A 63,952-nucleotide genomic window follows, 5' to 3' on the forward strand; every position below is an offset into this window, starting at 1 on the left:
GTAAACTCAAGTAACTTGCCAAAGTGGTCTCATCTGAAATCTGATTGTATGCTTTTTAATTGTCTGTTGTTCTTTTTAATTTTTGGATGTAAAACACATTGTGACATTTGTTTATATATACAGTATATACAAAAACATTCTTTCATGTCCGTGTTTTGACATAACCTTCTAACTCAGCCTACGCTAGATTTTCTCACACAGTCATATCATCAGAGACATGACTCACAGAACTGACATCAATGGCCCCTCCTTCACTCATTTCTGGGAATTATGAGGTAACTGAAAATACAACCAAAAAGGTCATCAATCAAATAAGAGACAAGACAGAGACATTAGTGGTAACATTGGTTTATTAAAAAGTCCCCCTGTGGTGAAAATCAAGCTTTTAATGTTGTTTATATGTCTATGAGGTGTTTGTAATATGCTATAAGACAAACCATGTGCAAATTCATAAGTCAACACCATTGCTGAGTATTTTCTCCTTAAAACTGCAGTGAACCAAAGACAGTCTCAAAAATGCGGTTTGAAATGGCTGGTGTTTCTGACGTCAACGAGTGATCAAGGTCAACGAGTGATCATCAACAAGTGGATCTGTGAGCTGGCTGTGAGTGAGTGGAGGCGGGGATAATTTGCATATTCATAGAACCGCATATAATGAGGCAAGGGTGTAGAGTTACATTCAAGCTAGAAAGAAAAAACATTTAAATGTGTTCTTTTGGTAATCAAATATGAGTTTTAAGGGATACAATTATTGACTACAGGAGGACTTTAAGAGTTAAAAGAGTTTAAAAAAAAACATCTCTTTATAATCCACCCTTACAATTTAAATGATACTTAATTTGTAGATTTGTATTAGGAATTTTGGATCTGGAATACAATTTACTCTGAATGATCAATGCTTACATAAATAAAAATGAAACATGCTTGAGCTGTTAACCTGCAGCACTGTTGCCCTTTGGATGATGCAAGTTCAAGTCCCATCTCTTGGTCCTTTCCCTGTCCCATCACCCATCTTTTTCCCCACTTTGCTTCCTATCAGTTGTCCCAATTTAAAGACAAAACATGGGACCTTCCATAGTCAGTTATTTTTATACTGTACAAATCGCCCTAACCCTAAACCCACCATCACAGAAAACTTTCTGCATTTTTACATTCTCAAAAAACATCACTTTGATTATTTACAAGCTGTAACCAAAATAAATACAGTACAAACATTATTGTATAATCAAACTCTGAGCATTATTGTACAGTCCATCTTCTGTAGCTTTAGTCATATTAGAAGGCTTAATGTTTAAATATATACATATTTTGCTCAAACATTTTCATGAACTTGTATTGCAGTGACTTTTTCAACTGAAATTTTGTGCAATTTTTGGCCAAAGGTCTTTGTGCATTCTCCTTTCCCCCAGACTTCTTCTGCTTTGTTCAGCTTTCTTGCTTGTCCTACATCACCAATCTGCAGTTCAACAAGAAACTTTCTTCACCCTATATTCAGATTCAACAATGGATTCTTATAATTGGTGTGTAACTCTCATCCAATGGAAGTTTCACTCTGGATCTGCATCTGGAACGGCACGTTTGATTGAGAAGGCCTTCGTGATCTGATGCCTGAATGCACGGCAGATGACAAAGTACAGCACAGGATCAAAGCACAGGTGCAGGATGGCGAGAAGTAGAGTAGATTCTTTGGCCAGGAAGAGATTCTTCCTCAGTGTGCATTCGGTGATGACCTCTATCTGCGTAAAAGTGTACGGCATACGCACAGCGTGGTACGGCACGAAGCTCACCACGTAAGCCAAGGTCACCAATGCAATGTTTATGAAGGCATGTCGGGCACTAGCCTGTTGCTCAGGGTCGGATTCACGGCGACCCCAAAGCTGCTTCAAGACCAGGCCGTTGGACAACAGCACCGCTACTGAAGCGTTGAAGAAGATAGCCATGCCCAGAAATACAGACAATGTGTGCCAGTGCTTGCCCAAATCATCTTTTAAGTCAGAACATGTTAGCCCAACTTTGTCTTCGATGTTTTTTTTGATAGGAATGGCCATGTTAGGCACATTGATGAAGAGCACGAGGAACCAGACCACCGATGACATTAGAACCGCAAAGCCCACCTCCTGCAATCGGAGCAGTTTGGAGCTGCGAGTGATCTGGAGGTAGCGCTGAACGCTAACAAAAGCTAGAAAGACGATGGACGCGTACATGTTGATGTAGATGAGCGGCGCACTCACTTGGCAGTGAAATATGGTCAAACTCTTTGAATCATTGCCCAGATCTTTGGCAATCTTGACAGGTAACGCCAGCATGAGGAGGAAGTCGGATATCAAAAGATTAATAAAGTAAACATTAATGCACTTTTTAATACTTCGGCTTGTTATGAAGGCCCACAGTGCCACCATGCTGGCAGCCACTCCAATCATGAAGATGAGGATGTAGAAGGAGGCGAAGGGCACCATGTTGTCGTTGACCACGCAGTTGCTGGTATTTGGACTCCCCATTTTTTGGATCTGGACTGTGTAAGCTCTAAACAAGGCCTATGTAAATAAATCTTTTTTTTTTTAACTACTTTTTAACTCTTGTCAGACCACCGAGAATAACATTTACATTTGATAACAGTTCTGCCTTTCACTTCACTAGAAAGTACGAGGTATTGGAGGAGGAAGTGGTAAATCCCCTGTTTAAGCATGCAAAAGTATTTTCCTGTTTAGCTCGCATGGAGATATGATGTCACCTATCAGCATCAGATAGTAAATGGCATGTTGAAAGCCTGGAAGGAGACAAAAAGAAAAAAAATATAAGTTTATTTATCCATGGATCTTGTTTTAATGATGTTTCACAATTATATATAACTGTTTATATGGATACACAGTATGAACTTGCTTAAGCTGGTCTAGATTTAAACTTCTAGTTTGCTTGGTAACAACTTGCAACTGCAATCGAATCATCAATTCTAGCATATTAAATCAAGATAGGAATACCAGACAGTGTGTTCTGTTGAAAATAGGTAACGCTTTGCAATAAGGCAAGGCAAGGCAAGGCAAGTTTATTTATATAGCACATTTCATACACAATGGTAGTTCAAAGTGCTTTACATACTATTAAAAATAATCAGAAGAAATAAGAATATACAAAACAGTTTAAAATAAAGAAACAAGAAAGAACTAAAAATAATTAAAACAGTTTAGAGTAAAGAACAGTTTAAAATAAAGAAACAAGAAAGAACTAAAAATAATTAAAACAGTTTAGAATAAAGACTAAAATAAGACACAGGATAAACAGTCGGACAAACAGTGGCACAGTGCTCATTCATTAAATGCAAAGTTAAACAGAAGTGTTTTGAGTCTGGATTTGAATGTGACTAATGTAGGAGCACGTCTGATCTCCTCTGGAATAAGGTTTCATTTGATAACATTAGTTAACTACATTAGATTACATTAGAACTAATAACATAAATCCTTTTAAAGCATTTTTTAATCTTAGTTAATGTTAATTTCAAAATGTACTAATACATGATTAAAATGAAATATTATTTAATGGACCTGTGCTAACATGAACTAACAATGAACAGTTGTATAACGTTAACAATGAATAAATACTGTAACAAATGTATTGCTCATTGTTAGTCATTGCATTAACTAACATTAAAGGAGAACTCAATTTTAACATTGAGCTCATTTTTTTTGTAGTCGATTGTCGAGTTCAGTAGTTGATTGTCGAGTTCAGTACGTAGGGTTTAGTACGTACGATCATGCGCCCGAACTCGACAATCGACTACTGTGGACTTCAACCGAAAACAGGATGTAAATACAGGTATGAGCGCTGGCTGAATTAACTTCATTTTTATTCATATCTTTCACATCTACTGCAGTCAGATTCACCGTGTTCACTCTGAAGGAATCACTCACATGGCTGGGCACTTGTAATGACACATCAAGGATGTTAAGAGGCTAAAAGCAGGTTTAAAACTTGCCCCATTTAAGTCAACAGGGTGCAAATTTTAAAAAGAGGATAACACGGTGTAGGCAACACCGATTTTTGTCGTTGTTCTCTGTACTGACAGCACTCCAAATTTACAAAAAAATGAGCTCAATGTTAAAACTGACCGGAGTTCTCCTTTAACTAATGAGACCTTAAAGTGCCCCTATTATGGATTTTTGAAAAATACCTTTAATGAAGTGTATAATATAGCTCTAAGTAAATGAAAACATCCTGCAAAGTTTTAAATCTGAAAGTGCACCGTATATAAAGTTATTGTCTTTCAAAATTAAGAGTCGACTTTGAGTCAATGAAATTCATCGTTTTTCAAACCAGTCATAAGTTGGTTGTGACGTCAAGACGAAACATTAGCATATTGCCCGCCCACTTATTGCACGCGCAGACACCAGGGAAAACTTGAACCCCCTCAAACGTTGCAGCTGATTCCTGTGGATACTGGACAGCATCATGTCGAGAAGACACTGTGCTCTACAATGTGAAGGTAAAGACAGTTTCTTTCCACATTTCTTTCAATGTTTCATCGATTGATATGGTAAAATCGACGTCATCGTTCGTTACTGTGTTTAGTTTATGGAGTAGGAATCCTCAGGAGGACACGCAGAGCTGACGTTGTTATGGCAATGGCCGTTTTTGTTTTCGACACGCGCACTGGACACGGAAGACCAATCACAATAGACTGAGCTGTCTGGCCAATCAGAGCAGTGCAGCACGCGGAAAGGAGGGATTTAGAGAGATTGATTCATCTGACGAGTTGTTTGAGAATCATTGAAAAATGTGATGTGCAAATGTATATTATAAGAAAATGAAACAGTTTTTTTTTACCTTTGATGCATATAAACCTGTATAGGAGACTCCAAAACTACATTAGGAAACTTTAAAATTGCATAATAGGGGCACTTTAATGTAAAGTGTTACCAGTAAGTTTAGACCACCTGCCAGTCAACTTGTTGTCTAGTAAACATTCTTGTCCACAACGTCATTGAGGGGTCTTATAAGAAGGTCCAATAAAAGTTAATGGACACCTCATATGAAGAATCTTTGGGGGCACCATTCTGTTTCATTCAATTAAAAAGAATAAATAAAATTACAACTGTGAATGCGCTTATTTGCATAAGAAATTGTCAAAGCTATATACAACAAGCAGGTATGTTTAGGTAACACTGCTAGTTCAAGTGAAGCTGCTGCTTTGAGTTCAAATTAATATCAGTATCACTTAAAAAAGAGTAGCAAATGAAATTATGCTCATGTCACATCTACTTGCGCATTAATAATACAATAATTGGGAGTTCTTAAAGTATATAATTTTTAATAGTTGAGAAGGGTTTTGTGGTAATAAAGCCTTAATTGTACATTTTTACCTGCTAGAAATACTATAATTTATTTAATTTTACATTTTTCAACACCTGTTGAACTCAAGAGATCACAATTTAAACACCCAACAGGCTACTTTAACACTAGAACTACCAAGGCAGTCATTTTGACTTTTAAAATTTTGCAATATAATAACTTTGTTGAAAGAAAACCCATAAGACCCTGACTTTTCCTAAATGTGTCTATATTTTATTCTATCATTGTTATTTTGTTGAAATTACAAGACACAAAAGAGTATTTCTACCTTGAATGGCCATAACAGTCATACTAACCGTATGCATTTGCATACGACCGTATGACCGTATGCAAACAATTTTCATTGTAATTTTACAGCATGATATTTTTGCTCACTAAAACAAATATTGGTTACTAAATCAGTTCATTTTCTCGCAGTTTATTATATTTTCATATTCTTTTCCAGTGACGGTCAGAATGACTGTTTTGGCCAGTTTGGGGCATATGCGTTTCGTATGTGCCCATAAAAGTTTTACCTATGCATTGAAATGCATATTGGCGATGTTTTTGTAAGTTATTGTATTCTAATATCCAGGGATGAATACATTTGTTTTCATTTTACAAAGAAAGCAATAGAAAATTGATCACTTTCGACTTTGTATCTGTAATTACAATAGCTGTTCTGTGGTCGTCGATGTAAATAGATTTTCACATTAGAATTAAAAGGTAGTGTTCTGATGTTTATTATTACCTAACATTACAGATCCATTTATTCTTAGATTTGATATAGCTTATTGAAATTCTATGCAAATAACGTATGAGCGGTCAGAATGACTGCTATGGCCATAATAGTAGTTATAGAATTCCGGTAGTTCTAGTGTTAAAATGCCTAAAGCCCATATTTCTGATCGTCAGAGGGCTTATTCGGTCTTCTTCAAGTCTTAGCACTAACTGAGCATTTCACTATAATGCTTCCTGAGCATTATCATTTTAGGAAAACAAAATACAACTTAAAATAACTGCATCTTTCTCAAACTAATCCACTACTGCAATACAGTCTTGTTTGGATCCTGTGTACCAGTTGATTTTATGCAGACCAGAACAAATAAATGATGTTTTTTTCTCAACAATCATCATTTGAAACTACAAATAGATACTGGATTATGATGGGCAGACAATTTTATATAGTTTTTTTTGGCATATTCTGCAAATGGTGATAAGAGAGAAAAACCCTGAATTGTCTGCATACATTTATTTTTCTTTAGGGAAGTGAGTCAGATTGTGGTCAGTTAATGTGCTGAAAAAAGGAAACTTATCTACATTTATGGACAATAAAATACTAGTGGAACTTGAAATTACTGTATATCTATTATTAAACATTAAATATTACTTGTTATTTGTTTGAATTCAAACTGTTCTTTTATACTTTTGAATAAGTCCAATTACACATAGCCTACATATTCTTTATTCCTGCATTCATTAAAGGACATTTTTATGCCATTACCCCCACCTGTCTCTCCACGGTGAACATATTTTACTCTTTACTTTGAATACATATGGTCAGTCCTCAAATTAACATTTTTAGAAACCTCCAACTAATCAGATCCATAAAACCTCAGACGAGAAGAAACAGACACATGGCGCTTCATATCAGAATTAGAATTTGAGAACTTACCTCATCATACTCTCCAAGAGACTTCAGATCAGACGGTGGAGTAATGTGATTCTCTAGCTCTACATTGGTCTTGTTGAACCCTTAAGAGCTATGAGATACTTGTTCGAAGAGTTTACGCATTGGTTCAATGACAGTATCCAGCTTCCTCTTTTCTTAGGTGTTTGGTTTTAATTGTATCAGCCAATGGTGGAAAGCACGTAGTGCAATGACGCACCGGAAACCTGAACTTTCCAGATTCGCTGTCTGTAGACGACCACAGACCACTAGTCTAAAAAGACTGTTCACTCTTATTTGCATGTGCTCTCTGTCAGTTCCTGGTTTGACATGTTCAACGTGCTAGACAATAAAGTTGCACTGGGCTGGTTCACACAGGATGCAGTTTTGCTGTTAAAAATGTGAGATGCTGGTCAGCAGAAAAAAAAAAAAAAAAAAAAAAAGGGGGAGCAGGGGTTCCCAACCACGTTACTGTTTAGTAACCATTCTTTTTAAGTGCAGACCTGAGTGAAAATGTCTTCTCTTTAGACTGTCGTCACCAATGGTCTTAATCTAATCCATAAAAATGTGTTTGTTGGTGTAAAGTCAAGTTAGTTAGTTTATCCTTTATTTTCTCCCTTATGATACATTTTTCGGCATCAACTCCAATTTTGATTGCCAGTAAGCCTGTAAATTTGCCACACCATAAACTACAATTATACTGTAAAATTATACAGCACACCTGTAAAAGCAACAAAACAAGAGCAGCTGTGAATTTAGAGTTCTTTACTGTAATATTTACAGTATGTTACTGTTATTAATAATGCATAGGCCGCGATCAGATGACGCGGTCAGCTGTAAAATCGCTCCAACCACTACCATTCTCCTATTAGACCGGGAGGATATATATATACACGTGTCATTACTCGGTAAGCATGCTCAAACTGCTCGCAACCCTCCCGCCCTCACCACTATAAGTATCAAGCATATTATTGTGCACCTTCTGGCTGTCGTCTTCTTTTGTTTCAGATTACCAAGGCTTTCAAGTCCTAGATGTCAAGGACATCATTGCTGAGAGACACTCATCCTCAAAGCCAAGCTATTGTATAGATGTCCCGGGATTTACTGCCACGTCTACACGTTAACACGGTTTTGCTTTAAAGACATTACTAAATGGCTCTGTAAGCCAATAATCATGGAGCAAGAACCCCCATAAGGAACCATACCGCCAAAAATAAATTATGTTTAATAAACTCAAGTAACTCGCCAAAGTGATCCTGTCTGAATTAAGGTTTATACATGCTAGTTTCCATGATTGTACTACTGGAGCTGCCAGTTTGCTAAGTTTCAAATGATTTTTAAACAGCAAGCATAAACTATGTTAAAGCGACAGCCCTTCCGCCGCACTCAGTGTCCGAATTCACTCAGTCTCTTTCATTCACTACTTCAAGTGCACTATATTAGTGGAGTAATGTAGGGAATTGTAAATGAGGGTAGGCTATAGGGGGCAATTTCCAACACAGCCAAAGACCTGAAATGGGTGTCAAACAAAGGAGATGTGCAAAATGTGCATTGTTGGTGCAGACCACCTTATGTCTAACAGTGGCAGGCAATGTGTACACTGGCACACGTCATGTCCATAGCCCAGTAGTATAAATCATAAAAAACAATAACAATTAATATCCACCACACAGGGAATCCAGTAATCCAATTTTTTTTTGTCTTCTTTTTTTTTACATTATTACCTGGGCAAATCATTTGGCCTTCCACATATTATCAAATGTGATTCTACCATTAAGGAAACTGATTCAAATTGGTTCACTTCATGTTCTCAAGATACAATACGTCCATTAAAAGGTCAAAACATTTAAAAAACAAACAGAGAAGTAATTCCAAAGTGTTGTCCCACCATAATTCACCAGTTTGACACCAGTTTGACACAAATAAAAAACGCAATAAGGAATTAACCCATTTGTGGCCACATTTTTCTGAATGGTTTCATGCATATAGTTGTGTTAGTAGTGTCCTATGTGAATATGTTCTGCATTAATTTTCCACAGGTTTTTTTTTTCTTTTTTTTCTTGAAATCGTATTTGAATGTGCGGCAACTATAGTTGCCGGTGGACAAATATGTTGTATGCACCCCCTCAATGTCAAATATGAATAGGAGGAGAACATTTGGCATTTATCTCAAAATAACTGCTTTCAACTGATCAATCTTTATTCATAAACAAATTGATTATGTATAAAAGTCGAAGAACATTTGATGCAAACCCAAAAAAGCTGCATTTGGCTTATAATCTCTTGAATATGAAAACACAACAAACAACAAATCCATTTGCCTTAACCATTGTGCGCTGTTCAGGGTCTTTTTGACCCACATTTCTAACTTTCATTCATGGGGATAACATGGATAATTTGACATGGTTTAGTGTTAGATTTTTGCCCATCTTTTGGAAAATGCAGTTTTAAAAGTAACAAATTATGTAACACTTTAACCAGTAGATGGCTGCAGAGCACCACTATTTGCTTTTTGTCAAAGTTTAGGCATTTTTTTGTACTGAAAAAAAAAAAATCTGTTTTTCAATAATGTTATATTTGTCAGGCTTCTGGGTGGATGATGTAGGAGTCGAACACGAAGATGAAGAAACAAAGGTTTTAATACTCAAATATAGCAAATACAAACAACAGGGAGCGTGCGCTCAGAGCATGACTGAAAGCATAACATAAACATTGACCGACAAGTGAAGAGTGGAAACCAGGAACTTAAATACACACACAGATGAACACGAGACAGGTGATGCAGATAATGATGATGATGAACAGGTGGGTAATGAAGGGAGTGAGTTCAGGTGTGGAAAGGAGGATTCTGGGAACTGTAGTGCAGACAGGACGATGACAGACAGTGAATGTGACATTACTCCCCCCTCCCGCAAGGCGCGACCCGCGCCGAAGGCAGCATACGGGAGGGGGGGTGGGCATCCTGGAGTCCGTGACGGGAAGGTGGAACAGGTTCAGAAGGACGGACTCCAGGATGGTGGCAGGACAGACAGAGGAGGAGGTGATCACAACGGTGCAGACAGACGACAGAACCAAGGCGGTGCAGGTTGAAGACAGGACCCTTCGGGTGACCATGGCGATGCGGACCCTTCGGGTGGCCATGGCGGTGCGGACCCTTCGGGTGGCCAAGGCGGTGCGGACCCTTCGGGTGGCCAAGGCGGTGCGGACCCTTCGGGTGGCCAAGGCGGTGATGTCCCCTCAGGCGACCACGGCAGTGAGGACCCTTCGGGTGGCCAAGGCGGTGCGGACCCTTCAGGTGGCCATGGCAGAGAAGACCCTTCAGGTGGCCATGGCGGAGAAGACCCTTCAGGTGGCCACGGCGGAGAAGACCCTTCGGGTGGCCATGGCCTCTCAAGTGACCAGGACGGAGGCCTGTAGCCCCCCCCCAAAAAATACTTGGGGAAAGTCCCGGGTCTCAGAGATGGCTCGGTGCTGGGCAGCGATGAGGGTTCGATGCTGGGCAGCGATGAGGGCTCGGTGCTGGGCAGATCCAGCGAAGAGGGCTCGGTGCTGGGCAGATCCAGCGACGAGGGCTCGGTGCTGGGCAGATCCAGCGACGAGGGCTTTGTGCTGGGCAGATCCAGCGATGAGGGCTTTGTGCTGGGCAGATCCAGCGATGAGGGCTTTGTGCTGGGCGGATCCAGCGATGAGGGCTTTGTGCTGGGCGGATCCAGCGATGAGGGCTTTGTGCTGGGCGGAACCAGCGATGAGGGCTCTGTGCTGGACGGAACCAGCGGTTAAGGCTCTGTGCTGGACGGAACCAGCGGTGAAGGCTCTGTGCTGGACGGGACCAGCGGAGAAGGCTCAGTGCTGGACGGGACCAGCGGTGAAGGCTCACTGCTGGACGGGACCAGCGGTGAAGGCTCACTGCTGGACGGGACCAGCGGTGAAGGCTCAGTGCTGGACGGGACCAGCGGAGAAGGCTCTGTGCTGGACGGGACCAGCGGAGAAGAAGGCTTTGAGCTGGACGGAACCAGCGGCGAAGGGAGCTTCAAGGTCGGCGGAATAAAAGAAAACAAAAGCTCTGCGGAGTGGATCGTCCACAACTCCCACTGTGAGAGAAGAGCCACACACCCATAGAGTGCGATCGATGAACTCCATGAAGGGGAGATGAAAATCCCCCCACAAGAGCATCTGTTCTAGTGGATTGCTCAATCCACTCCAAAACGTCATCTTTAGAATATGTGGATCTTTACTCACATCTTGAAAGTAGTCAAGGTATATTTCAACATATTCCTCCAAAGACAAACTTCCTTGCTCCATGTTTAGTCAGGTCGGTCAATCTGTCAGGCTTCTGGGTGGATGATGTAGGAGTCGAACACGAAGATGAAGAAACAAAGGTTTTAATACTCAAATATAGCAAATACAAACAACAGGGAGCGTGCGCTCAGAGCATGACTGAAAGCATAACATAAACATTAACATTGACCGACAAGTGAAGAGTGGAAACCAGGAACTTAAATACACACACAGATGAACACAAGACAGGTGATGCAGATAATGATGATGATGAACAGGTGGGTAATGAAGGGAGTGAGTTCAGGTGTGGAAAGGAGGATTCTGGGAACTGTAGTGCAGACAGGACGATGACAGACAGTGAATGTGACAATATTATGATTAGAATCAAATTAATTTTGTAAATGGACAAAATTTATCCTCAAAATCAGAAACAACACACACACATAGACAGAAATGAAGTGACACACTTTAAATTTGTAGAATTATATGAAAAACAGATGTTTGAAATAAATGATAAACTCTAAAGACTTTGTAACATCCTGATCAGGTTTGATTCTAATCATAATATAATATTATTGAAAAACAGATTTTTTTCAAATACTGCTAAACTTTGACAAAAAGTAACAATTGTGATTTCATAATATGTATATATGAATCTAACTGGAAAAACTTGTGAAAAGATGTCTTTTAGTTTTAAACTTTTAGTACTTTTAGAGCTCTGCAGCCATCTACTGGTTAAAATGATATATATATATATATATATATTTTACTTTGCATTTTCCAAAATATTGGCAAAAAATCTTACACTAAACCATTAACCATCAAATTTTAGAAATGTGTTTTTTTTATAAGGTGAATTTTACATATATTTATTTATAAAAAACCATTTAACCTATTTAAAAAAAAAAAAAAAATAATAATAATTTAAAAACATTTTGTGGAGTTAAAACATTAATAAACTGAGTAAAATTAATTTGTTAAAAAATAATAACAATAATAATAATTTGTTACAAAACTACATTTTATTGCCTGGGGTCTCTCAGACCCCAAACAGCCCGACTGTAAACTGCAAACGAACATCGCACAAGGGTTAAAGTGGTGGAACATAGTACAGAACAAATAAGTGCAGCCATAACAGGGCATTGTGTATCAAAAAGTTAAATAAAAATAAATAAATACAAATAAATAGAATGAAGAAAAAATGATATCTATATAACAAACAAAAAAATAAATAACAAAATGGCAAATAACAGTGCATACAGACAATTTATGAACAGTAGAGATGTCATTTAAAGGGTTACGTTATGTTTATGCACTAAACAAGACCAATAATTTATTAACCTATTAACACAATATACCCCATTTTCCCATGATATATTTACTGTACTTACAAGTCATTTGCCACCTAAGTATACAAAAAACTATAGATCTCTTGTAAGATTTGTTTTGTTTGGATGATTCTAGAGACCTTCATGATTATATAATCTGTATACTGTATATAATCATGAAGGTCTCTAGAATCATCCAAACAAAACAAATCTTACAAGAGATCTATAGTTTTTTGTATACTTAGTCAAAAGTCCAAGCGGCAACTATAGTTTAGTATTTTTTTGTTGACACACACACACATATATATATATATATGTGTGTGTGTGTGTGTGTGTGTGTGTGTCAACAAAAAATACTTATTAGTAACATGAAAATGACCTTTCTTTTGGAGGGTTTGTCTTCGCCATGCTTCCTGGAAGTAGGAGTAGGAAGTTGACAGCCTCATGTGACCGGAGGAAAGTGAATACCTTTTTTTTTTCTTTTTTTTTTTCTTGAAATCCTTTATTTGGTTGTTTGCTTGCATGTCATTGAGACATTAAACATGGATAACATCTAGAAAAATACTTAAAAAAGGAAAATGACAACTATACACTGCATGCGGCAACTATAGTTGCCGGTGGGCTTTAAAGTAAATAACAAGTAACAATAAAACAATACAAAATTGACCTTTTAAGATAAAAGTACAGCTTTAATATTTTATAATTATTCAAAAATGAATTTTAAATGCTGTATTTTTCCATAGACAGCAAGCCACATGTCCACAGATCATATCATCTCGAATACCAATATTAAATACACTATTAATCAAAGGGTTTGGTAAGATTTTTTTTATGTATTTGAAATAAGTGCGCACCAAGGTTGCATTTATTTGATCAAAATACAGTAAAACACTAATATTTTGTGAATTTTTTTCTTTTTTAATATATTTTAAACTGTCATTTATTCCAGTGATGGAAAGCTGAATTTTCAGCATCATTACTCCAGACTTCAGTGTCACATGATCCTTCATCCTATGATGGGTTTCTGTTTAAGAATTATCAGTGCTGAAAACAGTTTGGCCAGAAACCAGAATAGTGACAGAATCAGTTCGTGATGAATCTTCAACATTAATTTCTAGCAACAAATTCACTGTTAGATAATTTTCAAGCTGTAATCTAGTGACAGTGAAACTGAAAAATGAAATGTTGTGCAAGATAAAAGGATGTGCATGATTTTAAGATTAACTGCTGCTACGTTGTGTGCAATCTGATGAACCTTCATCCACACTGCACTCTTTTTGTTGTGGTTTACTAAGTAAACTGTCATTCTTCCTGAGAATCTTTTGAGTTAAATGACACTTTCACGTCTGAGTGTGGATATCTTTGTCTCAATGTAGGTCAACATGTTGCTCATTCGTCTTTGCTGTCCTCTGTCGTCACTGTCTCTCGTCAAATCTGTTTTCTTCCTGAGGCTCAGCTGGTTTCTGAAGGCCTTGCAGAAGATGAAGTATATAAGGGGATCCAAGCAAGCGTTTAGCACTGATAGTAGGACAGTCAGCTCCTTCAGGACGTAGAACGCATAGGCTGTGCAGAGTTTTGTCTGAGGTTTGATAAATGCATAAGGCAGTCGCACCAAATGATAGGGCACAAAGCACACACAAAAAACAAGCACTAGAACTAGCATGTTGCGTTTAGACTTCCTGAACTTATTATGGCTGCTGGATGTGGTCTGTGTGGACAACTGAGCTTTTCTGACCTTTTTCAGAGTCCCCCAGTAAAGAGCAATCATAGACACCAGCACAAAAATGAAGATCACCATAGACACACTGTGAGTGATTTTGTAGACCAAACTGAGCTGAGGACTATGGAAAGCCTCACAGCCGATTTTCTCAGGCTTATGAATGTGACCCCAGGAGGTCAGGAGAAAGAGGATCAGGTAGATGGAAGACATGGCTAACAGCGAGAGCCAAGTAGCTGCAGAAACGTGGCGGGCGGTACGAACCGTCTGCAGGGAATGAGTCTCCAGTGGCCGGACAATCTTCAGGTACCTGAGGTAAAACAAACAAACAAACAAAAAATCTAAAATGTGTTCATGCTTGTAATTCTATATTTATTTCTGAAGAAAGCTGTAGTTTCATGGCTTGGAAAAAAAATTGCTCACACATTTCTTGTCAAGTACACTAAAGTTTTTTTTAAATGATTTTGAAAGAAGTTACTTATAAATACATTAAAAAGAGTGATATTGTGAAATATTATTTCATTGAAATGAACTTTTTTTCTATTTGAATTTATATTAAAATGAATTGTATTCCTGTGATCAAAGCTGGATTTTCACCATCATGGTAACACTTTATATTACGACCCGCAAACAACTGCGTAAGTAAACCGAAATTACGGTGTACGTTTCTGTAATTATAGTGTACTTCCGTGTAGGTATAAGGGAACAATACGTTAAGTTTTGGGTAATAAAGGGGTACAACCAGATATACAAGAAAATTATTTATAATGTAATTATTTTTAAAACTAACAGGTACCTATTCTGTTAATATATTCCAGGCAAAAATTGTACGTCTGTTGTATATAAAAGTTTTTATCACATTTCTGGCAAAATATGTTCTTGTGCAATGTAGTTACAGGGTAATTTTGACATCTGTGGGTTGTAAATTAAACTTATTAAAATTAAAATTAAAATTAAACTATATATATATGGCTGTATGTAAGCACAGTATGATAAAAATTGAATCTGAAACAATTTTATAAACAGCTGATTTCGAAAAACATTGGCAATGTTATTTATTGGCTTTTCTTACTAAACTACTTAACGTTAAGCCAAAAAAAAAAAAAGTTTCTGCTATGATTTTAATTTAGAACGTAGCATGTAGTACTTACCTTATCACATTGTATTGCAATGACACTTAAATGTCAGGGCAAATATACTGTGTAATTAAAAGGTTTATTTTTTTTTATTTTTTTTTAATTAGAGTAGCCTACCTTTCTCTGTGCAAATAGTGTTGTTTCGTATTGTTACATACTATAGTAAGTAGTGTTTGTTACCCGTTTCAACTGTGAATTTACAGGGTAAGTGTAACTCCTGCGGGCTGTAAATTAAAGTGGCGCTTGTTACCCCCTTGTTCTGTGTAGTTACAGGGTAAGTGCAGTAAATATACAATAAAGGATCCCATTTAATTTCTGACTTTTATTTTACAAAAAAAATTCAAAACACTTTTTCATCTTAACAAAGCATTGTCTTTTCTACAGTATACTCAAACAACAAAGTTTAATTTACAACCCACAGATGTCAAAATTACCCTGTAACTACATTGCACAAGAACATATTTTGCCAGAAATGTGATAAAAAACTTTTATATACAACAGACGTACAATTTTTGCCTGGAATATATTAACAGAATAGGTACCTGTTAGTTTTAAAATAATTACATTATAAATAATTTTCTTGTATATCTGGTTGTACCCCTTTATTACCCAAAACTTAATTGTTCCCTTATACCTACACGGAAGTACACTATAACGTACACCGTAATTTCGGTTTACTTACGAAGTTCTTTGCAGGTTGTATATCTGCTTGTTACCCCTTTATTACCCAAAACTTAATTATTGTTCCCTTATACCTACACGGAAGTACACTATAATTACAGAAACGTACCGTAATTTCGGTTTACTTACGCAGTTGTTTGCGGGTCGTAATATAAAGTGTTACCTAATATTCATCCAGGGCACATCAAATTAAACATACTGTTCTTTTGAAATGTCCAGACAAAAATATTATGCATGCAACACCTGTTTTCAATACTGATAATAATGAGAACCATTATTAATAAATGGGTACCAGTAATTATTTATTATAACTGAGCACCAACTCATTTTTAAAAATATATTAAAATAGAAAACAGTTACTTTTTTAATTGCAGTTAAATTGTTGTTTTCCCCTGGCTGTTTATTAGTTTGTTTCTTTTCTCCTGTACATTGCCTGTGTGTTTAAGCCTTGAGTTCTTTCTGTTCAGTGTCTGATATTGTCTATGTTAAAAGTGGTTGTGATGCTCCTGCGATCTCCTGAGTGTTCCTTGTTTGTTTTAAAGACTGTCTTTGTTCTCTATCACTTCCGTCGTGTGCTGCATACGGCAACAGATCGTGGCAATTTCACAATATTACTGTTTTTACTGTATTTTTAATCAAATGAATGGTGAGCACAAGAGATTTCTTTTTAAAAAATATTATAATATCTTAATTATTCCAAACTTGGAGGTCAACATAGGTGTTGCATACCTGTTTGCAGCAATAAAATCCATGAATAGAATGCTTGCATACATGTTTATATAGAAGGCTGTTGCTCCAAAGCTGCAGTAAATATTACGCATAATCTCTGAACTGTTGGCATAGTTAGCAATGCGCAAAGGTAAACAAAGACAAAGGAAGAAGTCAGCTGCGGCCAGGTTCTTCATGTAGACCGTGACGCTGGACTGGACACGCTGATTAGTGCAGAAATACACACGCATCGTGATGCAATTCAACACCAGACTGACAAGAAACACTAGTGAGTATGCAACTATGAAAACAGGATGAGCTCGGATCCTTGAAAATTCACAGGTCGTATTTTCTTCAGTGCGAGTGGTGTTTGCTGTGGTGTCATCCAGGGCAGTGGTGAAGCTGGTTAGTGGAACTGCAGTTCTAAGAATTTGTGAAACGGCTGACTCCATCTAGAAGCACAGGACAGACAGTTTAGTCACCAAATGTACCAGTTAAGCAAATTTAAAGACATTTACATTCATTGCATGGATGAATATTTTAATTTGTGCAAAGTGCATCTTCAAAGTGAAATATGTTGTAGAATGCAAAATCTTCACAAGTGTACGATTATAAAGCATTAAGATTTATTATTAAATATATAGCTTTTTGGTGAGACAAAAATGATTCTAAACCATTAAACACATTTAAAGGCCAAATGAAATGCCTTGAAACACGTAGCGTTATTCAGTGTGTTGGCATCATTTCCACTAAAACGTACTCGGGTTACTAATGTAACCTCGGTTCTCTCTAGAAGAGGGAACGAGTATTGCGTAAGGTTAGCTTACGCATCGGGAAAGTCTTCTTTCTTCGAGATCTGAAGCCAAAAAATTATCCTTAATTTTGTATACATTGTCATCGCAGTGCAGCAGCCGACAGACCTAGGCAGGCTGTATAAGCGTGCTCATTGGCTGCTCGGCGGCAACTGCTTAAGCCTATCGGTGAGCGCTCTGAACGCGGCAACCAATGAGGGCGCTTCGCGCCCTCCACACCCTTCTAACTGTCAGAATGGGTGTGGCCAGCGTGTATATATTCAGCACTCATAAGCTAAAATTCTGGTTTTCGCAGTCTGAAGCGCAAAAGCTCGTGGCGCGACACGGCAGGTTACGCAATACTCGTTCCCTCTTCTAGAGAGAACCGAGGTTACATTAGTAACCGAGTACGTTCTCTTACGAGAGGTCTCTCGTATTGCGTAAGGTTAGCTTACGCATCGGGAACCCTTTGTCAACGCCGTGTGCGCCGAGCATCCAGCCCATGAATCCCAGGGAAACCGGGGAAAACACTCTGCTGGGAAATGTGGCCGGTCGGAGAGACGGGCCAGCGCAGTACAGGCACTTCATGCAGCATATGAAATAGAGCGGCGCGGCCGGTCTATAAACATATAACAGTACAAACAGTAGGGCCGGCAGAGCGAGCCCATACAGTACATAAGCACTCATAAGGGTAGGAGAAAAACGACATAGTCGGTCTCACATGAAGGGAAAAATTCCCGCGCAACAGAGAATAATACGGGCGGCCAGCAGCGCGGGCCAGCACCGACAACAGCGCGTAACGGGAAATAGGAAACAGAGCGGATCAGCCGGTCTGAGTCAAACACTTCATCCTGAGTATAGTACCAGAATAGCGCCAGCATATGAACGTAGTCTGCACACGAGAAATGGGCAGAGCATACATGTCACTTATGCTGACAGTATTTTTGCCTGTAGGGCAGGAACTTCCAGGTTATAAAACCTCACGAATGTTGACGGGGAGGCCCAGCCCGCCGCCATACAAATACCGTGATTAGAAGTTCCGCTGGACCAGGCCCACGACGAGGCCATGCCTCTAGTGGAGTGGGCTCTGATGCCCAGAGGGCACTGCAGGTGTCTGGAGGCATAAGCTGCTGCTATCGCGTCCACTATCCACCTGGACAAGCTCTGTTTCGAGGCGGCAAGACCCTTGGTGCGTCCGCCGAAGGAAACAAAGAGCTGCTCTGAACGCCTGAAAGCGGCGGAGCGCGTGATGTAAACTCTCAGCGCCCGGACAGGGCATAGGAGGTTATCACTGTCCCCACTGTCGGATGCTGGCAGAGCCGAGAGGGACATAACTTGTGCCCTAAACGGGGTTCCAATCGCTTTGGGGATGTAACCATGTCTCGGTCTGAGAATGACTTTCGAGTCATTCGGCCCGAACTCAAGACATGCAGGGCTAACAGATAGCGCGTGCAAATCACCCACTCGTTTGACTGAAGACAGAGCTATCAGAAAAACGGTTTTAAGCGACAGATACTTTAGATCCGCGGATTCAAGCGGTTCAAAGGGAAAAGCCTCTAGGGCCGCTAGGACCAAGGACAGATCCCACGAGGGAACCGAGGGGGGCCGCGGGGAATTCATCCGTCTAGCTCCTCTGAGGAAGCGGATAATGAGCTCATTCCTTCCCATTGCCCGGCCGCGCGTCGTCTCAGCGAACGCTGCAATAGCGGCCACATATACTTTGAGCGTGGAAGGGGATCTGCCCTTTTCCAACAGCTCTTGTAAGAAGGAGAGCACCCGCGGGACCCCGCATGCGCGCGGATCCAAGTTTTTAGTAGCGCACCATTTAGAAAACACCGACCATTTAGACGCGTAGAGCCGTCTCGTGGAGGGGGCTCTCGACTGTGTGATCGTGTTCACGACCCCTTCTGACAGGTCAACGGGTATCCGTTGATCACCCATGCATGCAGCGACCAGCGCTCTGGATGGGGATGCCAGATCGATCCACCGGCTTGGGAGAGGAGATCCTTTCTCACCGGGATCGGCCATGGGGGTGAGTGCGACAGCCTCACTAGCTCTGGGTACCAAGTTTGGTTTACCCATCGCGGGGCTATAAGCAGCACTGAGTGGTGCGTTTCTCTGATCCTCGAAATGACCTGTGGCAACAGGGAGATCGGAGGAAAAGCGTACAGCGGGAGGCTGGGCCATGTCTGGGACAGCGCGTCCTCGCTCTTCGAATAAAACTTCGGGCATTGAGCATTGTCTTTCGACGCGAAGAGGTCGATTTCCGCTCTGCCGAATAGGCACCAGAGAAACTGGACTGTCTGGGGGTGCAGAGACCATTCTCCCGGGGGAATGTTGTCCCTGGACAGTCTGTCTGGACCGACATTCAGGTGGCCCGGCACGTGCGCGGCTCTCAGCGAGCGCAGCGAGCGGTAAGCCCACACGAGAAGGCTTTCTGTCAGCCTACACAGATTCCTGGATCTGACACCGCCCTGTCGGTTCACATAGGATACCACGGACGTGTTGTCCGAGCGGACTAGCACATGGTGATCCCATATGAATGGGAGGAAGCGCCTGAGCGCGTTCTCGACCGCTATCATCTCCAAACAGTTTATGTGGAGGCATTTTTCCTGGTCTGACCACAGGCCAAAAGCCGGTTTGCCCTCGAACAGAGCGCCCCAGCCTGAGGTGGAAGCGTCCGTCGAGATAACTTTGCGGTGTGAGATAGCTCCCATTGTCACTCCCCGCTGGTACCAGTCGGCCGCTAACCAGGGCTTCAGAGCTGAAACGCAGCTCTGAGTCACTCTGATGCGGATACCGCCGGAAGCCCATGCTCTGTGAGGCACTCGGGCATTCAGCCAGCGTTGGAGCGGGCGCATTCGTAAAAGACCCAGCCGAAGCACTGCTGCGGCTGAGGCCATACAACCCAGTAACCTCTGAAATGTTTTGAGAGGTACGGTGCTGCCCGGCCGGAGGGACGCGGGCAGGCGTCGAATGCAGCGCGCGCGCTGTGTCGACAGGCGGGCCGTGTACTGATATACCTGACCGTCGAAGGCGAATCTCAAGAATGGCCTGTGACGGGGTATTATCAGGATCTGAAAAGCACGCGTCTTTTAGATCGAGAGATATAAACCAGTCCCTCGGGCGAATTTGCGCGAGAATTTGTCTGGTTGTGAGCATTTTGAACGGTCTTCTCATAAGAGCCTTGTTCAAACGTCTCAGATCCAAAATTGGTCTGAGAGCTCCGTCCTTCTTGGGAACGAGGAAATAACGGCTGTAAAAGCCCGACTCGCTCATGGGGAAGGGGAAACCGGTTCTATAGCCCTTTTGCACAGAAGTGTAGCTATTTCTGCTCGAAGTAGATGTGCTACTTCCCCATTCACTCTGGTCTCGATACGCGCTTGAGCTCGAAACGGAGGGGCGGGCGCGGCGCGCGCGCTCTTGGTGCTTAGATACGGCGGATCGCACGCAGCGATAGCTGACCGTTTTACACACAGTGTCCCGGTGGCTTTAGACGGGGAACATAAAGTGTGAGGCGCGACGCGCGATGGCGGCGTCGGGGGCGAAAATGTTCGTTAGTATGTGTGAGCGCTCGAGGGTGGGCACAGGACTTACATTCAGGGGCGGGCGCGGCGCGCGCGCTCTTGGTGGTTAGATACGGCGGATCGCACGTAGCGATAGCTGGCCGTTTTACACACAGTGTCCCGGTGGCTTTGGACGGGGAACATATAGTGTGAGGCGCGACGCGCGATGTCGGCGTCGGGGTGAAAATGTTAGTTAGTATGTGTGAGCGCTCGAGGGCGGGCACAGGACTTACATTTAAAACATGACCGGTCGTGCGAGGCCGTGTGACAGAGCGGGCAGTGAGTAGGTGTGGGCACGGAGAAGTGGACACGTGACCTACTTTTAACACTAAAGCGGCTTTTGCCTGCTTCATGAGAGTGGGCTCTGTGAGAGACACGGGATGTATAGTGCTTGTGTACAGGGGTGAGCACAGAAACGTGGGCACATGCACTGTACTAGAAACACATACGGCGTCAGCCGTGCAACCAGACATTATGCTCTTTTGAAATTTTTCTGGGTTGCCGTGAGAACGGCGGATGCGCGCAGGCGAGCGGGTAGATACCGGCTCGTTGACTGCGGGGTAAACAGCTGCAGTAGCCGTGGCAACGGGGACTGACAGAGCGTTAAGCTTCGACGGTGGTCCAGCCGCAGGGCTGCGGGATTTAACCGTCTTTTCTTCTCTCGTGTTTAGACGCTCAAAAATATTAGAGCACCCTGAGAAGGTGTGGTGCGAGAGGCGGGTTCGCTTTCTGTAAGTAAGAAAGACTGGCCGCGAGCTCGGAGAAGCAAGCAGCATAAATTTTTATCTTCCCCGAGAGCTGGGATCGAACGCGGATCTCTCGCATTAAAGCGTATGATTCTGCCACTGAGCCACAGGGGAAAACACATAAGCTTTCAGTTAGCGCGAGCATATAAAAAGCGACCTCATGTGTCGCGTCGGCGTTTGTTTGCAGGCGTGCGTGTGTTTAAAACAGGCTCGTTTACTGCAATAGTAATATTTCCAGTCGCCTGAACTTAAGAGGGGACTGAGAAATGTGTGAGGATTGGCGGTTGTCCAGCCGTAGCGAGACTAACACACTCTCTTCTCTTTTCGCCGGTGAGTGAGGCGCGCACGCTGAACGCTGCTCGTGACCGTCCGCTTTGTCATCCCTTGAACGGCGCAATCTGCGCGGCCCAACGAGGGAGAGAGCGGGCTTGTTTTCTGTATGTAAGAAAAACTGGCCGCGAGCTCGGAGAAGCGAACAGCATAAACTTTATCTGCTGCGAGAGCGGGGACCGAACCCCGGTCTCTAGCTTGACAGTCTAGGATTCCGCCACTGAGCCACAGGGGAGAATACATTAGTACTCGGTTAGCGTCATCATGTCTTGTGACGGCGTTTGCTTGCAGGCGAGCGTGTATTTATAACAGGCTCGTATACTGCAATAGTAACAATTCCAGTCGCCTGAACTTAAGAGGGGACTGAGAAATGTGTGAGAAATGGAGGTTATAGTCCAGGCCACGGCGGGACAAAAACACTCTGTTCCCCTTTCACCGGTGAGTGACGCGCGAGGACGGAGTAGCTTTCTTGTAACGTAAAGAGAGCTCCAAGACCGTCCGCTCCTGCCATCCCTTGTGAGCGGCGCAGTTTGCGCGGCTCGAACAGAGGGAGAGGAAACTCGCTCCGAGACCGTCCGCTCCTGCCATCCCTCGTGAGCGGCTCAGTTTGCGCGGCTCGAACAGAGGGAGAGGAAACTCGCTCCGAGACCGTCTGCTTCTGCCATCCCTTGTGAGCGGCGTAGTTGCACGGCTCGAACAGAGGGAGAGTACGGGTATCTATCACATTCGCCTCATCTCCTGACGCGGCGGCGGCGCGGGCGAGAGCCGGTGGTTGAGCGGCCGGGAGGGAGAGGGCGAGAGAGAGCTCGAGGGAGAGGTTCCGGCGAGCTCCTCAGTCACAACAGTCTCCGGTGGTCGCTGCGAGCGGCGCTTCTTATTCCGCGGCCCGGCAGGGACAGGCGGAGCGACAGCTTTGTCTAAAGCTTCAAGTCGAGCCCGCAGGGTCGACATTGAAAGCTCTTCGCACTCGGAGAGTGCGGTGGCAGCGTGCCCGCGGCCCAGGCGGAGAGCGCAGAGAGGTGGCGGTCTCCGTTGCTTTTACAAAAACGCCTCGTGCTCTTTTAGAGTACACACAGAAACAGTAATAATGTAAAGGATATGTCGCCGGATAGCGTAGCAGGCACGGATGGCTGAAGGCGGCGAAGACGGCCGGCTTCCTCAGGCGCTGTCCTAAGCTTGCTGGTCGCTGGTTTCAACGGCGGCGGCTCTCAAGATCCAGCGATGCGAAGAGCGTCGCTGAAGACAAGAAAATCAGAATTTTAGCCTATGAGCGCTGAATATATACACGCTGGCCACACCCATTCTGACGGTTAGAAGGGTGTGGAGGGCGCGAAGCGCCCTCATTGGTTGCCGCGTTCAGAGCGCTCACCGATAGGCTTAAGCAGTTGCCGCAGAGCAGCCAATGAGCACGCTTATACAGCCTGCCTAGGTCTGTCGGCTGCTGCACTGCGTTGACAATGTATACAAAATTAAGGATAATTTTTTGGCTTCAGATCTCGAAGAAAGAAGACTTTCCCGATGCGTAAGCTAACCTTACGCAATACGAGAGACCTCTCGTAAGAGAACCGAAAGACAGAGCTGGACATATCGTACGGCTCCTCCCCTTTTTAAAGTAGACAATAGCGTTTCGTTTACATGTCACATCTCGCCAAAACCACAGTTTCCTCCTTATCTCTAACAGTTTCGCCTCCTATCTCCTCCATATCGCTTCAAAATATAGCATGCTGTGCAGAATTCAAACGGGTCTGATACGTTTTTTTGGTTTGCGTCGACTAGCATTTGAACCGCTCTATGGTGTCTGTAGACTGTGTGTGTGCGTGCATGTGTGTGTGTGCGTGCGTGCGTTCTGCGGCGGCGGTTCGCGTGACCTTAACGAGAAACCAGACTTCAGTCGCCACAATGTAAAGCAGGGTTCACCAATCTCGGTCCTGGAGGGCCGCTGTCCTGCAGAGTTTAGCTCCAACCAGCTCCAACACACCTGTTTGAAAGTTTCTAGTATGCCTAGTGAGACCTTGATTAGCTGGTTCAGGTGTGTTTAATTGGGGTTGGAGCTAAACTCTGCAGGACAGCGGCCCTCCAGGACCGAGATTAGTGAACCCTGATGTAAAGCCTATTTAAACTGTCTGACTCGTTCCCTATCCCCTATAGAGTGCACTTTGTGCCATTCACGTGTGGAAAATTAGTAAATAGTAAAAGTGACCGATTTTAGCCGCAACTTCGTCTATGTATAATGTATAATGTTCGGCTATGTATAATGTAGGGGGCGGGACGCTTTAGATTCTAGAGAGCATTTGATTGGACAGAAAATCTGATGAGAAGCTGAAGTGCAGAGTGATGTCATCAAAATCGTTAATCCATTGGCGGAAGTGAAAGACTGGAAGTTATATCTTCTAAATATGAATTTTGTCATTATCTTGGAGCATATTAGCTTATAATAACCTTAAGGCTAACATATTCAAACTATACTAAAAGCAAAAAAACAAAAACCTTACATTTTGATTTCATGGGGACTTTAACCATGAAAATGTTCTGTTCAAGTTCTTATTACGCTGTCACAGAAAACTTACTGAAGGTAAGTTTATGGTAAAAAAAGATAACAAAAACAAAATTTGGGAATGTTCTATACTGTATAGACTCATAATAAAAAAACACTGCAGTGTTCTGGGAATGTTAGTTTATTGTTATAAAAATAAAACCTAAAAAATAACATGTAGAGAACATTCTGTCAAGGTTCTCTCAAGATTCAATTTCCATACCTCTTTCCCTGTGATTTCTTGCACTGCGCATACAAGATTTTTTGTAGCCTAAATGCAGTTGTCAATATCTGAATTTTTCAGGAGTTAATTCGGTTGTAAAATGCAGTTGTCACTCCCTGTGTGTGTACAGAACGGGATTCAGTTGTAAAAGGTGAAATGACAACCGAAGTTAACTGCAGTGTGTAGTGTCATCCATTAGAGTCATCCACATAAAATACAGAATTCAAAATGTACACATGAGCCCATTATTTTTGAAGTTGTGCAGTAACACCTTAACTAAGAAAGAGCTGTATTTACACAGGATATGTTCTTGCACTTAAAGACAGAGCTAAATATAAAGCGCATCGGATGTAACCGTATCACGAGAGGCACATGCTTTTATCTTGATAAAAATCTCACCACTGTGAAATATGCAACACAACAGCTTAAGACATCAGTCTTCACGTGCACCCGGACCAATTTTATAAATCAGAGTGTCTATTTACACCAAACAATTTTACAGTGTTAATAAATAGCATCTAGGTAATTCTATTTGCAGTTATTTTTGTTGCTATTTACACTGAGTTTAAATAGAATAAATTGCAAATAGCTGCAAGGCTGCTGCCTTTGAAAATTGTGCGATAGATGCATCCTATGCAAACATTGCCTAAGTCTACCTTAGTACAGACTTGATATCACACTTTGATTAGCATATTCATTCCGTCATTGTGCCTCGTTTGCATGTGTTTGCTTCCCTCCTACTCTCTGTGCACACATATTGTATTATTATAACACTAACACGCTATATTTTCATGTAGAATAATCACTCAGAGAGAAAGTTAGAAGTGACAGAATGTCTTTCTTTGTTGTTTTTTTGTTTGTTTTTTTCTCACAGCACACATCCTCTGAGTAATAAACCACAAGGAGGATATTCTCTTTTCAGTCTGGGATGATTGGTCTAATCTGAGCCTTATCTGCCCGTCAGTTACCGTGCAGATAACTTGTGATCTGTTTGTTAATTGTTAAAAATCGCCAAATATATGTATTTGTGTGGTGTTTTCACCCTTTAACAGAACCACTTGCCCACTGGCTGCATTGGAGCTGTAAATGTTTTGGCCGATTTATCACTGGCCTGACAGGTCACACATGCGGATAGGATTGTGTGAACAAGATCGTCCATTCGTGGCCACCAATACAGCTCTCTCAGATGCTGTTTGGTTCGCACCAGCCCCTGATGTCCCTCGTGCGCCAGGTGGATGAGGCGTTCCCGCAGTGCAATAGGAACAATCAAACAATTCCCTCTGAAAATCAATGAAGATTCAACAGCCAGTTCATGTCTAACCGGGAAGTATGGACGTAAGTCACTGGAGACAGACTTTTGCAGTTTAGGCCAACCTGTCTGAATAGTCTGACGTAACTGAGACAGTTCTGGACAGCCCTCGCATTCAGCTTTAAAGTCCACTAGCTGCAATGTAGTCAGAAAGGGCTGAATTTCTGCGATTTCAGAAATCAAATCCTGTTCAATGGATACAGTGGTGTCTGTGTGGCTCTATGGCATACGGGAGAGACAATCCGACACACAGTTTTTTCTACCTGGACGGTACTGTACATCATACTGGAAGCACAGGAGCCTAGCAGACCAACGAGCTACCCTCATGCCTGCTCTATTCATGCCCTTTGTGGAGAGAAGAGTAGTAAGGACCTAATGATCAGTTCTTAGAGTGAAACGATGTCCCTACACACACGCTCTCCACTTTTCTACCACCCAAACACACGCAAGCGCTTCCTTCTCCACAGTAGCATATTTCCTCTCAGACTGCAAGCCAACCTCGTCTAGCTTTTGACAAACATCTTTGAGGAGCTTATCATGGGCCTCCTGAGAATTACCATACACTATAATGTCGTCTAAGTAATTCTTTACCCCTTCCAGCTCCTTTAGGACCGTTTGCATTATTTTTTGGAAGGCTGACGGCGATGAAGCTAGTCCAAACGGAACCCAAGTGAAACGGAAAAGGCCTTAGTGCGTTATGAATGCAGTCAGGTTACGACTGTCAGGATGGAGAGGCAGCTGGTGGTAAGCAGAGCTCAGATCAATTTGACTGTAATGTGACGCACCTGCAAGCTCTGTAAACAAATCATCCATGTGAGGTAATGGGTAGCAATCCATAATCACACTCTTATTGGGTTCACGGAGGTCTACACAAAGCCTAATGTGTCCATCACGCTTACGTACCACCAGACTAACCCATTCTGAAACATCAACTGGTTCAATTATGCCCGCAGTAAGGAGACGAATTAGCTCAGCGGACACCTCCTTGCAGATGCTGAGAGGTAAGCGTCTCAATTTTTGACGTACTGGTGTCACTGTTGAATTAACTTGCACTTTGTGGATAAATCCTTTCACACATCCAAGGTGAGTTGCAGATACAGGTGATACTGTGTACACAGGACTTGTGGAATGCTGAGTCATATGAAGAGGTGCAGGTGAGAGCCACATTCATTGTCTATGTGCTTTACTTTTCCGCTTACAATGTCCAGGTTCAGCAGTCTTATTAAATCTAACCCTAGCAAGGGAGATCCTGCAGTCACTACATAAAAAGTAGCTGGAACCACATTGTCATTTGCTGATACACCCACTAATGCTGATAAGCAGCCAATAACTGGTAGGTTCTCTTTTGCATTTGCTCTTTTAATTTTGGGCTTTCTCATGGTGCATTGTGAGAAGTGTTTCTTATACACATCTTCTGGAAGTATGGGAACTGATGCGCCCGTATCTACAACCAGCTGTAACTTATGTTTATGACCTCCTGGTGCTTCAATATTCCTTTCACAGGTGATCTTATCATTGGCTGTACCAGATTGTTTTATGTTATCCACACAGAGCACAGTCATTGCTGCTTTACACAATCTAGCAAAGTGTCTTTTTTCCCACAGTCTCTGCATGTCACTTTAGCAGCAGGGCAGGTTTTATCATTTGTCTACGTTGCTGACCGGTCGTTGTTTGTTTTCGATCCTCCGATCGTCTCTGAGCAACTTGTGACTGCTTAGTTGAACGTGCGCCCTTTCCCCATACTTATCCATACTAATGGCTTGTACCGACTTCATGGCAGTAGCAGTGGAATTACAGAGTAATGACGAATTTTTAACTGCAGCTTCCACTTGACATGCGATTGTAATCGCTTTCTCTAGAGTGAGGTCGTCCTCCAACAGTAATTTGTCCTTTACTGCAGTCAACGACGCATTTGCGATCAGCCGATCACGGAGCATTTCACTCTCCATTTGCCCGAACGCACATGGGGCTGCTAACGCTCTTAAGGTGATGAAGGCAATTTTGCCAAGCAATTGTTGCTTGGGCACTTTCCCATTGAAAATGGGCAATACATTTCTATCTGGATAATTTAGATCGGTCATGGGCCCTGTGTCTCATCCGGTTGCCCGTTGACGACAACATTGCTCAAAAAGTTGCCCTGTGTCTCATCACCTTTAAAGCAGGTTGCTCTTTGCACACGTTGTCTGACCGTGTGTCGGCATGCAACTGCGTTAACTTTAGGCACAAAGTGTTTCTGAAGTGCAGCCATTGCTTCATCAAAAGTAGTACCTTGGTCTGGCAGAGTATAAAACAGGCGCTGGCCTTCCGTCCCCAAGCAATGCAGCTAGACCGCTCGTCTGCGTCTCTCCGTCCTTTCATCTCCGGTTGCCTGGATGATTATCATGTAATTATGAAAGATTTTCTGCCACGTTTCAAATGGAATCGGTGGCTCCCCACTAACAGGAAGAAACAGCAGCAGGCAAAGCACTGAAGCACCCTTCAACAGAACACACTCCATGCGGTGTACAACTCGCACATCAAACTTTATTCTTCATGATCACATTACTCAACACAATTCCTCACTAGAGCCCCTAGTGGTGCAGATCCACATTAATGTGTAATATGCTTCTCAACACAACATGTATCCAAAATAGTTCTGTTACGGGCGGTCGCAGAAAGGCACACAAAGAAGATTAGTTCCAACACAAAGTTAAATAAAGATCAAGCATGCAAACAGGCAGAACAACAAACACAGGGCTGCCAACTCTCACGCATTGAGCGTGAGACTCACGCAATTGACACTTTTCACACGCTCTCACGCCACACATCCATTTTCTCATGCACAGAAAAATTGCGGAGCAAAGAGGTAACCTAATTTTAATATTAAACTAATTCTCAGCTCTTAGATTTCGTCAATTTTATTACGAAATTCAGACAAAAATACGTTTGGCGCTTGTAAATGTGACGTGACAGATCGCTGAGCGCCTCAGTTCAAGGGCACGTGAACCGATCATCTGTTACTTTTTTATTTAAAGATGCAGTACAACTTACCGAAAGTATACATAATATCGACCAATTAGTGTTTTTCAACCACGGAAAGAGGTCAGTATAACAGCAGGAGAACAATTATGTCACATAACGTTACATTTACCTCAGGAGAGCCATTTAATGACCATAGCATGTTAACTGAATAGAAAAAAATAGCTAGAGAGGAGATTTAGCTGAGCACTATATTACATATTTATTATATTTTTACTTATGTCATTAAATAATTGTTATTATAACAAAAACTGCATTATATTTAATTTAATTTGTTATTTTTAACCTTTAATAATACCAGCAGATTGGGCCCTCTATGTTTACAGCATTAGGTGAGATTATTTTTTTAAATAAAATTTAAAATAAACATGTATCCAAATTAGTCAATATTGAATCAAAATCGGAATCAAACCACAAGAATGGAATTGAAATCTTTAAATTTTTGTCAAGCAATAATAAAAACTGTATCCTACCAGCTGGCGCGGATTAATGCACAGGCTTGCGTAGGCTGCAGCCTAGGGGCCCCACGTGTGCAGGGGGCCTCGGATTGCCCAGACATTTATATATATATATATATATATATATATATATATATATATATATATATATATTTACTTAAGCGCGAACCAGGCACGGCACGGCACGGCGCCAGGATTCCAGTTTGGATGGGCCAGACCAATTGTGAACGTTAAATTAAAAGCGTTATCCAATCACTGTTTAACCTAATAAAAATTACTGACTAATATACTGTTAAATTATCTGTGAGTAATACATAATATAGATTTTAATAGCTTGATGCTCTTTAAATATTTTGTTGCATTGTAAAAAAGTTTCGGTGCATAGGACGGACATATCCGCGATCGCTCTCCATGGTTCTGACCAAAGAAGAGCGCTTTGGAATCTCCATTACGCATCATACGCATCTTACCTGGGCTGCGTTTCCTGATAATGTTGTCTCTTAGCGCGCTACGAAGACTCTTAAGGTATAACTTAACTAAAGGTATACCATTGCTAGGCGTCTTCAGGGCTATCATCCACTCGCGAGGCAGAGGTCGCTGAAAGGCAGAGGCGCTGGCGCCCTCCTAGCAACGGCGCTGATCGCGCTAGCTGCGCTAGCCGCGCTAGCACCCTGGGGTGGCAGAGACGAAGATGTGCTAGGTGATGTGGATCTCAGCTCTCTTCATCTCCTGGTTGCAGCGATGACTCCGAGACTGTACGTGCGAGTTTAAGGTACCTAAACAACGACTGTTGCAACAGGGGTGAGGGCTGGGTTGGAAAATATGTGACGTCATTATGTTTTTTAATTTAATCAATGTTGATTATGAAAGTGAGCATGCAGCATGAGAAAGATATGATAGGCAGCCCTTATTCCACATATTTTCGAACCTGCAGGCCATTCTGGGTTGAGCGAGCGACCCTGCGGAATGAGCGAGCGGAGCGGAATATTCAGAAATGCGTTCTCCACTCACGAGCTCTGATCGGAACAAACCCGAACCACTGTCTGCTGAACTTGCGCAGAAACATTAAAATAGACATAACCATCTTTTTAAATTGTTTTTAAAACTAAATATTTAGACTATTTTAGCACAAAATATGAGCTTATTGTCGATTTTTTTATAATTCCTGCCAAAAATAGAATATATTAAAAGGGTTTTGTTTTTTTTTTTGAAAAAAGAAATTTTTTGGATGGGCCTGTTGAACAGTGGGTGGCCACCCATAACGCCGTGCCTGGCGCAAACAAAAAACCTCTAACAATTACACGTCTGTTTATTTTAGTTTTAGTTGTACTGCCAGTGTTTCTTGATCATAATTAAATGGTTGATTCTAAGCACTGGGCCTTGTTTGTATTTGTGGTTTGTTTGTAATGTTAAATTTTTCATTTTACCTACGTGGTGTGGTGGTAATTGTCTTACTGTTGTGGTCCACTACTTGAAGGAATGTAAAGAAAACACTGTAGTGTTGGCTGTCTCAATGTGTGTGTATGCCAGTTCACCGTAGTTGCGTATGGCCATGTATGGCACTAAATATTTTTTTTTGGGGGGGGGAAGGGGGGAGGGCTCACACAAAGAGCAGCCTAGGGGCCCCTGACCACCTTAATCCGCCCCTGCCTACCAGTCATTGTACAATGTAAACATTGTAAACATTGTAACATGTTGTCACTAAACTTCATAAAATTCTATTTAGTTACCAAATGTTTTGACAATCACAATTAAATACCCCCCCCCCCCCCCCCCCAAAAAAAAAAAATCTCACTCCAAGCTAAACTCAAAAGTTGGCAGCCCTGCAAACACTAAATGTGAAAGTAGACCGAATGAATGTGAAGGATTAACTTACATAGCAAACACAAACGAGGATTGTTAATAGAACACAGCTGTAACAAGGAACACAAATGAGGAGCAAGAAAACGGCACAAAGCAACAATGATGAGAATGAAAACAAACTAAAAAGTCCATGATAATGAAACTACCAGAACATAATGGTGACAAGCTCCTTGTTGCAAGAAATAAAAATAAATAATAATAATAATAAAAGTTGCATCAAAAATGAGAAAGTTGCTCAATTTGGTGGCAAAATCCCCAAATTGGCAACACTGTCTGTAGGCCATTGACTGAGCTGAAAGTATTCATGAAAGTGCAAAAAATAATTAAAGCAACAGATTTGTTGAAAAATCTGATTTAATCTCTGTTGTTGTCTTGCAGTGCTGAGAGCTGCATAATGAGACATTTATCAAGTTCAATGACTGGTAAAAACAGTCTCTTTAACAAAGTTCAGTTCTGTTCACAGGGGCCACTTTAAGGTGTGCTTTTCTGGGCCACAAATGTTCATGCTGACACTGAAACTGTTATGTATAATCCAAAGCATTCAACAAAATGTTTCATTAGCAGCACAATGTATTATCAAGTACATATCAGAGACAAAGTAATCTATTACACAAAATGGGATAAGATGTCGTTGAAGGAAGGACAAATAAGCATTGTAATCCACTCTAGTTTACTTCACGCTAAAGGACTTTTCTTGATGTTTTGTTTCACACGGTTTATTGAACCACATAAACCAAAATGGTAAATGTAGTATATTGGGATTACATCCATACTATACACATTCATACATACTGCACACTATTTATAAGTTGTGTCATGGTAATTACACATATTACATGTTGAATATATTTTAAATTTTAATTTTTTTTTAACATAATTATTGAGTACACTGAGAAGTAATATTGTAAAATAGAGACATCAAAATGTTTTGTCTTACTTAACAATGAATGCATGATATGAAAAAGATGCAATTTATTTGTGCATTAAGAAATGACCAACAACCAACAACATGTTTATGGTAGAACCTAAATTGCAATGAACAAATTAGCTAATAATATTTAACTTACTTGAAATCCACTTGTACCCAGGCTGTCCAGTGTGCTTTGATCTAGATGTTTCATCCTTTTCATTCACTTCCTTTATAACTTCCTTCTGTATCACGTAAAGAGGAAATTGGGGTTTGAATGCGTGTGTGTGAGTTAATGAGTCTGAAAACATGAGAAAACAAAAATGCAAAGACAGGTGGTTGGGTTGTGACGTGTGGGGGCGGTTTTTGCAAGACATTGAAGATACATGGTTGGTTGCAGGGCTAAACTGTGTAACATTTTTTATTTTTTGTCATTTGCAAGTCAAAGTTTGTTTGTTTTGTTTGGTCCTTATTTAGTTCTCAATATGCAAATGATTTGCTGTAGCTGTGGGGCATCCTGAATAATAAGCTACTGTCAATGTCTCGGTCTCAGCCGAACAAAGAACCTCGCACCGAATAATGTTCACTAAAATGACGAGAACTGGCTAAAATCTGTCAGTTCCAATCCGTTTTTAAACCTTTGAGACTGCTCACTTGTGAGACTAGTGTCAGTGACATTGATTAGGGGTCCTATAACTTCTGTTGTATACTGTACATATTGCTGTGCTGATTTGCTGCCATCTAGTGAAGTGTCTTTGAAATTACATCCATTCAACAAGCTGGAGCAACAGTGCTTTAAAGGGATAGTTCACCCAAAAATGAAAATTCTGTCAGTAATTACTCACTGACATGTTACTCACTGAATGTTGTTCCAACCCCGTAAGACCTTCGTTCATCTTCGGAACACAAATTAAGATATTTTTGATTAAATCTGAGAGCTGTCTAACTCCTCCATAGGCTTCTAAGGGACTGAAACTTGCTGGCCCAGAAAATGTATTAAAGACATCGTTAATATAGTCCAAGTGACTCCAGTGGCTCAATATTAAGTTTATAAAGTGACGAGAATACTTTTTGTGCGCAAAAACAAACAAAAATAACGACTTTATTCCACTTTTCATTTCCTTCTCTCTGGGCCTCGGGTCTTTTCACGTAGTGTAATAGTGTAGCGCGTCTGTGTTGTACGTCACCACGTATCACACATGACCAGCGTCGGCCAATAGTGAGCCTACGTGGTGACGTGCAACACAGACGCGCTACGCTATTACACTACGTGAAAAGACCCGAGGCCCAGAGAGAAGGAAATGAAACGTTAGGCCTATCCTTCAGGTTTAAGATGCAAACTGGCAAACTCAAAGTGTCAAAAATTCAGTTTGAGGATTGGTTTGTGGTTTGAGGTTGCATATTTAGACATCATATTTTTGGCAGAACAAGGGAAGTTCCCCACACAACTAATCCTACCCAAGGAGTTGTATCATATGCACGTAAAAACTCATACAACCATAAATACAATGCATGCTATAGAGACACATTTCATGAGATCGGGTTGGATGGCCAATTACACGCTGCAAAGTTTTGGAAATGACATCTATCTGTAAATGCAGGATTCACTCTCGAAATTGCAATTGAGCACATGACAAAAATATGGCATCATGTCAAAATAGATACACAGTCTAATTAGAGATTAATCGATTAGAAAAATATTAGTATCAATATATTTTTTATTTGTAAAAGTGATGGCTTGTAAATAATCTTAAATGTCTCACTGTACATTGCTATTCTTGTCATGGTGGAGCCGTTGCTTACACATTACATCTGCACTCTATTATCGCACTAATTTCACATACTTACTGGTTTGATTCTTAATTGTCCATCTCACAGTAAAATTAAAACGTTTAGTTTTAGTAAACTTAAGCTAAAGTTCGAGTAAATGTTTAATTGTCCAACTGACTAGTGAAATTAAAATGTGAATTTTTTAACAAAGTTGAGATTCAGGTAAACATTTAATTGTCCAAGTAATTAATAAAATAAAAATGTATGACTACAAATCCATTAAAATAATTTACAACAACTGCAAACATCTAATGAATTGTGATTTTTATTGGAACATGTTGTTTATTATGATGCATACATCTCATTTTAACAATGAAAAGTAAAATGCAGACAGTCTCCACGTCTCTATCACTTAAAGGGTCCTTGGCCTGAAAAACGTTGAAGACCCCTGCTTTAGAAGGACATTATGTTGGGAGGCCGCCGTTGGTCGGTCTTGACATGTCTTGAACGGACCATCTGATTGGTCTATTGCACTGTTCACACAGGAAATCCCACCTCTCTTTTTTTTTGCGCGTTCCTCATTTGCAAATAAGTCTGAATGAATAAATAATCGGGTAATGGGAAGACTGATTAAAAAGTAGGTAACATCTCACCCACTTGATTTCTCCGCTTTGTCATGTCACATTCAAACTTGAAATGACTTGATCATTAACATGATCTGTGAGGATTTATATTGAGCAATCAATCTGTTAGGTGAAATTAGGAATGTAGCAGCCCTTGGCTCCTTAATAATGGCGGAGAGTCATTCAATCGTTGGTGCAATCGTTTTTATTCTTCTAGATTCAGAACGAGCAACATGAATACTAGAAGTAAACACACAAATAGCTTGTTAATGAACCTTTGGCATGACACATTTACAAATGTACTCTTTTACAGTGCATCATCATGCATTTGTATATACGTGCAATGCACATTAAAAATAACAACACATAAACAATAATTTGCTCACTTAACACATGCAGCTTTCCTAGTACAAGATACACAACAATACAATTTCCAGTAACAGTCAATATAGACATTTTACATCCTTAAAGCCTTTCCGTCTCTTATAAATGGAGCCAAATAATACACACCTCGCTACGCTCACCAAGGGTGCAAACTTTAGACTTGCTGCTTTCCTGAATTAGCCGCTAGCTTGAAGGTCTCTGAACTAAAATAGCACACAAATGTGTGGACATAAGACAAAACAAACTTCACAAAAATATCATGAAAACGGAATTACATAACTAGTTAATATTGTAGAGTGAACAGCACCAGGATTCCACAACCTGAGTTAACTTACATATGTCCCTGAGCTTCTGAGATGAGAGAAATCAGACGAGAGCAAACTGTTGATGGATACAGGTTCCTGGGCTCACAGCCTCAAACCCAGTCACATGAATGACCTGACTGTGAATGCATTACCTCTAGCGGCCTCCAGTGGCCACTCACAAGGAACATATATTTCTTATACAGTAAATGAAATATGAAATTTGTTACTGCGTTCTCATGTTTATTATTTTGGAATAAATGTAAAAATGATGAGAAATCTTAATGAGAAATACACTTTGTTTTTGTCACGATCACGTTAGTTTGGACTCATTATGATTTGTCATCGCTCCGGCAAGCTCTGCCCTCCCTCAATTGCCTCCAGCCGTCCCCAAGGTGACGTCGCACTTCCTTACACCATGGCTCCTGCGACGCTGCCATGGAGCGTATTTCTGGCTGTGGCCTGGGTCTCCATCTGCACGCCCCTGTTCAAAGCCATTCCTTGGCTATCTCCACCATCATCAATACCCTGGACTTTTCACGTCCTCCTCCCGGTTGTCCGTCCACCTCCAGAACCTCCTCCTGCCTGTCTGTGCCATTCTTTCGCCAGCCCTCTTCGCCATCCCCTCATCCTCTACGTCTCCTCTTCTCCGCTGCGTCAGGTTGCGCCCACCAGGAGGAGGCGTTCTGTCACAATCACGCTAGTTTGGACTTATGGAAAACTTATGGACTTTGGAATTATATTCAGCTGTGCACTCATCAAACACTATCATTATCACCTGTATATTAGCCTGACTACGTCAGACTTTGTACTTCCGCTCAATTTCAGTTCGCTTCTGTACTCAGTCTGAGATAGCGACCTATCTCCCAGTTTTTCTCCGGCCTCAAAACAGCCGGCCAATCAACAAACAGAGGGCGGGCTGAGAGCAGTGATGTAGACACTGATTGTACCGTGGTGGATGCGTAGATTTACTTCACATAATCTGCAAAAGTCGTTCACAGCCATGTTCACTCGGGTATCTCGCTCGATGGTTTTGTTTTCGCATCATACATGCGTTTACAGAGGACGTTCGATCACGCGGCTGAGCCGGCACATTACACACGTCATAACCAAACGTTATGTGATTGGCTTACGGGTAACCAATTATGTTACCCCCCCCCCCCCCCCCCCTCTTCTGTGGATGTGTTGCATGTTGTACGTTTGGATTACCCGTTGGATTTATTAAATATTACCATATTGCCTTCATCTTCATTATCGTGTATGTTTATACAACCTGCCCTGTGACATGTTTTAATAAGTACAGGGTGGGCCATTTATATGGATACACCGTAATAACATGGGAATGGTTGGTGATATTAAAGTCCTGTTTGTGGCACATTAGTATATGTGAGGGGGCAAACTCCTCAAGATGGGTGGTGACCATGGTGGCCATTTAGAAGTCCACAAACAGGACTTTAATATTACCAACCATTCCCATGTTATTACGGTGTATCCATATAAATGGCCCACCCTGTAGTACAATAATTGCATTATTAATGTAAAAATACAAAATAGAATTGTTTTGGAGGGGTTTTCTTGATAGCGTAATGTTTATTTAATATAAAAACTGTCAACATTAAGTGTAAATGGAACATGAATTCACAAAAAACAAACAAACAAACAAAGCATAAAACAGTGAGGCCTCATTTCAGAACACCACTGCACACCACTAGCTACTATTATATCCACAAAGGTGGCCGCCAATGAGCGTGAGGATTCGCCGCAGGTCAACATGCTGAAATATACCGAGAGGGGTGACCCATACCATCATAATTAAAACACTTATAGAAAACCTTCATGAGTAGTCTTCCTCTCATGTTCATCTTAAGACAAAATTGTTGATCTGTTGACAATTTCTAAAGTAAAAATCAAATGTATAAATGACAAATATATCAGGAGATGTTTAATGTTTGATCTTCACTGGATCTTTGAAAATCTTTCTTCTTTCTGAGCTGGGCTCTAAAGTCCTTGCAGAGCATGAAGTATATAAGAGGATCGAAACAGACATTTAGCACTGAAATCAAGATACTCAGCTCCTTCAGGATGTTTATTGCTTGAGCTGTTGTACAGTCACTGCTGAACACGTAAGGCAGTCTCACCAGATGATAGGGCACAAAGCACACGCAGAAAACTACCACTAGAACTAGCATGTTGCGTTTAGACTTGTCAAACTTATGCCTGCTAGATGTGCTCTGTGTGGACAACTTGGCTTGTCGGATCTTTTGCAGAGTCTTCCAATATAGAAAAACCAGAGACATTAGCACAAACATGAAGACTACAAAGGAAGCACAGTGGATGATTTTGTAGGCCACACTGAGCTCGAGACTGTGCTGGGATTCACAAGTAAATTCACCAAGCTTTTGACCCCGGGCTGTCTGAAGAAAGAGAATCAAATAGATGGAAGACGTGGCTAACAGCGAGAGCCAAGTAGCTGCAGAAACGTGGCGGGCGGTACGAACCGTCTGCAGAGAATGAGTCTCCAGTGGCCGGACAATCTTCAGGTACCTGAGATGACAGAGTGAGATGCTGTTAATATCAATTTGTGTTCCACTATGAGATTAATTTACAGTGTATAACATACACATATATCAATCCAGGCTTGGAAAAACATGCCTGTGGTGACGTTTATGCATAATGATATTACGTTGCTTCTTGCACTTTTCACGACATGTATAGTGAGTGGCTCTAAGCATGTCTAGGTTTATCCAAAACAGATGAACTTGAATCTGGCAACATTCTGGCAATGAAATGTCCGGTGAGTGGCACTAAAAGGTTAATGCTCTAATGTATCTACAATCAACCTGACCCTACACCTTAGTTAAAAAAAAAGTAAATGTGAGATAAAAATGCATTTGCTGAAGCAACCATGTCATTTTATTTTAACTTGCTTCAACAAGTCTTTGAGACTATTTAGAGTGATTTGTTTATCACGGGATTCAAGCTCTCCACATCTGAATGCTGTACCAGGTGAGTTACCAAGCAAGTTCACAGCATCTGAAAAGCCATTCGCATGGAGCTGGTTATTTAGTTTACAAATTATCCAAAATGGGTTTTGAGGTCATAACATAGAATCGTGCAAGTAACAGCACAAATCAAGTTGTTGGTGTTTTACTTTACTGCCACTAGAGCTCATTTAAGATGGAAAGTGTAGTAAATGGTATGTATAAAGGCTTTTGGAGTTTTGCCAAAATGTAGGTAGAGGCATATGTAGGTAGAGCCAAAATGTAGGTAGAGGCACATTTTTATATGTGCCTAGGTTGACATATCTACTTATTTGATTGCCTTTGATTTTACATTTAAAACCTTGAGTTAATTGGAATAATAATAACTACCAATGATTTTTATAAGTCTTTGAATGTGTCAAACTCACTGCCACAAGTCATTACTGTGTGGTTGCAAAAGGTGTTTGGGTGTTTTTTGCACACTGCAATGTGGTCGCCTTGGTGTTTTGGGTGGTTGCTAGGTTACTGGTTCAAACTTACAAGCCAAATCAACATTCTTTGCTAAGAGAATGTATTTGCATGTTTCCCTCAATGTTTTTAAAACATGGTACATTATGTACATTTTAGTTAACACTGTTGTGTGATTAAGTGTGATCAGATGCATTTTAGAGACTTGGGGTATTCTGTACAAAATGGTCTCTAAGTTTTCATTCAAAATATCTTCATTTTTGTTTTGAAGATGAAAAAGGTCTTAGGGGTTTGGAATGACAGGAGGGCAAGTAAATGATGACATGATTTTCATTTTTTTGGTCAACTATCCCTTTAAAGGCTAATGCCCACTCTTAAATGTAAGTGTTTAGGTTTTTCTTACTCAGATTTATCATTAACCAGATTAAATAAGTGAGTTGCATACCTGTTTGCAGCAATAAAGTCCATGAAGAGAATACTTGCATACATGTTTATATAGAAGGCTGTTGCTCCAAAGCTGCAGTAAATATTGTGTATCTTCACGGAATAGTTAGCATTGTTAGCAATGCGCAAAGGTAAACAAAGACAAAGGAAGAAGTCAGCTGCGGCCAGGTTCTTCATGTAGACCGTGACGCTGGACCGGACACGCTGATTAGTGCAGAAATACACGCGCATCGTGAAGCAGTTCAGCACCAGACTGACAAGAAACACTAATGAGTAGCTTAATATGAAAACCAGGTGGGCTGAGACCTCTTTAAATTTACAGGAAACTTCTGTTCTGTTGGTTATGTTTGGTACTGTTGAAGAGTTGAAGATGGTAGCAGTCGCTGCAGACTCCATCTAGATACACAAGAGAGACAGATATCAGTGAAAAAACAATGTCATATACAAACTTTGCAAACTACTGTAGCGAAAAACTTGCTGTAAAAACAGCCAAATTCTGACAGTAACAATGTTTTACACTGGAACAGTAAAATACTATAGGAAGCGATGCATTCTGTGTAATATTTGCAATTTACTATAAAGCAGCCTGTTGCAATTTACTGTGAACATGTATATATGTAGAGTCCACACTCAGAAACTGTGCCCAAAATTTTAAAGTCGGCATGAAACGGAAGTTGAGATTGTCATTTTTTTCCTTGTTGTGACGTATATCCGAGTGAAACGGCTTCTGAAATTAGAAAAAAATGTAGGGCGGGGCTTGATTTCGTCCATCGGGAATTGATTGGATCATTGGAGGTTGGGCGTTGCAAACAAAATGGAGGCAGATTTGAATGCCAGTTTACATTCAGTTGTGGAGGTTTCTCTGAGAGGCGGTGCAGAAACGAGACAGACACCGATAGCCGCACCCTCATCTCTGGCCGCACCCTTTCGCCATGGCACGTGACCGAAAGAGAAGAGAGGTCGTTTCGAGGGGGGATGGTAGGGTAATGTATTTGACTAAAGATTATAAGGGTACATGAATTTTAAAAAAATAATGAAGTGCACAGATAAATCATTTATAATAAACACTACAATATTACATATAAAAAGAAGATTTGTCAAATTTGATTTCATGCCGACTTTAAGTGATTCACTTAAGTGATCTCATGATGTAGTTTCTCAGAGTTACTGTAATTCATAATGTGAAGTTCATCATTTCACTCTTAGGGCCCAATCATACACCCGGAACAATGTGGCACCAGGCCTAACGCAAGTGTCTTTTGCTATTTTCAGCCTGACACAGTTATCATTTTCATGACCTGCGCCACATTGTTTAAATAGCTAATGCATTTGTGCCTATTTGTGCACCCATGAGAATTCTGGTCTGAAAGCGAGGTGTGTTCAGGCGCATTGTTGCCTTGTTGCTATGTTGAGACAACTGAAATAGACTGCACCATTAACCAACAAAAACCTGGTCTAAAGTCAATTGCATAGTATATTTTTATTTATTTAAAGGGAGCATTAGTAATATGAACCTATATGCGGGTGCACAACACGCGTACACTCTGCTTATTTCACACACAGGGACACAGCAGCACACAAACATGCCAAATATAAAAAATAAAAGGATTACAATGTAAAATATTATTATTGTGTACATAAAGATATGGTGGAATCCGGCTTGTCCCGTAGATGGTCTGATTGATCGAGCTTTAACCTCGCGCACGAGCAGATCCGTTTCCTCTCTGGAGAAGTGTTCAGTCTTTCTGCTAGCAAATTCCGCCATGTAAATAGCAAAACTGCCTTGGTACGTGCGCAACTGGCTTTTAAAAGGAATGGGAGATGAGACTCTGACTGGTTTATTGCACGTTACGCCCAAAAACACACCCATTACTCATGAAGAATAGGGACAACCCTTTTAGACCATGCGCTGGGCGTGCTGACCATTTTAGCAAAAGTGGAATCGGACACGCCCTAAGTACACTTGCGCCATGCACTTTAGACCATGCGCTTAGATCTTTGAAATAGGGCCCTTACAATCAGTGATTAGACTTTGAATGAGATTCATGAATCAGGCCCCTATATCATCAATAGTATGCAGCCAACGTCACCTGATCTTATTTTCTCTTTATTTTCCTTGCCATTGCAAATGCACCTTACAAACACAGGCGTTACAAGCCGCACCCCCGCGTCCGAGTATATTAGGCAGCGTGCGAATACTCACATTAAGTTTTCAGCTGAGGAGCCGAGACGGGGTCCCGGTCATGCCAGCGGAGGAACAGGAGGTGTGGCAATGGGCGTTAACGTCTTTCAGGGAACGGGGATTACATTAGTAACATATACGTTCCCTATCTGTCAGTCACGTTCAACATTAACGTCAGTGACTGAAGAATTGGGATCCCTATGGAAGACGCCAAAACTGCTGCCACCTCCAACTGGTCCCCCTGCACCTGCTGGGGTGGAAGAAGGGACAGGGCTGTGCACAGAGAATGTCCTTCAATGAAGTTTCTATTACCCTGTACTGTGAGATTATTGGAATACACTGAGAAAGCGTGCCTATTCCATCTGCAAAGGAATGCTACGGAGACTACATCCTACCCTTAGGGAGGTATACATATGGAGTTACAAGTATAGACTGACCGCTAGGGCAGTGCTACATATGTAAGATCTCTGTAGTAGATCCATACCGTTACAGAGATGACCGAGTGGACTTTGCTGAGGGAAAGACACAGGCACATCAACAGGTAATCAGTAATGTGGAAGAATACACAAATGGGATCACCTAAAGAGAGGAATCACAACATTTTTGCATCCAGTCTAGTAAAGGGGCCAAATACTTGACCTGGCATCAGATGCTTCCACCGCATCTGACTGCCGAGGATGCTGGAGGAATTCCACCTGGGTTCACCAGCCAGGGCACTTTCCTGAGGAGCAGAATAAGCGCTTGTATCCCGTTCTCAGAGGGGAATGGTGCAGCAAGTGAGACACTGAGCCATCCTTCCTGTATATTATCTGTTTGTACACAAAACACGGGAAGACACCGGCTCCACTCAGAGATTGTAGAATTTTGCGAATGTGTTAGGTGTCTCCCAGCCTGCAGTTCTGCATATGTCTGCCAAATAGGATCCCTGCACCAACGCCCAGGAGGAAGCTCCGTGTTGAGTGAGCTCACACTCCCAGGGGGCACGGCTCATTTGGCATTGGAACGCTAAGATGATGGTGTCCACTATCAAGTGGGCCAATCTCTATTTGGAGACAGCCTTTCCCTTCTGCTTGCCTCCATATTACACAAAGAGTTGTTCTGAAACTCTGCATGCGGTCCACTGACAAACGCAAGGCCTGAACAGGACACAGCAATGCAAGGGCTGGGTCTGCCTCTTCTGAGAGCAGCGAAATACACACACACATATATACCACATATTTTAAAAACATTTTTATGTAAAATTTATATTTATTTGCAACAGTTGTTAACAGCAATAATAATATATTTCTGTCATAAGAATTAGCTGATGGACATTGTGCTGCGTTGTCATGGGAACATCCCAGGTGAAGATAACGAGGACATTACATTGTCTTTCATTGCTCCCTTTGCCAAGTGCGTTCCAAAACAACTACATAATGGCACGCAAGTTCCTGCGCCCTCCAAAGTCCCCACTTGAAGACAATCACTCAAAAAAATAAGCTGTTGAACGAACTTGATTAAATTTAGGAAAACTTTTCCACGAAAATGAATTACATTTTTCCAACAAAATCTAATTTGTTTGAAATGATTTGTTGTAATCTTGTTGTATGAACTTATATTCATTTAGTCATTCCTGCTAGATAAAGTTTTGTCAGGTTGACTACATTTAATTTTTGCCCTGCCTAAAATCACCAACATTATAATTTGAGCTAATTTGACTCTACAGTTATTTCCAATGATATAAGCTACTAGTGTTCAATTTAATTAAAATCACCTTTTACAGAATAATATTGAATATTACTTGTGCAGGTCTGCGAATGAGGTTTAATGCATGTCTAGTGTATACTGAGTGCCCACAGCCCTAAACTAAACACAGTCGCCACTCTTCTGCATAATGGCAACCAAAAAATTCAAAAACATTACAGAAAGTCCTCTAAGTTTCTAACATCACTGAATATTAAACACTAACATTAACTAACATCATCCTTCCATTTACAGAAAAACACATAAAATAACACTTTAATCCCTAAATTTACCCTCCTAATGCAGTCCCTTGCAAAGCATGCTGGGAACTACAGATCCACTGCCCAGTTAGTTGTCAACAAAAATGATTCATGTAGTTTTCACACAAATTAAGTAAGTAAACTTCAGTTTTAAATATATTAGGTTGATTGAACACAATTAAATTAAGTCGTGACAAAATATTAAACAATTGTTTTACTTTTGTTTATTTTAATTAATTAAATTTAACAAGAGGCAAAAATTCATTTTTTGAGTGTTGCTGGGTTATAAACCCAAGAATTAACAGAATGAAGTGACAGAACTATGACACCAATAGTGCTTGATGTATTGCTATGTTAGAATTTAAAATGGTTTCTGTCCTGACTGGTTTACCATTGTGCCTCTGGTTTAGTTGAGGATATGCCAAAAAAAATGCTACGTGTTGCTATTTAGAAGGCAGTAACTGCGTAGTTGCTGAAGCAGTGTCTATTAGCTCATTCATGTGTGATATATTGTGATGTAATGTTTTAATTACACATGAAGTGTTTTCCACTATTACACATGAAGTGTTTGAGCAGTGTTTGTAGTTTAATTTTATATCAAGAAATATTCTGTTAAGTTGACTCAAAAGAAATGTTTACAGCACTTACATTGTATAAATATTCGTTTTTAAACTTAAATGTTTCAAGGCAATCGATATCCCCAAATGAAATTAACTTCCATGGAATTTATTATGGTAACATATTGTAAATTAGATTACTGTAAGAGAACTCTAAATTAACCGTAAACTACTGGCAACCCCTGCCAGTTGTTACTGTTAATTTGCAGGGCAGTGATAATCCTAATGAAACGAGATAAAATGCTCATAAATTACTTCAAAAAGGTATTGGAATAAATTTTTTGGCATGTGAGGTTATATATTAGATAGTCCAACATATTTTCACCAACATGAACTTGAAGTAAAATAACCTATTTGCAAACAGTAAATTCACATTAAACAAATACTGCTAACCTAATTGGTCAGAGTACAAATATTAACGATTAACAGCATAAATCATTGAAGAGGATATAACAATATATCATATAATTCCCCTTTTAACAATAGGCTCCTATAATTTTACTTATTATAAATTATAATTTGATGTATAGTTAATCAATCAAACTTACTTGAAATCCACTTGCAACAAAGCTGTCCACTTTGGTGCAGTAGTTTGTCCTTCAGTCACTTCAATTTCCTTCTGCGGGTTCATGCAATAAAAGTGTGAAATATGAAGAAGCTGCAAAAGAAGGTTGTTGGTGATGTGTGAGAAAGGCTGGTATTTTGCGGTGAAAGAAAAAAGACAGATGCGTGTTGGTTATATTAATAGCTAAAGACAAAATGATGTGCAAAGTGCAAAGGCCAGTTGGAGGGAAGGAGATTAAGTTTTGGTGTGTGAGGCATTAATGTCACAGGTATCTGCAGTAAATCCAACTGACAAGATGTGTGACACAGAATGATCAAAATAAGCACATTTAATAAACACAGACAACAATAACACTGCAAACATGAGTCCAAACTGAGGAGGGACGGAAGAGGCTTCGGAGGAGGACAAGGAGCAGGCAGAGGGAAACACCAATGAGAAGATGACTAGAAGGTTGATGGTGAAAGGTACCAGGGAGGGGATGATGGTGAGAGCCCATAAAAAAATATATATATATATTGAAATATATTTTAAAGTGTCAAAAATATATGTGGCATATATTCCAAATACACTGAAATATATTTGCATTGTTGTTCACTTATATTTATCATTTTGAAATATATTCTGAAATTTAACAAAAATATATGATGTTAAGTGTGATATATATTTACATTTATAACATGTAATGTAAAATATATGACAAAATATATGGTCATAAAATGTTTAGCTTGCTAAAGAAGGGTCGAAAATGTATTTTGATCATAGTAATTCCTCTACCTTTTCCCCTATACACAACAGTAGGCTACCATATTTCACTACTGTATTATGACACACAGCTATAATAAATAATGTACTTATACATTTAAATGACTGCAATGTAAAATGACAGATAGTTGCTTTCCTAGGACTATTAGGCCATATTAAGTGGCATGTACCTAACACTAAGTGCAATTATTAGATTTATTGTTGTTTTATTGACATCTTTCCTGAAGTCATTTAAATATTGAAAATATGCACAATATTTATGATGCAAGTATAACAGTGACACTCCAATAGTGAAGTGCACTTAAACAATAGATAGAACTCAGTGTCTAACACTGCATACACACACTATTAAATAACTGTATTCAATTCTGTAAAAAATAATTCAAATAATAGTATTTCATATACAATATATACATTTATTGTACATTTATATACAATATATACATTTACAATATATACAAGGGACAACTGGGGACAGCTGTCAACTCAAAAATAGCTGAACTCAGATTTAAAATGAAATAAATAAAAATGTAAAAAATAAATTGAAAATGTGTTGTTTGTGAAAATGTTAACTTTTTAAATTTCAAAATATATTTCAAATGAAACAATTTGCAAAAGTTAAAACATATATGAACATATGTTGTTAGTAAATATATTGACATGTAAATATATTCACATATTTAACTAAAATATATTTTCAAAAAAATAAAAAATATATTTACATATATTTAATTAAAATATATTTATTGGGCCAATTTCAAATATTTTCATATATTCCAAAAATATATTCTGAAAATATATTTCAAATACATTTCTTTTGTGTATGGGAGGAGCAAGAGCAGAGACGGGAGGAGCCAGAGGATGACCCAGAGCATAACTAAGATGAAGGGCAATGGTGGAGCCGATGGAGGGAAAAGCCATGGTGGAGAGGCCAGACAGAACGAGGGAGATGGCTGAGCCGGTGGAGGTGGAGACCCAGGGCAACATCACTGGTCTGGAGGCCCATGGTGGCCAGTGTGACCACTGGTAAATCCAGAAACAGTTACAGCAAATCAAACCCGCTGTGAAGCCAGTAAGATTAAATAATGAAGTGTAAATGTGGACTTCTCTCCACATGGATGATAATATGAATATTGTTCAACAGACAATAACAGCACTTTACAGCCTGTCACCATCATGCAAACATTAAATTTCTCCATGAAAGCCCTATTCATAAACACATGCCTGAATAATATGAACCAGCAACAGGCACAATTGATTAGAATCACAACAAATGATCCCCATACAGAAAAAAAAAAATATTGAAATATATTTATTTTGTGTATGGGTCTGTTAGAAAAAAAAAAAGTGGATCAGCTTTGCAAAAGAGTGAGCGATGCCTCTAATGGTTTTGTGACAGATGTGAAACAGGAAACTGCTATGGTGGCTGTTGTCAGACCACAAGCAGAATGGAAACAACAGCAATATTAGGGCTCAATCTGCTATAACTGTGGTAAGCAAGGTCACATGTAGAGAGATTTAGATCTGAATCTAATAGAATAGATAAATACAATAGATACAAACAGCAGCAAGGGTATAGAAATAATTGCCCCCACAGGCACAACAACAGCAGCCACAATACCAAAATACGTGGCACAATAAACAATAAGGATGCCTACAAAGTGATGTCAGTTCCAGTTTCTCAATTATTAGTTTATCTTTCTCAAATAGCCCTGCACAATTACCACATTTGGCACTCCTTATTAATGGAGTGGAGTACTCTGTGGATACCTCGAGTCTGCAGGTTTCTGTTGAGCCTCTGCCAAACGGAGAGCATGCTATTGAATTGGTTAAAGAACAACATGTAACAAGTGACGCACCACATCCTGACCACACAGACACAACTGATATTGTTGCAGTTAAAATGATCCATCCAAATCTTTGGTCAAAATTCAAGGATGATACAGGTTTTGTAGACATTGAGCCATATCAAACTAAATGGAAAACCACATCGCCAGTGTATGTCAAGCAATATCCATTATCATATGACAAAGAGATTGGGATACAACCAATCATTGACAATTTTCTGGCACAAGGGGTCCTCATACCAATTCATTCACAATACGTCTATCAACCCAGTTGCCAAAGCAGATTTGCACACAATAAATCAATTGATTATACCATTAGCACAGGTTGGTCCTGAAGAACCGACCATTATGAATTCTATTCCATGCACAAATTAATTTACAGTTGTAGATTTATGCCCCGCCTTTTTCTCCATTCCTGTGCATTGCGATACGCATGTTATGATGGTGCAAGGAGATGAACCCAAATGCAGACAGTATGCAAGTGAACTACGTTTATTACAGAAAAACAGGGAAAACAAAACCCACGAGGGGGCAAAACAAGACAGGATCGACTATAAGACTAGACTAAGACAGAAAACTGAACAATAAACTAACAGCTAAGACAGGAACAAACTCTTCACAAGACTTTCAACAGGTTACTCACGAATTAATCTTCACAAAGAATGACAATGAACCGGCACAGGACAGCAAACACAAGGGGATTAAATGGGGAAAAACTAATGAGGGAAACAGGTGACACAGGTGAAGCAATAATGACAAAACGAGGATAACATGGGGGCGGGGCAAGAGAACGAGACAACACAAGCACATGGCCCAGCAAAAGGCCATGTGCTTGCACATCAAACACGGGTCTGTCATGATTCTGCCTCAAGACTAAAGAAAATCAAGGACACGAGTGCAGAATCATGACAGAACCCCTCCCTTAAGGAGCGGCTTCCAGACGCTCCTCAAGGGAACATCAAACGCGGGACATGACAGACTGAGACACAGACACGAACCAACAAAACATGACAAATAACAATAAAGGCATACATGAATAAACAATAACAGGGTTGGGGTGAAAAATCAAAAACAACAAACAAGGCAAAGGAGGTGGAGGAAACACACAGTTCTTAGGGGGCAGTCCAGGGTGAACGGGTGGACTAGGGGTCTTGGGTTGACGGGACGATGGCTGATGGCGAGGGGTCCGGGCAGACTTGGATGGGGACACATGAGGAAAAGTCTTGGGGGAAACAGTCCGGGGTTTAGTGGAGAGAGGGGTGACCGGGGAAACAGTCCGGAATACTGCATTACTGGCAGCAGCAACAGACTCAGGCACAGAGGAAACAGAGGAAGACGAAACAGGACTCCTGACGGGGGACAAGGCAGGCGAAGGCGCAGGACACGAGACAGGGGGTGAATCAGACGATAGTGGAGCTGGAACAGGGACAGAGATCTCGGAAGACGATCTGGAATCGACGCTTCTCACTTCAAATTCAGTTGAGGCGTCGAAGGCAGCCGACTGGAGATCGGCGCTTACGGCAGCTGACTGGGGTACGGCGCTCACGGCAGCTGACTGGGGTACGGCGCTCTCTGTGGCAGATTCGGGTATGGTGCTCTCAGCAACTGGTTTCGAAACTGCTCTCACTGTGGCTGGCTTAGGAACAGTGCTCTCAGTAGCTGGCTTCAGGTCAGCACTCTCAGTGGCTGGCTTCAGATCAGCGCTCTCAGTGGCTGGCTTCAGATCGGTGCTCTCTGGAGCATTAGGAACAGGGACTGGGGACAAAACAGGACTGACTGGGACATCAAGAATTCTGACAAGACGGGATAAATATTCGGACAGGGTTCTGGCAGCGATGACTGGCATCTCCTGGTGAGCTGATACGGATTCTATCACAGCCTTTGCAGCGGAATCGGCCGCTGCTTTCTCTTCAGCAGACATGACTGAAAAATCAGAGACGATATTCACGGTACAAGTCTCTGGAATGGATCTCCCTAACACCGACTGGGAAACAGCGCATGCAGTAGCGGGCTCTGGGACAGCGCCTGGGACAGCGCTTGCAGTAGCGGGCTCTGGGACAGCGCTAGGGACAGCGCTTGCAGTAGCGGGCTCTGGGACAGCGCTAGGGACAGCGCTTGCAGTAGCGGGCTCTGGGACAGCGCTAGGGACAGCGCTTGCAGTAGCGGGCTCTGGGACAGCGCTCTTGACTTCAGCGGCGGGTTGGAGAGCCATCACGGACTCAAGAGGAGGTAGAGACGGAGAACCAGAAGCTCCCCTCCTCCTCTTCCTCCTGGGTCGCGGAGCGGAGACGGTAGCCAGACTGGTGACAGGAGAGGGAGGTGAAGCAGGAACCGTTACAGGAACTGGGGAGCTCAGCGCAGGCGAGGAGGATTCTGGGCAGGAAGACTCCGATGCGGACTCCCACGACAGGTGCCTTCCACGCTTACCATGAAGATTGATGGACGTGGAATATGTCTCAGGAGTCACGGCGGGACTGGGTTGGTCCCCATGTGTAGCGACGGCTAGCAGACGACCCTCAGGGATCACAGGAAGTGAAGCGGGAGAAGACCTTGTAGTACTCTGCAGCTCCCTCCGGGACAGACTCTCCACCATACTGTGGAACGGGCGGCTGACCAGTCCTTCTCGTTCGGAGAGAGGGGGAGGGACGTTGAGACCCGCGATGAGGTAGCGATTGACCAGGGCGTCCGGCAAGAAAAACCTCCTCTCTTCTATGACCTGGGCGTACTTCCTCATGGTCAGCTTACCCTGAGGAGGGAAAGGAAGCTTGCCCTCCCGGGCGTCGGCGATGACTGACTGCCACCATCGTTCGAGGTCTGATGGCTGCAGAGTAGGGAAAACAGGCAAGTCAGCTGGGTTGCTTGTTCGGTGGTGCTCTGACTGACATAGAAACGGGGAAGACATTCTGTCTGCTGGGCTCCTTGTTGGCCGGTTCACTCTGTTATGATGGTGCAAGGAGATGAACCCAAATGCAGACAGTATGCAAGTGAACTACGTTTATTACAGAAAAACAGGGAAAACAAAACCCACGAGGGGGCAAAACAAGACAGGATCGACTATATAAGACTAACAAGACTAGACTAAGACTAAGACAGAAAACTGAACAATAAACTAACAGCTAAGACAGGAACAAACTCTTCACAAGACTTTCAACAGGTTACTCACGGATGAATCTTCACATAAAGAATGACAATGAACCAGCACAGGACAGCAAACACAAGGGGATTAAATAGGGAAAAACTAATGAGGGAAACAGGTGACACAGGTGAAGCAATAATGACAAAACGAGGATAACATGGGGGCGGGGCAAGAGAACGAGACAACACAAGCACATGGCCCAGCAAAAGGCCATGTGCTTGCACATAAAACACGGGTCTGTCATGATTCTGCCTCAAGACTAAAGAAAATCAAGGACACGAGTGCAGAATCATGACAACGCAGCCATTTTTTGCGTTCACCTTTAAGAGTAAGTGGCAGACTTGGTGGAATCTGTAACCAGAAAACCCCCATGCAGTGCTATGTCAGTGTCTTCCCAAGTCTTGCACTTGGAACACACTCACACACCACTATGTGTCTCTGTCAGGTACATTTCCTATACTCTTAGAGTCATCTTTGAGCAATTGTTGATTGATGTTATGTATTTATTATTTCTGAATTGTCTTCTAATTGTTTAATTGTGTAATTGGCATGATACATTTTACCTGACTAATAAAATGTTATATTTGATTTATTCTGTATGATGCTGAAATCATTATTTCTAGTATAGATTAATGTGTGAGTCTTGTGTTACCTCAAATCTCTGTCCAGGATAGATCAAACTGAAGACACTAATGAATGGAGCAGGGTGCACATCATTCGGAGACCTTCTGATTTCTGACTATCACTGATTTAGCAAGTTGCAGTTTCGTGACTATAAAAAAAAAGTACACTTTTTGTTATGAGTCAGCAGAGAGCTGACTCGTAATTTTACCCCTTAAAGGTAAAATATTTCGCCTCTGACTAAATTCAGAACTGGCTAGTTTGTGTTCGTGAGCTCACATTTGTGACGTGCAGTCTCAAAGCAACACCGGGTCCCTTGATGAACAAGTAATTGAAAGTATGGGATACCCAGAATAATCAAATATCTTCTAAACATTTGAAACTGGAGTCAGATTAAAGCAGGGCTCAGTAGTTTCGGGATTTCTTCTCTGTACTCTCGTTTTTTGCTCGCAGGTTTCTCTCTAGAGCTCCCCCCACAGCTTCGGAATAGATATTTAATAACACTGTTGTAAAAACTCGTTGGCGATTCTCAGACACCAGAGGCTAGTAGATCAACAACATCAAAGCAGATGGGACATTCTTTAAAACGTCTTCTTCATTCGGGTTCGAACAGCGTGAGGGAGCGCAATACTGACAGCATTTTAGCAGATTTCTTTTGGCTGTAAAGCAATTGTTTACATCGCGAGACCTGATGTCACGTGATACTTCCTGAAGCGGCGGCCGACGACCCGCCGGCTCAAAGTTGCAAGTGCAGATTTTCCGCTCACGGGCACCAGGGGGGTGCAAAACGACCACCATTCAACCCGAAATAAGTAATATAACCATTCCAATGACTCCGAAGCTGTTCAGTTAAGGTAAAAAAGTTACTTAGTTCACCTTTAAGCACAGAGCTAAAGTAAAATTGAAACAAAATTCTACAACTGAAGTGAACTTCACAGAACACTGAAAAGACATGATACGCATTATACCTTTGCCCAAACCGTTGGATTCCGTCATTGGGCCTTTACAGAAAATAAGGTTCTTCATCCTAGTTTCAGAGAAACAACAGTTTAATCTGACAATCCTTCAGATTGTTCAGATGACAAACTCTCTCCAATTGACATTATTTATTTATTTATTTTTAATTATGTTACTGGTAAGGTGACATTCCTTAACTGGTGCCATGATGAAAAGGGAGTAAGAGGTCATCTTACACTCCAAGTGACGTGCTCTGGCTACGGGACGAAAATAGCCTGTGGTGATCGCTCTGGCTCTTGATTTATGGTGGGCTCGGGCTCCAAGTCACCAGGGCTCTGGCTTTTGCTCCATTGCTGGCATGGCTGACGGCTGGCTGGGCTCTGGGTCCGGAGTGGGGGCTGAGGATGATTTCATCAACAGGGCAGACTTGTAGTGAGTTGTAAGACTGACTTGTAACTCCACATATTCCGTGAAGCTCCCCCTAGGACCATCCATGAGCAGGTGTGGATAGTGGGTGAGACACGCCAAATCTAGAAAGTCCTTCATGTGATCCTTGAGGGAATTCATCTATTTTTAGGTCTCACATTCTGTCATTGTTAGCTGTAGTAAATCCAACAGACGAGATGCACGATACAGAATGAATTATATAATCACTTATAAACTTATAAACACTATACATAAAGTTATTGTGAAACAATGAAATGAGGAAAACTGAGGGCTTAAATACAAAAGGAAAGATTTTAAATGCAACAGGAAAGAACACAGCCTTGTTCCTGTAATGGTCATGTCTCCAGAGCGCTATTTTCATCCTGGCCAGTAGGGGTCGCTCTCCTTGAGCTCTCCATATCATGCTCCCTCCAAAACTGTGGATGGCGCTTGACTATAATTGACACTAGACTCTCCACTCCTGAAGGAGGCGCCATTACCCCTAACCATGTATTAAATCCTTCTCAACAGTCCTGATTTCCCACACCTGTGTTTGACCCTTTATAAGTCTGTTTGTTCCCTGTCACTGTGTTCAGTCTTGAGCCATTTATCCAGTGCAGGGATGGGCAACTTCGGTCCTGGGGCCTGTTTCAGAAAGGAGGTTAAGTGAAAACTCTGAGTATGTTAACCCTGAAATGAGGGAAACTCTGAGTTTTCTGTTTCAGAATGGGAGGTATGTTAAACCTGAGAAAGCAGAGTAAGTCAAGCCCGTTTCTGAAAGAGAGGTAACTTATACTCAGAGTCAGTTACCATGGTAACTTACTCTGTGAACCTAACCTGGTCGGGAGCAGGTTTTCTTCGGTAAACCCAGAGTTTCTTTCGGTCTCCTCTCCTTTTTTAAAGTGGAAGGGGTGTTTAAACACCTCATTCATTCTTTCAGTAAATTTTTATTAATAAAATTAATATTTTATTAATAAATAAAATATTGCTATTTTTACTGCAGTTTTTTTCTATTTTTATTTTTTTTAATAAGATGAAGTCTATATAACTCCTTAACTGGCAACTGAAAATACAGTAGTAGATTAGAGTTACATAATGTAGTTCTGAACAAATTCTACAGAATTAAACTGTGGCATTTACTGGAAATCACTGAACTGTGTTCATCTGTGCAACAGAAGTTGATGGACCATCCTCCTGCTGTTCTTCCACACTCTGAGGGCGGAGGGAGAGATAAGAATACCCGTTTATACTTAGATTTAAACTTAGATTATCCACATAAAAATGTGAAAAAAATCTGAATGTGTAGATTGTCTGATGTGTAGACACATAATATTAACATTACCTTTGTAGGCCTCTCTGTGGCAGCAGAAACTCTTTATCCCCATCGTCCTGTAAAGATGAGCATTTGGTTGAGTACACTTTATAACACTATTTGTCATAATTTCTGGTGTATTGAGTAGGCGACTTACAACTGCCTGGGGTTCTGTTGGGACAGGAGGCTCCAAAAGACAGATATTACCATCAGAATCTGTTAGGACCAACAAAAAACCCAACCAAAGTAAAATAAATGGAAATATCAAAAATAGCCTATCTAAAAAATAACACATAATATGTAAACCTCTACATTTTATAAAGGCCCTTGGATCTTTGGGAGTGACTGGCTCTGAAGTCCGTCCAGGAATTCCCTCAGTAGTAAATGCTGCTGCACTGCTAGACACTGGATGCTTTAGTTATTTAATATGTCAAATGTTTGTAAAGTCAGGTAGCCTTCACCCATGATATGCTCAAGCCTTACCTGATTGAATTATGTTTTTATATTTAATTTTCAGCTGCTGCCATGCTCTTTTAATGCCTGCAGGATTGCTCCACATGAAAATTAAAAATAGGTTGAATAACATATACTGTTCTTCCAGTTTCACCTCTGATATTATAACAGTTGGGTAAGTTACTCTAAAATAGTTATCAATGTTATCTTCAACAGTGTAATTAGATTAATGTAATAATTACTATCTTTAGAAAGTATTGGTCTACTTATTACTAATTACTAAATCCCATGTCAACCTCAACCACTTGAACAATACAAGGAGAGACAAGAAACAGCACTTTTAATGCTTTCAAATAAACAATATACAATTGCATGAACTATTCTTGAATTGACCAAAGTGTGTAGAGGGAGAAGGTTACATAAAAAATATACCTTTTAAAAATGTATGTTAAATCCACTATTGTTTTATACAGAATTGTTCTCTATAGTCTATGCCAGGGATGGGCAACTTCGGTCCTGGAGGGCCACTGTCCTACAGAGTTTAGCTCCAACCCTGAAAAAATCACCTGCCTGTAATTTTCTAGTAATCCTGAGGACCTTGATTAGCTTGTTCAGGTGTGTGTGATTCGGGTTGAAGCTAAACTCTGTAGGACAGTGGCCCTCCAGGACCGAAGTTGCCCATCCCTGGTCTATGCAGTAGCCTATTTAATGTAATTACATCAGATTTTATTTTAAATTACAGAAGAATTAAGAGTTATCCCTTTAATTAAATCACAATATTTAGATTACTTGGTAATTAATTACACCCAACACTGTATAACAGTAATTCCTCTTTTTGTTTGGCGCTGTTGTCATGGTGACTCGTAATATCTGCGCTCCATTGATAATGGCTTTTTATAGTTGTGGTGCACGCGCTTAACTCAGAGTAGGTCAACTCAGAGTTGATTGAAATCACTCATTTCAGCTGTTCTGTAACTGAAAACTCAGAGTTTCCCATCTCAGGGTAAGTCAACTCAGAGTTCAAGTTTTAACTTAGAGTTGGTTGAACCTCCTTATTGAAACAGGCCCCTGGAGGGCCACTGTCCTACAGAGTTTAGCTTCAACCCTAATCAAACACACCTGAACAAGCTAATCAAGGTCCTCAGGATTACTAGAAAATTGCAGGCAGGTGATTTTTTTTTTTCAGGGTTGGAGCTAAACTCTGTAGGACAGTGGCCCTCCAGGACCGAAGTTGCCCACCCCTGGTCCAGTGTATCCTGCTGCCTGTCTTCAAGTTAAGTGTCAAGTCAAGTCAAGTCAAGTCATTTTCATTTATATAGCGCTTTTAACAACGTAGATTGTTTCAAAGCAGCTTCACAGAGATAAGCGTATAATTTAAGGTAACAGAGATTGTTTTGGCTTTATAGCAGAGTTAAGTTATTTTCCATCTAAAGTTAGTTTTGATTGATTTGCTTCCGTCGCAACGATCATTTGTTATTAAATTAGGGGCCGCTAAGACGACACCATTCCCTGTGTACCTTACCCAACAAGTGTATCTCTTGTTGTATATTTTGGACCCTCGTGTCTGTTTTTGTTTTCTCTGTTTTATGGAAGCTCGGCTCTCCTAGTTTATTTGTATTTTGTATCTTTTGTTTCTCAAGTAAAGTTTACTTTTATTTTTGAAGACTCAAGTCTCCTGGCTCTTTTGATATTCTGCAATTGGGTTTAACTATTGGGGATTTAGCTCCGTGAGTAACCACTCACACTTAGAGCACCAGAGACCCCGGTTCTATCCCCACCAAGGGCAACTTCTTACAGTTCCGCTGACAACTCCTGCCTGCGTATGAAATAAGGCCGCAGTGCTTCATCCTGAACATGACTGGGCCATCCATTCATTGTGTAGCTCCACACTTTGTTCAGTATAGGATCTTTTAAAGTAGCTCTCTCAATGTTTTTTGCACCCACTGGTAGTTCCTCAATGTGTGAGAAGTAAAAAATACCTCCCTCTTCTCCTGTGTTGTCGACTGAGGCTCTGGGTAGGCGAGACAAAGCATCAGCGTTTGCATGATCAGCTGATCTCCTGTACTCAATATCATAGCTGTATGCCATGAGAATGAGAGCCCAGCATTTCATCCTTCATACTGCTAAAGTTGGAACCGCTGACTTTGGTCCCAGGATAGTTAACAGTGGTTTGTGATCTGTGATGAGTGTGAATTTCCTCCCATATAGATATTTATGGAATTTCTTTACTCCAAAGATGATGGCAAGTGCCTCCTTTTCGATTTGGGCATATTTTCTTTCAGCCTCAGTTAATGTCCTTGATGCAAAAGCCACAGGCCGTTCCTCTCCATTTTCCATGACATGAGAAATGACTGCCCCTACTCCATAAGGTGACGCATCACATGCAATCCGAAGTGGCAACCGTGTGTTGTAATGCACCAACACCATATTTTGCTGTAATAGCTGCTTTGCATCTTCAAATGCCTTAGCACACTCAGAAGTCCAAACCCACTTAGCCTCTTTTCTCAGCAGGTTGTGTAGAGGGTGGAGGAGTTTTGCAGGAAACGGCTGTAGTAGTTAAGAAGACCTAAGAAGGACTTCAGCTCTGTGACATTTGTTGGCTTAGGCGCTTTGTTTATGGCTGCAACCTTTTCATCAGTGGGGTGCAGGCCATCCTGGTCAATGCGATGTCCCAGATACTCCACACTGCTCTGAAAAAACGGACATTTAGACAGTTTCACTCGGGCAACATGTTTTTCCAGACGTGTGAGCACTTCATCCAGTCTTTTTAAATGCTTCTCCTCAGATGAAGCAGTGATGAGAATATCATCCAGAAAACATGTCACATGGTCCAGCCCTTGTAGAATCTGGTCCATAACAGACTGAAAAATTGCAGGTGCGCTGGAAACACCATAGCTGAGACGATGAAATTTGTACAGGCCCTTATGAGTGTTGACCGTCAAATACTTCTCTGACTCTTCATCTAATATCAGCTGCTGGTAGGCATGAGAAAGGTCAAGCTTACTGAATGATGTTCCTCCTGCTAAGGTAGCAAACAGATCTTCGGTGTTAGGTAGTGGGTATGTCTGCTCTTCCATACACCGATTAATACTGACCTTGTAGTCACCACAAATCCTAATTGTTTTATCTGCCTTTGGCACGGTGACTATCGGAGAGGCCCACTCACTCTTCTCAGTCTTTGAAATCACTTTAATGTTCTCCAACCTGTCCAGCTCCTTTTCTACTGCTTCCTTTAATGCGTAAGGAACTGGGCGAGCTTTGCAGTGGATTGGTGTGGTGCCTGGTTTTATGCAGATTTTGGCTTTAAAACCCTCTATGCAGCCTTGGTTCTCAGAAAACACTGCCTGGTGGCGCTGTAACACCTCGTTGACTCCTGGGGTCCACTCTGCCTGTGTAAGCACCCTGAGTACTGTGAAAATCTGTTTCCACTTCAGGTGTAGTTCCTTTCCAATCAGAGCTGGTCTACTTCCCTTTACAATGACAAGAGGTAGGGTGACTTGCTGTATTTCATACTGCACTGGTATCATGATGTATCCTTGAACAGCGATACTTTGGCCTGAATATGATTTCAGCTTTAACTTGGGGGCTGGTTTTAAACGGAAATGGTTCAGATTCTTCTGGTAGTAATCCTCAGATACCACTGACACAGCTGACCCTGTATCCAGTAGCATTGTTGTGCTCTTATCACCCAGTGCAACATCCACTGTTTACCCCTTTTCACAGCTTGAGGTGGAGTATACTCCATACACTCCAAAAAGTTCAGTCTCTTCATCCCCTCTGGATGTATTTACTTCAGCGTCCACATACTGAGTTTGAGAAGTGGCTTTTCCCTTTCTACGTGTCCAATTTTGGAGCAGGTATGACACTTTTCATTTATAAATCTGCAGTCACGTGCTGAGTGTCTTCCCTCACATCGGTAGCATGTCTGCTGTGTCCCAAAGTAGTTTTTTACTCCTTTTTGGCCTTTGCTTTGTGCTTTATTATCATTTTGTCGTCTAAACTGTCCTTTCCTCCCTTTCTCAGAAAAGCTTGCACTTAACAGGGCATTTACCTGATGAGGCTCGCTGTGTCCAGAAAACTCAAAAGCCACCACATAATCAGAGACAGTTTCACTCTCTTTCTGGTTACGCTTCTGGAAACGAAACCGTTCCACGATTACAATCGGTGCCGGCTTGTAATGTGTGCTCAGTGCTCTCACCAGATCAGGATACTGCATAGTACTCAGTACTGTCGGCGACACCAGATTCTTCAGCAGCTTATAAGCATCAGCCCCAATCACCGAGAGAAACACGTACACCTTCTTTTCATCCTTGATTTAATTTGCCAACATCCACTGCTCCAGACGTTCCAGATATGACTCAAAATCCTCCTTCGCGTCATTGTATTCGTCCACACGACCGACTGGCACAGCCATGGCAGATTTTTCCGATGCTAACTGCTAATCCAACACGTGCCTGGTTCCTCCGCAAAAAAACCCCCAAAAACGTAGTTGTTTTTTCAACTACGACCAGTGTACGGTGACTCTTACAGTCCATTTACGCAGTGATATTAATTTAACCCCCTGAGGTCGGCTATCGCGCCGGTGCGATAGGCTCGTTTTTTTCCGTATGAGTGCAAAAAAAAAAAATAATAAAAAAAAAATAATTTTTATCTTATATGCTTGTGTTATACATCAATCGATCCTGTTTAGTGTGTATTTTTTTTTGTGTATGCTCATAATAAAAACAAAGTGTTGTGCTTTTCGCCAAATAAAGAAAAATAAACATGATGCGAGTTCTGCCTACTCTCCGTCAGTGAAGTCAATTCTGAAACGCGTCCGAAAATGAACTGTAATTTAGCGAATACTCAAACAGGCATACAGTCACACAGGCATGAAGCTTGAATTCTCTTCTTTCAAATGAAGTAATTTTTATAAAAAAACAAATATTCACAGTTTATATAATATGTATGTAAAGAGAGAGATGTCAGTCGTTCTCATCTCAGCTAATTAAGTTTTAATGTGACTCCGCCTACGGAGACCGCGCTATTCAAACGCAAATGTGAGGCGATCCATACAAACCTGTGAAACGCCCACATCCGCTGGATAAGGCCGGTAAAACACTGGATGCGTGGCGTAAGCGTCTCAGCTGCGTGGCGTGTCCGTTTTTATTTCGGCTCCCATGTTAACAGTTTAGAGTTTGCATACTGCCTGTGTGAGACGCGCGTCTCAGGCGCGGCACGAGCCGCGTGGAAAACGCGTGCATTCTAGAAATAGAACCGACGCCTATTTTTCACGCGACACGCAAGCGTCTTGGAAGCGTTTCCATGCAAAATTGAATAGGAAAATCTGTTTATTTGTCATTTTGACACGAATACATATTAATAAATGTCCTTTTGATGTTTAAAAGTGTCTAGGATTTTCAAATACTGCTGTATTGAATGAACAGCTTTTAGCAAACTCTATTGCTATACTGAGATGAGGAATATATACTGTATGTGTTTTGTCAAAAATAAAGTCATCAACTAACTAATGAATCCTTTACTTTGAAATACGTATGATAAAATGTATACTTTAGTTTTGAAAGACGTTGACTAGTTTTGAAAAGATTATAAAGTATGTATGTGCATATATATATATATATATATATATATATATATATATGTGTGTGTGTGTGTGTATATGAAGAGTTCAGATGCAAAAGCCTCTAAATGCCATCTGAAATTTTCTCCTAGAAAAGTTAGCTATAGGTGACACACCTGAATGAATGGCTCATTAAGTATGCAGGGACGTAGTCTCACCAGGTGTGAACTACTAAATATGCATGATGCTGTTGGAGCGGTTACGCCCCATCCGCATTATTGGCTTTCCAAACTAAAAGTGTTTCACAAAACTAAAATCAATGTATCGTTTTTTTGTGAATGATTAGGCAGGATGATTTTCATATCATTTTGAAGAAAAAACACTAGGCGATGAAATCCATTAGTCAAAAGTCTTGCCACATATTTAGTATGTGTTTTGTGGCCTTATTTCAGAAACTTTAATTTTTTGTTTTTTCGATAACCATGCATAAACATTATTCTCTCAAAAATGAAAACATGTACATACATGTGGCTCACATATTATGGAAGTCCTGTTTGTGCTATATAGAGTGAATTTACACCTTTGCCATTAATATGTTTATAAGCAACTGAAAAAAGCACAAATGTCAGGGCATGTCAGAACATCTCAAGGACCCCAAAAACACCCCAGACCCCAGAGGGTTAATATCCTCATCGCCATTTGTGGTGTATCGTGCAGGAGACAATAAACAGACCGGGAATGGCTACCGAAAACATGTCTTTACTGTGTTACTTCTCGGAACAGACTAAAACTACAGGTGCCGCTTGGCTGGGTAAAACACCAATAATCATATATATATATATATATATATATATATATATATATATATATATATATATATATATATATATATATATATGAATGTGAAAGGAGAATGTATGTGTGTGAGAGTAGAAATGTATGTGTGTGAAAGGAGAATGTGTGTGTGCGTATAGATATGTATGTATGTGAAAGGAGAATGTGTGTGTGTGTGAGAGTAGAAATGTATGTATGTGTAGCGGGTAGGGTGGTTGAGATGGGAAGTGTACCTTTAAGGCCTGCTCATTGGCACTGGTTATTTGGATCAGGTGGCGTAAGCGTCCCTTTAAATGTGTCGTGAGACATGAACAGAAAAACATTAGTGCGGTGTGAATTGAAGAGTGAGCCTCTTGGTGTATTGGCTGTGTAAACGGGAGAACCTCGGTCTGGCGTCTGCGTGTATGGTGACCAGTAAATGGTACCAGCAGTTACGAGTCTACAGAAACTTGGGTCCCACTTTATATTAAGTGGCGTTAAGTACTATGTACTTACATCAAAAAAATAAGTACAATGTACTTAATGTGTTGATGTTGTATTGTAAAACCCTTTTGCTGCTATTGAGGTGTGATACGGGTAAGGTTAGGGACAGGTGTGGTGGATTGGGTAGGTTTAAGGTGTAAGGGAAGGGTCAACTGTGTAATTACAAATGTAATTACATAAATTAATTACAGCTGTAATTACATGCAGGAATTTTTAAAATGTAAGTACAATGTAAAAACATGTAGTTACACAATAAGTACATTGTATCAAATTATTAATTTCAATGTAAGTACATGTAAGTACATAGTACTTAAAGCCACTTAATATAAAGTGGGACCGAAACTTGCTCACATAATAGCGAGTAGTGATTCTATACGGGTTTGCAGCAACAAGCAACAAGCAACACTGGGGAGAGTGCACAGCTATTAGTCACCCACACCGTTTAACTTTATTGTTACGGGGCATATAGCTCTAATTCATCTAGGCAAGAAAATTGAGGATTGCCTTCGTCTGTCACTAGCCACTGTTTTTCCTGGGTTTAATCATTCTGCTTTACTTTTTATTTATTTGGATGTTTGTGTGTTGTCTTGGGGATCTGCTACCATCGTTTTGTGATGACCTGGACCTAGGTGGGCCTAGGATGGAGTCTTGCTAGTGGTAGCTTGTTAATCTAAATCTTTTTTTTCTCTGTTTGGCAATCATCATATTCCAATATTCGGCCTATGGGCATTGCACAATATCTCCTTTGGGGACAGTGTCTATTTTGCAATGTTCACTAGTGTGAAGTGTGAAATGCTGTGTTAGTGTATGCACGGATGATTTGGGTCTCTTGCAGTGTTGGAGTGTGTATGTGAACAGTATCTATTTATTCGACTTTATTCACTGTAGTCTTGACATTGTTAGACTTTATATCCTGTACCTCATTTACTATGAGACTTTTATTCACTGTGATTTATTTATTGTAGAATTGTTCACTGTTACCTACGGGGAACATTTGTCTGCTCTGGTTGCCAATCAGTATAATGTCCAGTGTTTAATAAAATTATATTTGATTACATCAGTCCCATTTCTGTGCCTTCATTGGATACAACCTGCCTAAATAGTTAAAGGGGAGCGCTGTTTGGGTTTTCTAGTTTAGATATCCAAATTGTGTGCGGTGGAGCGCATATGTGAAAGGAGAATGTATGAGTGTGAGAGTAGAAATGTATCTATTTCAAAGGATAATGAATGTGAGTGAGAGTAGAAGAATGAATTTTGGCTTGTTTGGCTCTTCATATAAAACAGTGGCCAGTAACATAACACACCTACTGTACGTGACTTCATCATTTGTGCTGTGCATTGGGTTATGTGTAGAATGGCTATAAAAATAACCACACTTCTTAGCGAATAATCAGAATAATGAAAATAGTATGCAAACTGGAGTGAAATAGTTTGCTTGTGTCATGCAAACATCTTATTACAGTTAAGTCCTTACTCTGATTATTGAAAATAATTACATTATTTGTGCACATGTAAACATAGTCATTGACTATGGCCTTATTACTGTTAAGACACATGCAATTCAGAGACATCCATGGTTTTTGTGTTATAAATGAATATAATGTAATTACAACAGTACAACTTTTCAAAAAGGGAATCTAAAGGGATCTTTAAAAAATGCTTTCATTCAGATCAAGATGGCACCTGTGTTGTTATGGAAACAGGTCAATTTAGCTCAAAGGGAATTATTAATTCATTTTTGGGGAATTTTGAAAGAATCACCTATTTATGGCCGAACAAATGACTTGTCCAGCGTTCACTTGAACGGGCTGAAACTATCAGCTCTGCAGCAGATATTAAAGTCCCTATTTACTTTGTTAGCGCATATTACTAGTCTTGTGGTGAACAATTAATCCGTGCAAGTAAATATATCAAAACATTTTTTTTTACCATGGTAATCTTTAATCAAAATCTGAAAAGTTACTTCCGGTATGGAATGGCGTCTTTTTCTGATGACGTAGGTTTGACGGCTTGGGTTGAAAACGCTTAACCGCTCCCCTCAAACCGTTAGTCTGATATGAGCAGAGATGGAGAGGAGGAGCGCTAGAGTAAAACCCTGCCCTCTGTTCAATATTCCGTTTCACTTGGAAATACGTCACAACACTGGAGAAAAGTCGTTTGCAATTTCCGGTTCACGGGGACTTTAACATCCAAACTATAGTGAAAACACTATTTATTAGCACGATAACATAGATCAGCAGTTTAAGACATTAAATTTGTAAGCACATAACACAAGAACACTTCTCTTTAAAATACAAACAAGACTTTATTCATTATTCTAACACATAAAACTAATATCTTATACAAACACATGCACACACACATTCATACAAGAAAGAAAGAAGGTGAGGAAAGAATGAGTTTTAAGAGTGAGATGATGAAATCCCAACGAACCACCAATCATTTATACCGTCTATAACCCTTCTATTGTTTCTTAGGCAGGGTTATTAAATGTTATATTTATAGTCTGGGGGCTACTTGCGTTTGTCTTTGAGTCAAACTCATCAAGGAATTTTAAGAGAAACATCTGAAACACTGTTGATACTAAAATGAGAGGTCTATGAGCTTAGGAAAAGCAACCACTGTGCAATAAAAAAAATCCCATGAGATGGAATCTACTC

At 40.9% G+C, this 63,952-nt stretch overlaps 3 protein-coding genes across 3 annotated transcripts; all 3 read right to left on the reverse strand.

Annotated features, from left to right (window-relative positions):
• Nucleotides 1–334: 334 nt before the first annotated feature.
• On the reverse strand, nucleotides 335–7,145 carry gpr171 (G protein-coupled receptor 171). The gene is made up of 2 exons (XM_079887003.1): nucleotides 6,998–7,145; nucleotides 335–2,767 (listed from the first exon to the last, which is right to left on the reverse strand). The coding sequence occupies exon 2, from the start codon at nucleotides 2,496–2,498 to the stop codon at nucleotides 1,548–1,550; it is 951 nt and encodes a 316-aa protein (XP_079743129.1). The 5' UTR covers nucleotides 2,499–2,767; nucleotides 6,998–7,145; the 3' UTR covers nucleotides 335–1,547.
• Nucleotides 7,146–13,091: 5,946 nt separating this feature from the next.
• LOC307167007 (P2Y purinoceptor 14-like) lies at nucleotides 13,092–32,861 on the reverse strand. Its single transcript, XM_079885868.1, has 3 exons — nucleotides 32,744–32,861; nucleotides 16,861–17,291; nucleotides 13,092–14,624 (listed from the first exon to the last, which is right to left on the reverse strand). Exons 1-3 carry the CDS (start codon nucleotides 32,804–32,806, stop codon nucleotides 13,925–13,927), a joined length of 1,194 nt encoding a protein of 397 aa, XP_079741994.1. The 5' UTR covers nucleotides 32,807–32,861; the 3' UTR covers nucleotides 13,092–13,924.
• Nucleotides 32,862–37,593: 4,732 nt separating this feature from the next.
• On the reverse strand, nucleotides 37,594–44,980 carry LOC307167228 (P2Y purinoceptor 14-like; the record flags this gene model as incomplete). Its single annotated transcript, XM_079886217.1, has 3 exons — nucleotides 44,885–44,980; nucleotides 39,557–39,951; nucleotides 37,594–38,206 (listed from the first exon to the last, which is right to left on the reverse strand). The coding sequence occupies exons 2-3, from the start codon at nucleotides 39,949–39,951 to the stop codon at nucleotides 37,594–37,596; spliced, it is 1,008 nt and encodes a 335-aa protein (XP_079742343.1). The 5' UTR covers nucleotides 44,885–44,980.
• Between the last annotated feature and the right edge of the window lie 18,972 nt (nucleotides 44,981–63,952).

Source organism: Squalius cephalus (assembly GCF_949319135.1).
Source record: "Squalius cephalus genome assembly, chromosome: 11".
Classification (NCBI taxonomy): Eukaryota; Metazoa; Chordata; class Actinopteri; order Cypriniformes; family Leuciscidae; genus Squalius; species Squalius cephalus.

What these genes read in the sequence shown, in the direction of transcription:
- gpr171 (XM_079887003.1), bottom strand. Translation starts at nt 2,498, where the DNA reads ATGGGGAGTCCAAATACCAGCAACTGCGTGGTCAACGACAACATGGTG.
- LOC307167007 (XM_079885868.1), bottom strand. Translation starts at nt 32,806, where the DNA reads ATGAAAAGGATGAAACATCTAGATCAAAGCACACTGGACAGCCTGGGT. An exon ending in TGGGTACAAGTGGATTTCAA is followed by an intron (nt 17,292 to 32,743) that starts GTAAGTTAAATA and finishes CTGTGCTTCTAG; the next exon opens with ATGGAGTCAGCCGTTTCACA. An exon ending in GATTTTATTGCTGCAAACAG is followed by an intron (nt 14,625 to 16,860) that starts GTATGCAACACC and finishes GTTTTACCTCAG; the next exon opens with GTACCTGAAGATTGTCCGGC.